The sequence below is a fragment of the Ptychodera flava genome (genome assembly GCF_041260155.1).
Source record: "Ptychodera flava strain L36383 chromosome 3 unlocalized genomic scaffold, AS_Pfla_20210202 Scaffold_25__1_contigs__length_14229661_pilon, whole genome shotgun sequence".
Classification (NCBI taxonomy): domain Eukaryota; kingdom Metazoa; phylum Hemichordata; class Enteropneusta; family Ptychoderidae; genus Ptychodera; species Ptychodera flava.
In genome coordinates this window covers 10,249,712-10,305,429 of record NW_027248279.1, presented here as the reverse complement: position 1 = coordinate 10,305,429, position 55,718 = coordinate 10,249,712, and the positions used below count along the sequence as shown (strand labels likewise).

Genomic DNA, 55,718 nt, shown 5'->3' with positions numbered 1-55,718 from the left:
ATCAAAAACTTTATCGTCAAACAATATTCATAGAGAGAGCATAGCTTCGTTTCCGGAAACATAATAACCTTTGGTATGTTATATTAATTTGCCAATTTCACGGCATGACATTTTCTTATTCTTTCCTGCAACATTTGCTTTTAAAAATCCCAGAATAATTGTTTAAACTCTTCTTAGCATGTCTGGAATAAACTATTCAGGTTGAAATTATCCATTTTAACTAACACGTGTAAAATGTTGCAATTTTCTTCCAAAAATTCACACTCAAAGTAAAATATTTCGACGTTACATTCAGCCAACCGTGGTGCTTGATTATTCTTATATGGTCTTCGATTGTAGTGATAACATTCATGTTCAAAATCCAGTTGGACAACTACTGTTCCAAGCATGCACCCACACTGTGCTCCTAGCTTGAGTTGCGACCCTGATCAACTTTTGTTGAGCTGACTTTTCATACTTTCTGAAACTAAGAGTCGTTCAAATCATCATCTTCTTAGGTTATTTTGGCCATTTTGTTCCATACTGAAATCATTTACCTGTATGTCATTGTAGCTTTTGTTACAAACTTTCAGAATTCCGCTATGCTGTAACGCCTGATATCATACTAAATTATACCTTCATAATCGTCATCACAGATTATACATGTTGATAGCTCCAAGAAAGCCAGCATTAAAACTATAACGCAAAACGTTTCATAATAATGAAATTTTAAAAATGACCGAAATAACGTAAAAAGATTAAGATTATTGTGTTTTGGCCGTCTCCTGATTTACTAACGACTCAGAATTAATGAAATAAAAGTGAGTAAAAACATCAAACGCGTGCAGTATTTTAAAGTTGATGCATCGCCTGGCGTTGAAGACTGATCGCCAGGCTTGTTGGTTGGCTCGGCTGCTGCTGTTGCATCTTGGGAGGTGACGCTGACAGTGAGTTTTGTTGTACCGCTTGATTCAGTTCGATCTGCGCCCTCAGCGTATCTGGCTGTGCACGTGTACTCCCCGGCGTCTTCGGCCACCACGTCGCTTATCTTAAGTGAAGCCTCATTGATGATCGAGAATCTTTGAAGATCAAAACAGTGATAATAGTATTAAACGATGTCAATTTCCTCATTCAGCCTGTCGTGTTATAGTCTTTGCATATTGTTCATCATCGGAAACACAACAAACATTTTCAAGTTTAAAGACGTCGACAAACAAAGCAGCACCTTTTTCATTAGTGAATGCAGGAAGAAAACGTCCAATATTTCAAAATATAGAACGTGTATATTTATTGGTTGAGAATGAATTTAACAACAATGCTTTCAACTTTTCGGTGAGTGGCTGTATGAACACCCATAAATTTAGTTTATCGTCGCTTGATTTTGAACCATGATTGCAATGCTTTTATTGGCTAATCCGCTACTAAAATCGTGGAAAGCAAGAACTTGATTGGTTCGCCAATTTACAGAGCAAACGACGTCTAATAACTCTATTAGGACACCGAGGTTGTAAATATAATCTTGACACCATCTGTGATATTGTGACTTTGACCTACCTCTGGTCATTGACCTGAACCAGACCAGTCTTGAATCTGGATGCCAACAATACAGCGCCACCGTCTGACTTTTTCCGCCACTCAACCACTTCACTGGTCACATCATCCGGGACATTGGTGTAGGAGCAGTAGAGAACAACGCTTGCGTCACCGACCTTAGCGCTCTGCTGAGGGTTGACACTGACGTTGAGTGACGTCACAAGACAAACCGCTGAAATACGTAATAGTGTGATTTGAATGTTGATAAAACAAGCAATCAAACTTGTATGTATGTATGTATGTATGTATGTATGTATGTATGTATGTATGTATGTATGTATGTATGTATGTATGTATGTATGTTTGTATGTATGTATGTATGTATGTATGTATGTATGTGTGTGTGTGTGTGTGTATGTATGTATGTATGTATGTATGTATGTATGTATATGTATGTATGTAACACATGTATGTAACACTATTGGAAATAATGTGGGATAATTGGATACTGAAGTTATGTTGGTTTAATCTTCAAATGTAGATGCTCGTCTGCTTCCTTTTTTCGTAATACACTTGTTTTATGCGTAATTTGTAATATTGCAACTTTCAGCTATAGAGCACCTAACACTGTTGAGAAATTTTAACAATGATCCAATTCTTCCAAATTAGTTCCAATCGTGCTGTATGTATGTATGTATGTATGTATGTATGTATGTATGTATGTATGTATGTATGTATGTATGTATGTATGTATCTCTCTCTCTCTCTCTCTCTCTCTCTCTCATATGAATGACGTTTTGACCGTGTAGCCACGAGTCCAAAACGAAGGCGACTTGTCAGTCATTTTCAGTTGTCGGTCGAGTGAGCGAGAAACACGGCGTTCACATTCGTGTATGGAGCAAATGCCAGACGACCTCTCGGTCTACACGTCCCTTCCGCGAAATTATACACTATTTCAAAGATAGCATAGGCCTAGAAATTTTCCTCAGACAAAGATACACTATTTTTGAGAACAAAAATAGACTTTTATGAAGCTAAACGACGCGAACACTGTAACCTCGCGCTCGACCCCGGTTGCCTTGCCAATGCGTACGGAACCCACGGTATTGCAACCAGCTTCGAGTTCGTTGTTTTTGCAAATTTTTCACGGAATTCCTTGGGAATATATAAGCGATACATTCTTGCGTTCTCATGGTTCGGATTATTAATGTCGTAGTCTATGAAAATATTGATTTCATTACACGATTTTTGGAGGCCTGGACACAGCACTTGACCCCATTTATTACATTGGAAACTCTGTCTACCGCATGAATTGAAAACTACTCCTTTGTGTCAAAACCTCAGGCGGCAGGGGTCATTATGTTGACGACAAAACTAAAACACAAAGATTCAAAATTTGCTAAGTGGGTGTATTTTGCCAGAGTCTGATGATGATGACTGGTTTTTACGAAATGTTCACGTTAGACACAGATACGGACCGCCATAATGTTTGTTTACATTGGCAAGCACATCGAAGATCGACACAACAGACAGTCTGACGCACCACAACTGATGACAGAGAGACTAGTTGTCGTGACGTAGAACGACCAGAGTATAAATTCCGGTATTTTTTGTTGAGATACGACAAAGCTTGACTTGTGCATGTCAATTCTTACTCGGCATTAAAAACCAAAAACAATAAAACAAAAACAATAGCTACAAATACGGCGGTTAGCCAAGTAGGATGACCGACTGAACTTTGTTGTTTACTATTTCGTTACTTGAATCAGGTCAACGACCTATGAACATTATCCTGATTGTTTCAATAACACAGAGGCAGCGAATGGGGTCATTGGGTACGGTCATCAGTCAGGTGCCGCCATCTGGTAAATTTCATCAATTTCGCAAAATCACCACAAAACATGTTTTGAAGGCTGATATACCAATTTAACTTATTGTTGACCTTGTCCTAAAATTTGGAGGGGAAAGTAGAGCTGTTCGTAACCGCTCTCCCACTGGCATACATGGAAAATATGCCCTCCCACTGAATTTTTATGCCCACCGCCCTCAGTATCTATGGTCTGCCCGCTCCCCACTCCTCACAACAATTCAAGCTCCCCACTGCCCTCTCCCCACTACTGAAATTCCTGTTGCCCACTAGGCAACCAAGATCAACACAAAACCATGCGAGTAGCTAACAGTATACCTTGGAACATTGCTCCTCTCTAAGTTAGGCTCGCAATCTCCCCTCAAGTTCTATCAACCACGGTTTTCCCCTCCCTCTACGTATTTTCCGGTACCCACTGAAAAAATGAAATTTATTCCCCGCTCACAGTAAATATCGAGTTTTCCTCCCCGCCCGCTGATTACTTTTGAATCCCACCCGCTGAAAAACTGCGCACGAACACCTTTTTGCACGAACAGCTTCGTTAGCGGCACCTGATCAGTACAATGCAATGCGACCCATGTCAATAACTTGGAAGATGAAACTGCGTTTAGTTTTATCGACTCATATTACTCTAGATCACTTGCATAGATACTTGGCTCGATACTTGCATAGATCACTTGCATAGATACTTGCATAGATACTTGCCTAGATATATTTTAATATGATGATTAAATGAAGAAGCACTGGGGAAGAAGGGACCCTTGTCTTTGAACTTAACTTCGGAATCAAAAACATTGCAACTGCTCTGATATGAACGACTTACAGATCTACTCTATGCATGATACGCCTTACATTTACATCCGTGAAAGACAAGATAACAATATGATGATGTCTGACACCACCTGACGTCACCAATACGGAATCTCAACGCTATAAAACCTTAAAAAAATTCAAATCACACAATATATTATGATTGTAAAAGTCTGCTATACCGTATCAGATTACAACAATGGCGCATACATTCAACTGCACAGACACGATTATAAATTTCGTTGTTTTGTTTAAAGTACACGGAGTGTGTTATGTTATATTCTATCCTACCATGGACACGTCAAGCTGTACGGATCAAGATTAGGAATGATTCATAAACTGAAGAAAGCAATGATACACATCTTGGTGGATCCAACGATGTGAAGGTGTGGCCGTTTCCAAAAAAAATCAACATTCTATCATGATGAGTCTCTGTTGGCAGATCCAAGTATCTGTCTTGACAGTATTGTAGGCCCCTAACAAAGTTTTGAAAATGGGTGGCGGCATTTTCATCAACAGAAATTCATATAAGATGCTCCACTCACCAACTAAAACCAAGAACAATCGCAGCATCTTGGAGGTCGTTGAAGTCGAAACACGTCTTCGGTCGGAGACACTGTGTTATGCTCTGTGTAATGCTCCAAGCATTTCTGCTATTTGAGGTCATAGCGTCGCCTTGTGGTAAACGATTGTTTACACATTCAGCGGGAGGCATCCATTTGATATACGTGGCCTATTTCGATCGCTTGCATTGCGGACATTAGATATAACCCCTCTGATTTTATGATTCGCATGATGAAATGTTGTTACTTTCTGTCCAACCAGTATTTTCTATGTTTTATGACGTATTCGTCAAATATTAAGGCTATCCTATAATATTATTACATATTACACACGATTACCTGTCATCTAAAAGCAATGTTTTTGCTGAGAATATATAGTCAGCATATTATCTTCGTCAACACACAACAAAGACTTGGCCGAAACTTTTGATGACACAGTAATCACCGCCATCCCCCACAAATTAAGTACCTATCTTCTTCTTCCACTTTCTAAAAAACAGTAAAATTTATTATAAGCCCAGCAACTCACGAACGCAACGCATAATGTACACAGTATTTCTAAAAATGAATTCTTGACTGCCCCTGAAGAGAAATGTTGACCTGTCAACAGTATTATTGAAAATCGGACATATACTGTCTTTACAACTAATTGATTGTACATCATCCATTCTTTGATGAGACCTTCAAACTATGTTTCAGAAAAAGAACAAAACACGTTATTAGGTTACAGATAGGTCACGTAATCAAGTGATATTTAAGTCGCTTCAGTGAAAGATTTTGAAACGCTTTCACTATTTTCATTTACCCTTGCACTCTGAAGGAACATGTGTGTTATTTCCATTTTGAACCAAATAATTTATGCATTGTATGTTACTAAATCTTCGTAGATAATTTTTTAAACATGGATGATATAGCGCTATGATGAATAAAACATAATCAAATTTAAAGAAACAAAACTTTGATTAGTCTCCTTTGATATGATCTGATTCGACCCTCCATCAAAGAGCGGAGTGGACTACATTTCGAAAGTTTTACTATACAAAATATTTACTTCGTTCTTCGTTCAAATGCCATTAAAAATTCAAATTCCGACTTTGAGTATGTGCCTCGAAAATAAAAGACTTCAACTGGGGATCAACATTTCCTCAAGGAATATTTTAAGATTCTCTTTCAAAATGAAGGACAAACATTGAGGGGTCACCGTGCAAATTTTTGTACTCGAGAAACAAATTCACAAAAAAACTAAGACAGAAAAAACTTTCTTACACCAAGAGCTTTAACATGAACTTCCACAAGTGGTAGATCAGAAAAGAATTGTAAAAGTTTGAGAGTCTGAATATCTGTCCCCGAGGCACATTCTGCAGTAACTGTATATCACTAGGTATTATTTCATTCTGTATTGCCTCACAGCCTTCATCGCGTTTTGCATGCCATGTTATACTTGTATTTGCGACGCTATCGTTCAACACAGCTACTCAAAGGGGATGAGTGATCTGCGAAAAAAACTTCAGTGAAGATATTATGAAATTCAGACTTCAAACAAAGTGGAGAGCATAGGTTGCGTGGATTACTGAGAACGCCAAGGAGTTGCTATGAAAATATTTTACATTCAAATGTTCGTTTATGTTAATGTTGTTTATGCCTACGAAAGTAAACACTTATGCTCTTGATCAAATGAATTAATTTTCAGTCACTTGTCTAAAAATTCAGAATAAAATCAGGGGCATCCAAACAACTTGAAAGCAGAGAAACAAATCGCCCATGTGTTTCCTATATTTCAATTTCAAAACCGCTACCAAGAAAATACCTTTTCGATTTAAAAAAAAACCACTTTAAAAATAGTACTTATTAAGCTTCAAATTAAGCCCATACAATTGGTCAATCAGAAAAAATTGTAAAATATTCGAAAGTTTGAAAATCTGTCCCCGCATTCTACATCACTCCTCGATGTCTTTAGAGCGATCTGTAATGTTAGTGTCTTTGCTAGAGAAAGCAAATCTGTCGTATGGATATCACGGCTCTGAGGACACGTTATTTGACCCAATGCACTGTGGTAGGTCGTTTTATGTAACTTCAGACAGCGGCTATCCATAAATATTGTAATGTCGGCGTCAAGTGTCTGATTTGTCAAACTGTATTCAAATAATCAAGGACGATGTTTGCAATTAAACTGAACATCAATCTTCTCTCAAGGGGCTGCCCGCGACTGTCTCAAAGGGCTGTCTGTGATTGGCTCAAAGGACTGTCTGTGATTGGCTCAAAGGCCAGCTCAAGTCTTTATGCTGAATGGACTGACCATTCTCTGAACCAGTCCAAAATATATATGTGGTTATTCTAAGACCATAATACGTTATATTCTATATCATTGACTCATTGCAGGTGAAGTCTGAGTTTCTGTCTGGCAACATGATACGAGAACGAATTGACAAACTGTAGCTGCAAGACATATTGATATGTTGTTGTAGAATACGACACGCGCACAGATAATCGACTCTAAAATTTTAGGCCAGGGAAAATAATTCAATTGTTCCTTGACATCGCCGCTTCTACTTTATCCAATTTGCATTTTTTAATTGCGCCAAATATATCATTCCGCTTTGCAATTATTTTCATGTTTTTAGCGTGAATAATTTTAATGTTTTTTTGTTTTCTTCCTCAGCATGTGGAAATGCTAAATTTTTATTTTGTCACCACTTTCTGTGAATACCTCTATGGACATCTTGTCAAATCTCGATTCCGAGGCATAATTCGTGGCAGATTTTACCAGTACGTTAACAATATAAAAACGATAAAAACAAATCGCTCGCCACCTTCGCAGCTTTACCAAAAAAATCCGAAGAACAATAACTTTTTTCTCTGACCTTATAATACCTTCTTGTATCGGCTCATTTTGAGGGAGTTTAAAAACAATTTGTAAGTTCTTGTATTTTTTTGAAAATGGAAAGTGTGATTTTCACAATACAGTCAACGCGCGGCTGACGGCCATTTTATATTAAAATAATTGTAAACTGTAAATTGCTACTGAAATTTGCATGGTGTAAGTTTTTTTCATCACTGATTTTTAAATGAGAATGAACAAAAATATGAGGGAAAGTTTGAGTCTTTATCGTTCAAATCGCATACTACCTTAAGCTTCGTGGTGACACTGAGCTGAAAACAAAAGGGCGGGAAAAAACGCAGGTATAATGCCATGTTATGATCGACTTTAACCTTTGTATTTCTAATTTTATAAGCCTGTTTATTCAATTCTGTGGTCTTAGCTGGTATATACATGTCATGGTAGATTGGTAGATTGGTTTCGTCTCGTAAATTTTTGCAGGTAGACATATCATGTAAGTTGTTTGATCACGAAATGTCCGCTATATGACGGACGCCATGTCATCCAAGCTCGTATTAGTCTTAAAAACAAACACATCTATGTCTATCTGTAACTCAAAGACGTCATGTGAAGTGAATAGTACTATCCAGGGCTATCGTCTGATCATTTACCATATAAAATCTATCGATAAAGGGAAACATAGAACAAACAAATAAACATACAATATATTCGAATATTTCTGAACTTACCATACATGACATGAAATAAACTAAGCAAATAAACGAAAGGATGATGTAAATAAATTTTACTAAATGATGCAAATATTGCAAAAATACTATCGGTCAAAATATGGATTAAAATAACAAAACAACATTCCTTTATACTGTTTTTTATCACTCTAATATGCTCTTACGTGTACCTAAAATATATGTCCCTTTTAAAAGCGAAGTACATCCACGTTGAATTGATAAACCATCGAACAATCATTGTCCATATTTTTGCCTTGGCGAAACAGTCAATACAACATAAATGACTTGAATAAAAGTTTAGAAATATCTAACTTTCTAGATTATTTTTAATGTCAGAAACTTTATAGTCCTTATTTCTAAGACTAAACAGTGGTGTATAAAATTGGTAACGATCTCCGTTTCGTTTCAGGATGTGAAAATTGTCGTAAATAACATCTGTCATCTGTTGGGGAAATTAGACAAGGTCCAATTTCAATTTCAGAATTACAAACGACCATGCAAACAGCTCCATAGGTCCTGACTTCCTCACCTTCTGATGGCTCACATCCGAAAATATTTTTGTAAATAATGTTTGACATGAAACGATCAATTTAGTGAACTTGACTCAAGGTGAAAGCAAAACTTTATACATTATTACAAAGTGGTAGGAGCTTGAATGTTTTCTCTGAAAGCTTGAAATAAATCGTTTTTACAACCGTGATAATATTTAAAGTATCTATTCTTAACGATTAAATCAGAGTCGTAAATACATGTCTACACACTAGGGATTGCAATATAGAAAGACTTTAAACTGTAACTGTTGAAAACGACAGCAAATAAAATACATTGCTATGCCTTGGATATGATAATTTATCAATGACTTATCTCTAGTCTGTCTTTAAATGAATTATTACTCTTCAAACCTTTCAGAGACTATTATTCTAGTTAAAAACAAAGGGAAATCTTCTCCAAAGACAAAAGAGTATTTACCATTTCCCTAGAATTATTCTGAATGTGGCACTGACAGCATGAAATAAACCGTAACTGTTTACGCTCGAATCGCCTCTGTGAGTTGAGTGCAGCTTACAAACTGTTTACCGTTACTGCAGTGAAAAGATTACTGAAGATAAATGACATACTATTTCTAGAAACCTAGTTTACACTGTTGAATTTTTGACGAAAACAAATATCATGATAAAAATGAGTATTTCCAGTAAGGCGATGGTTGCTGTTATCAAGATCCTGGAAGGAGACATTTTACGCCTCGTTAAGAGTCTTGTCTTTGTCGTTGTCATGGTAATCGACATACCCTGTAAGATGTCAAAGCATTGGTAAATTTTCTAGATAAAAAAGATTCGTATGAAAGCATTGCTTATTTTTCTATAAATGACTCGTAAAAATTCGATGTTTTCCCATGATTCTTTGCGACAACTAATGGTGCCACAATGTACGCATGACATTTTACGCTACTTTGCATCAGTTTTGTCACTAAAAATAGGATACTGATCATTGACTGTAGCAGATAACATTGCTTTTATATGAAGTGAAGTATTTCCCCCTAAAATAGAAAAGCTAAAAATATCTCAACTAGCCCTGTCATTTTGTGTATATATCTAGTTTATACAATGTAACTTGAAGGAAAACAAACACATTTACATCAAAATAGAAGAAGCAATTTTAACTCCTTAGCGTATATACAAGGTAACGTGACATTATTGACACTGTAACAACTACAGAATCGAATCAAACCCATTGTAGATTGTTATACGCTGGAACCATGGATATCTTGAGGGCGCTGATGGACTTTAAAGTGGCTGGAATTTATCGAGAAACTTAAAAGTGTAGATATGAAAAAGTTGTATTCAGCGTTTTCATGCTCTTTCTGTTACGGAATTTCAGTTTCCATAAGTCATTGCAATCTACAAAGTGATATCACATAACTTGTAGAAAATGCAGCTTGATACGTCAGGCATTTATCATGCTGTAAGAGGCAGGTCATCACTATGACAACAAGAAAGCTGACACCAGTAAATGAATCAGGATGATAGCCAGGGATGGCAGCATGAAAGCACTTTTGTTGTCTTCGACATCGGTCGATCCTGTGGGATCCTCATCCGGGTCAAGAACTCGTAAACTGATTGTAGCGTTCGCGCTGGTTTTCCTGGTCAACGGTTGTTGTTATGACAACCATACATCTGTAGATGCCCGCATCTTCTTTGGTAATTTGACGTATAGTTAGGGACTGATCGGTACCATCAGGATTTATAAAGAATCTGAAAAGAGAGACAGGTGAACTTAGTGTCGTGGCTTAGGAAAGTATTAGCCGAGTCAGTATATCAACATGTATGTACAGATTGCAACCTCACTCCGTGTATGCTGCTCTTCCATCGGTGGTGGCGCTCCGAGACAAGTTAGACCTCTGTCAAATGACTCATCATGGTATTTGAATATTGTCGGTATAAGTTCATTACTATGAGGTCATAGGTCATATCAGGTCAGGTTAGTTTAATGATATGTAATTAAGGTGTTTTTTTCTTTGCCACCTCTGATCAGTCCTAATGTTACTTCACTTTCATTAGGCCAGACACGAGTCGAAAATGATAACTTTTGTCTGAGACATTTGTGACTGAGAGTCGCCCTCACAATATTATGAGTAACGGTTAGGAAATAAGATCAACAATCATTTGCCAAAATACCTAGCTACTGAAACATCCCTTTGAAAATTTACTAGTATTTAGTCGTGAACGTGGACAAAACATTTTTGTGTGTTAGATTGTTGTTCTTCTCCGTCTTATTTTAGGGAAACATGCATGGATTCTTCCAAACACGACAGATTGCTGGGCTTAATAGTTGTTGGAAATTTAAGCTTTTGATAGAGTCTGAGTATATTCTACGCGTTCACGTTAACGTAAATCTTGTAACCCCCGTTGTAACCAAACCTGTCTAATATCATTGACATTACGGGGAGGGTGATCCTTGTGTTTATGACTAGGAATTACACGAATAACTTACTTTTGTGGATCCCTAGAGAATTTACTAATTCCAATGCCAGTTCCACCTTTACAAAGATTTTGCCATCCATAATCCTGAGACGAATCAGCTTTGTCCCAGTCAACGGCTACAGTGCTGATAGCTTCGCTTGGTGGCCCCTCCCTGTAATCACAGTAGAGCATCTTGTCACTGCCCGTATAGGCTGTGTCTTCACTTTTCGCCACGATTCCGAGTCCGTCTGCGACATTGAAGCCTACAGATAGATAGAGAATCAAAATGCTAGCTGTGCAAGTCAAAGTTATGATTTTCCAGGGTGCATGCATCGACGAGAGAGGGCGTTGTTCAATGTCTCGAAGAGTCGAATGAGCTCAAATTGGGGCGGAGAATTGAAAGGTGATTAGAATAGAGAAGTTGGTAGACGGACAAACAGACATACAAAATACTGACTGGTTGAATGACAGAGAAAAGAAGAGAAGAAAGAATGATCGGGCCTGGATGTATAGGCCATCGGATATTCAAACGATGAATGCAAGCTCTGCACCGTGCACTGCAGGTACAGATATATGTATACTGTACTGTGCTTACTGCAGTTTGGAATCTGTTCTTGGGTGTTGGAAGGGCAACCAGCCGGAGACTTTAGATGAAGATTGTAAAAGTCAGACAAAAGAACACAGAATAAAAAACAAGGAGATGGAACCTTCGGAGCTAGAGGGAAAACACTGTTGAATTCGCGGTTATCAAAATCAACGTACACAGATGACTGCAGGCACTGTAAGGTGATGAACTGACCTTCGGTCGGTTTTTGCAATTCTTCAATATATGACGTCACACAATAAGGTATTTCATGTATTGTCAAAAATCGATCACGAGACATAACTACCAAGGGCAAAGTTGAAAGCTATAATCTGTTGCCAAGGGCATCATAACAAAGTCATGTCCGTTATTGACGTCATGAAAAGAAGAAGGTAGAACAGACTTGTCATAATCAACTACCTACATGCTCTCATGGAGTACAAAAACTGTGGCTAACGCAAAGGACAGGTTCTTTGTCCATAGCCAATCCATTCAGGGTTTAGCATTATCGTGCTAGAAGCGTTGGGTGAAAGATTACTGTAAGACCACGGCAAACATTTTTTACTTTTTTCCCAAGGTATGTAGGCGTAGTGCCCTACCGATCATATCTTTTTCGATATACTTCTGAGTTTCTTGGCTGAATCGACAGTTCGGGTTAGCAAAAATTCTTTAAATCATTCAAACACGCCTGTATTCTCGAATATCTTCAACGACGGCTGGTTTCAAGGGTAAATAGAGTCTTAATCATTTCCAGCAGAATTTCCCCGTTATTCAGGAGACATAAGTGATTTGGTCTGTTCAATAAATCTGCGTCATTTAGTCAGGGAGCATGGAAATCTCAACGCGGCCCATTATTTTGCATTTGTTACGTCATACAGCATGAATTTCTATGTTTCATATTAACGCTGGAATAGGACTTAACTCCTGCTTTGTATCAGTATTTGTTCAAAAACTTTTCAGAAGGGAACTTGTCGAAGAATTGTAATTTTAACAAAAAGTATGCCTTACATTCATCAAAATAAAGCATTTTATAGCAACCAAAAGATTGATATAATTTTCACATATTTTATCAAGAAATTAAGTTTATTAATATACATGATACTCCTGTAGTGTTAATTTTACGAGGTATATATTTTGAGTGGGTTAGTATCTCTATAAGATTAGTTTGCTTAAAGAAAGACAGACGTCAGGAGACTGTTACATTGTCTCTGTTATTATTGGATTGTTAGAGAGAAATGCATTGTCCATGAAGTGTTCAATTGTTACTCCCACTCACTAGTCGATGAAATTCGCTCACCAGCTAAAAATGTAAAGTGACCCCTCGGTTTGTCCTCTTCCGGGAAGTTTAAAAATCTTTCGTATCAGAGTGATTCTGCAACTTACTGAGTTGTAATGTGAACAGTTGAGATTCCAAGATTTTTTTGTTTTAAAAGTCGACACAAGGACCAGCGAAAAAAAGTGGTATGGCGAATGATCCACTTTCTATTTCACAACTGTGTGACGTCACATTTACGACCTTTGAACCGTGCAGCATTCTATACATATTTTGTTGACAGTCATCAAGGTGTGCCATAAAGCGCGCTGAGGGCGTTAAAGTCAACGTTGCATGAGATTCTTGTTTGCCTGCTCCGTGAAAGCAAAACAAATGGATTTATTCAGAAGCCCTCACCGTGTGACTCATGAAAATGCCTTTCTTTTGAACACGACATGAGGTCAAGCTGAGGTCATCGGCTGAGACAGATGCACTGTCTAGAATTCAGTGGTGTTTCTAACCAAGATAAGAATTCATTGGTGTTTCTAACCAAGATACGCTAGGACAAATCTGGATGATTACTGTAACATTTTTGTTTTTAACGTCTTCCATTGTCAACAAGTGACAGTTCCAAAAAGTTGTTAGTAAACAATCTCAGACATGAAACAATGTTAGTTGCTTTCTTCATTCAAATAATTATACGTATAGATTTGACAAAGTCTGGCTAGGCCTGCAATAGCCTGCACTTGGTTTCTTTATTATCGTCAGTGTTATGTGAAATGGCAGCAGGTAGGAAGAGGCCAAAACTGACAATAAGCCTCTACAATTATGTCATCTCATTAGGAATGGTTGAATCACAACTATTCCGTTGTATGCTGGTATCAGAGATGAATGCTAAGTGTGTCGGTGTTTACTTTCCACAAATTTGTTCTGACCGAGATACGCTATTTAGATAAACACAGATGATTACGGACATTTCTGCATTACGAACGCATTTTTGTTTCTAATATCTAACATTCTCATCAAGTGAAAGTTTCAAAAGTTTGTTAGCAAACAATTTCAGACACAACACAATAATGCCAGTTGCTTTCTTCAATCAAAATGCATAAAGACTTGACGAATTCTAGCTAGACCTTCAGTTTTTTAGTACAGTCTTGGCAAAAGTATTCTGTGAAATCGCTGCAGGCAAAGGCCAAACCTCAAAAAACAAACACGTTTTATGTCATCACATTAGAAATAGTTGAGTTGACTCAACAACTATGAAAGACGTTGTGGTTCTAACTTTCTAACTAGATTAATTCAAATCACAACTATTCTGTTGTATTTTGGTATCAGACATGAATACTAATCTAATGACTGTGTACCTGTATTTAGTTTCCACAGACGTGAACTGAATGTTTGCGTACATCATAGACCCTCGATATGTTTCTATCGAGGGTCTATGCTTACATACAGATAGTTTGAACTTTTTGGTGTTTTTTTCCTTTATTAATTTTGTCTTTTAATTTACATGAGCTTTTTTAACGCCACTTTCAGCACCAGCAGACAATTACGCTAGAAGACAACTTTGCGTCAAATGTTATTGCCCTTGTGTCGTCACAAATATTTAACCCTTGACCGCAGTTGATGCAGAAAACTACTGTAAATCTCATGTATTGATTTGTTTTTGCAAATTCAAAGGTAGTCTTTTAAAAAATTCTTTAGAGGAGTTCATTGACGTTCGTGCATTTATTTTCTCTCGAATCAGAAATAAAATTACGTACGAGCAAGAATATACGTTGCTATTATCTCTCTAAATTTCATTCAGATAATTCTGTCAAGTGTTGCTAGGGGTTACGATTTCTGTCTGCAATCGATAATTGCTATACCTTCATTGCCACACATAGACTGAAATAGAAAGTTGATTATATATTGTACGAAAATTAGCTTGAAAAAGTAATTGGGAAAACCTACTTTTCAGCCGTCACATTACAATATTCTCAAAATAATAATACATCTTTTGGTCGATAGCATAAAATATTTTAGTTAATTTTTGATATACATGAATGATACTTTTGTATGTGACGATTAAATCTGAGGGCACAAGATGTGAATGTACCAGAAGTGAAGGCATTGGATTGTCATGTTGCAAAATCGTCGCGTAGGTGCTGAAAGTGGCGCTTTGTCCAGGATGTACAAAGAAACAAACCTCTAGAATGAAATTACAAACTTTAGATCCCATTAAAAACCTCGTATTAGTTTCCATGGCAACATAGTAGAGCAATGTAATGAGTTTATATGATTAAAGATTCCTTTTAATGGATAGGCAGATGAATTTGCCATTTCTGCTCGTTTTAAGTTAATTTTAGCATTGTGACACTGGGCACATAGTTGAGGCCGATTAATACGCATACACTGGTGTTATGTGTTGGTTTTCACGCCCAGGTAAAAAATTCCTGATCATACTACCATTATCCCTATGGCACAGAACTGACAAGATGGTAACGACTGTGTACTTTGTTCGCATCAATGCAGTAAAATTCAACTCAGTGTTCTCATTTAGTTGTTTTACTCAGCAAACACCAAACACAGATGGCGGTGCTGTTCGGCAATTCTCAACAGAAAATATAGGGCTGAATATCAAAAGTGTTTCTAAAATGCCATCTGTATTATCCAGGTCATGTGTGCGAACTGTTGTCGGACCCAGCATTAATATCCAATACACCCATCATTTATTTAACGCTCCAATCGTACACGTATTTACAGACAGTACAGGGTGCGGTGAATATTATTTTTATTCGACGTGGGATCACGTGATTTTGAACATCAGCCGGTATTATTGGAGACAAGGGCGGCTACTATTCAGTATTATGAACACTTAATTAAAATATTTCACGCTGTCAATGTCAAAAACACTAATTACGTTTGCATTTCAAAGCGAATTTAATCACCTTGGCAACAGGGGATTACAGCAATATCATATTTTCCGAATTACCAGCATTATGCAAATTGGTCGCACTAGCTTTTAAATTTTTAACACATCACATAGATTTGATATCCATTTATAACTATGGTAACACGACTAGTGATATTGAGCTTCTGAAAAGTGCCCGATATTTGATACTAAAATAGTGGTGAGATGGTATTGCAAGTGGCAAATTAAAGCGCAACAGGTGTCACGGTGTTATAGTTTTGAATACATAGACTCTCAGAATTCATTGCATCATGGTATGTAACAATTGATTATGAATGCATATCTATAAAGTATTAATATTTTGAATTGTAAACAAGGTCAAGTGTGAAAAGGGAAATGCTGGCCTGTGCTAAGCTATTGAAAAAATATTTTTGGTGCAAAGAAAAAGTTTTCAAGGGAAAGTAATGGTGTAGACCCGAGAACTGATACAAAACTAATCCTGACAACATCAGATGTAGCAAACAGGTTAACAGATAGTCCCATATGTTATTTGACAGACTGGTATGTATGCCTGTATCACTGTGACCTGACAGACTGGTATGTATGCCTGTATCACTGTGACCTGACAATGTGCAACAAAAGGAATTGGCATAACATATAGTGGGTTTATAAAACGTAAAGATAAAACATGTTGTAAGAAAAAGATAAAGGGACCCAGGATCTGTTAAGAAAACCAGTCACATTTTACACGATCCCTGTACATCATGTGTCCACCAAGGTCACATGACCGATTGATAATGCGCAGACATGTTATGCCATACAATGAGCAAACGGCGACAAAACGATCACTTTGAACACAGTCCCTCCACGGACTGAGCTGTGAAATTACAACGAAAGTAATACTATTTGGTGGGTAAAATACATTGATAGGGAGCATACAATACAAATGTAATGTCGCTCTCATGATAAACGCATGTACATTCACATCTTTGTGATCGGTAAAATGTTAATGAAAGGGTCATCCTATACAGCCTGAAGGCAAGGTAAGGTAAATTGACCTTTCTGTGTGTTCTTAATCTCATACGTCCGGAAGTCAATGGAAGCCGTTATGAATAAAACAATGTTTTAATATATGAAAAGAATCCTCTCAACTTTTGAAAAGCCATTTGACCGACGTACACAAACTTTCACTTCCGAGCAGCCATGTTTACCAGAGATAAAAGTGTATGCTCTGTTACAGCAATTTAGTATAAACGGCAAATGGTGTCACCCGTTCACTCATTTCAATGCCCTCCCAGACGATGAATACACTCAATGGCTGAGGACAATGAATAGACGCTGACCTTCGTTGGTTGAAGCCATTCAACTCGTAAGCCACCAAGAACAATGGCATAACATTACCATTACAAATACATGTGAGAGACCCGCATGACGAAAAGTGTAAATTGCCCAAACAAGCTACTCAAGCTACTCAATATCAAAAACTGTTTTTTTTTTCAATAATGTCGAGATCTCATTCTCCCGAACCTAGTTTTTCTTTTCAGTACGAATACTGTTGTCGTCTTCTTTTCATAATACACAACATGAATGTTCCATACAGAATCTATCACAGTGTAATGTTCAATTCAACGACACGACAGTCACCTACCTTGGAGCACCAGTACGAGTCCATGGACCACGAATAGGTGAAATCCCTCGTTCATTGTTCTGCTTAGAATTTAAAAATAGATAGTTTTTTTCAAAAATATAAATTACAAACAAATTATTCTCCTCTCGTGGCTAAGTCAAAGATGTCAGCATGAGAACGTCTCCCTGTTGAACTTAAAAACAGCTGTGGATCTTTCAGACGCTGAAAGTAGTGACTCTAGTATCAGTCATGCAATATACGAAAAGTCTACATGGAACCAAAGACTGCTCCTGTACTTTGATGAACGCACAGTGCGATCACTGTATTCCTGACCCCAATGACCGGAGATATCCCATGGTGCCTTGCGCTTTTAATCGCTCATTATAAACAAACCTCGCCCATATCCATTCTCATGCGAACCAAAATCGCCCACTAATATCACATAAATTAACGGTGTCCATCACCATTTTTTGTATTAAATGACAAAAGTGACAAAGGTGCGCCGTAGAGCTATGTGTGACCCATGCCGACAATTTATATCACGGGATCCACGTAGCGCCGGCTCCGTTCGGCCGCTTCGATCACGCGAATGCACTAAATCCTGCACAGACGCTTTGCGCGGTATTATTTCTGGCACATTCCAGTCTGATGACGTAGAGGGCCAGCTTGTCGTTAATATTTGAGGCAGCTTGTCGCTATACCCGTTACCTTTACAAACCCGCTGATGATGTAAACGTGGAAATATGTGAGAACCGTGGCAGGTCACACAGGTGGTGTTAAGGTATCTTAAAGTTGTGGGCGACATGTTGAAAGTGAAATGTCATTGTTCCGAAACAATTCCTCCACACGGTTTTTACTTACGACTGAGAGAGTTGTCCTGGGAGGAATTTCGACGTAAACTGTCCGTAACAATCAATACTTGTACCTTAAAATAGCAACAGGACACACATATTTGTTCAGCGACACGGAAAGCTGGCATCCATGCACTTTGCCAGTGTTGTTTATGTCAAAGGACCGAGCGAAATGTTTCCGACCATGATTTGCTGCTCAGGAGGGTATGTAAATGGATTGCATACGACGGTATTGCAACTCTTAAAACTCCCACATACTGCAAGATTTGCGCCCTAGCCTTGGCGTTTTCGATGTTGAAATGTAGGACGGTATTCGTAAGAGAAAAGATTGTCATTATTTTACAATGACAATTAATTGGAAGTGGTGAGCGGTGAAAATAAGAAATGTTTATATTCTGACTTCATTTGCGATACATCACTTTCTGAGATGTCTCGTCTTTTAATTTGAGCATTGCAAATCAGTTATAAAACGTTTCTTCAAAGTTTCTCTCAAATAAAGTGAGGCACAATTCAATTACTTACCCATTACTGAACATATTACATTCGCACATATGCTTCAACATTTAAAAAAGGAAACAGTCGAATCAGTAATTTTTTTCGCTGGTGATTTTCAAGCCATAGCTTTTGTCTTGAAAAGTAATGAATACTTGTTAAGTTTCGAGAAAAAGACTATATTACATTAGTTTCTTGGACTTTTAAATCGAAGCAAATGATGGAAGCTGACGCCATACCAATGGTCAGTGAATAACATTTTAAAATAAAATTACTAAACTCATATATCGTCTTGATTTCTTTACATTGTGAATTTATAACAAATAATTTTTATAATAACTGTCATTTGTGCAGCAAGGTTGTTTTTAAGATATCATGAATTTGAAACCTATTTTATTCATGTTTGATATCATTTGATGGCACTAAAAATATTGGTTAGGTCGGTTTTAGAATAGAATATCTGGGTCTGATCGTGTGAAAAAGCTACGAGATTGGAGATATTAATACATGTTTAATTTCACTGAAGATTTTTTCTAAGATGTAAAGGAATGTTAAACAGAATACTTTCCTACCTTTTTGTTTAAACGTCTTTTATTGAGCCTAACTCGTAATTCTACCCAATCAAATTTTACAAACCAGACCCCCACCCGGGAATTATTGAGACACATGTGTTAGCTCACATTTTTGCAACCTGAAGTTGAAAGGCTTTCACAGAAACTTGGCGCATAACACTTTGAAAAATTATATGACCATGACAATTTAATTCAAATTCACTTTTGCTATTACTGCATGTTGCATACATATTATCTAACATTTTGTTTTATATGTACAATTAGAGGTAAAGATTTGTTAATTCATTTTTTCATTGCCGTACAGTAGACATTTTGATTGCAGGATAAAAACTTGTCGAATAAAATTTCACTTTTCTTTTCAATACCCTAGCAATTAACTGTGGATAATAACTCATTTGTGAGCGACATGACATCGAAAGATGTACCCCATAAAATATGTTTGCAAGTGTACATGATTTGTGTAAACAACGCTTTGTCATTATCAGACTCAATTCTCATCTGTTGTTGAGTAAAAAGTTACAGAAATCCATATCAGATTATTTTCTTCCTTTTTGGATACAAACGTTGTCGAAGCAGATAACAGAGGTAATTGTATTGAACAGAGTTATAATCCATAGTTAATTGATGTGATGTTGAATATAAAAGTGAAGGTTTATTTGACAAGTTTTTATTTTGCGATCAAAATGTTTACTGTATGGCAATGAAAAAATCTTCACTTTAATTGTACAGCGTAGGAAACAAATGCCAGGGGAAGGGACGGCAGGGTTTGTGAAAAGCATGGGATTAGTCTACAACTTTTTGGAAAAACAAAGTGTATTGAGGTTAAGTATGGGTTATACTAGTATATGCCATGTCATCATGAAACGAGGCAGGGCACTTACCCCTTCACCTCCTAAGTCAAACCATTAAACATAGCGAGTGATATAAATAACGACAAATAATGCAACGACACACAATTTTATTTGGGAAGTCCAATTGTATTTTCCATTTCAGTGTAATTACAATGTCATCATTTAATCATGTTCGTCATATCAGCAATCTACAACCTCGATAATGCTGAATTGTTTTAACTGCTTTAATTAATGGCGGTGAAGACTTGATGCTGTGTTCTTTTCAGTTGATTTGTACTTCTTTTGATGAACTCCATGTAACTTCGGATTTTTAGGGGATGTCGGCTGGGTATTGTCATGCGCCCTCAGCGTTCAATTACATCGATTGTCGGAAAAGTTCGCTTTCTTTCTGGCAATTGCCTTCCTACTGCACATCGATTTATCAACTGGGGGCGCACTATCTGTGAGAGGTAAGAGCTATAAGTTCCACAACATAACAAGATTAACAGGAAACCAATCTACTTACTGGTTTGTTCTATAAATTAGGTGTAATTTAAATAATATTAGATAATGTTGACTATGGAATTTTCTCAAAAAGGGCAGGTCATTTATGAGTTTGATCTCAAAGCAAGTTGGCCATCATGATAAAACATTCTAAGGAAAACACTTTGCGAACACCGTCTAAATACTCAGTGTCTACAAAAACTAATGCGAAAACAAGGGATTGAAAACTGCCCCTAAACTACTAGGCTTCGGAAAGTAATTGAAAATTTGAAAGCGGTAGGATTCAGAATATCGGTGTGGTTACATCCAGGGACGTAAATGCATTAACCAGTGATATTACTGAATATTACACCATGCAGCAGATAAACATCTACTTGTTGTCTGACGTTATTTATTCCCGACTGTCAGACTGATATCTAAAGTACTATGACCTTACAGGCTTTCCGCGACTTGATTTGAAAGTTCACACACCAGTCACTACGGAGACGAATGGTATCTCCTCATAAGATTGTCACTGTATTTAGTATCAAGGAGGGGCGTTGTCCTTTGTGAGGGACGTTTATTTAGTACAAACTACTAAATGTGCAGTTAGTGTAAGCTTAAAAAAACGAAAGTGCAGACTTTCTCATACAAATATCACAAGAATCAGACAGCAAAATGGAAGGCGTTGTTCATGGGGAAACGTTGATTTTGTTGCCAGCGAGTTCAAACTGTGCATGAAATGCAAACATTGACCCCTTAGTACTTGTTTAAGACATGAACAATTCAATTTACGAATTGTTTGATGCGACCATCGCTTCTGTAGAAATCGTGTAAAATAAAATTATGATGCTGGAAATATACCACACCACTGTTATGTTAAGGGACAATGTCATGGATTTCTACGTATCTGAATTAATCAAAATTAATCGCATCTATATGTGTAAGATTTTAAATGTTCCTAGCAGAATTTGTTCAAATAAGTTTTCGTTCTTTTTAGCAATGAGTATGAAAGATACAATTGACACCTGTCAATGATTGTGGAGCTCCTAGGATGATTTAGCATCTGCAAATATCAAGATGACGATAGCATATTACGGGAATTTTCAACAAAAATACACTCATTTTGAGAAATATTGGGACAAGGGGGAACCCTAAAAATCCCCTTATTCATGAAATCAAAGAGAGGCAGAGGTAAAATGACAATCTATAGAATTACAACCGTGTCCATGGTGTGTAGTTATGATGAATTTTCCCAACATTCACAATCAGAGTAGTCTATTATTGCTGTTTTGTCCAGCTTACCTCCATATCAGCAACATTAAGATAACTTTTTAAAAACAATGAGTTATTGATGACGTCATTAGTGTAAATAATGTAAGCATGTGAATTTAAACTAACGTTAACCATGAGGGGGAGGGGCAAGAAAGACGTACTGACTTATTATGTACAATATTCCTAGTTGCTTGCAACCAGATGCCCTTTCAATGTGGTAATCTGGATGAGGTTTGAAAAACGCAGTTTAGCAAATCAAGTTAAAGTAAATTATTTTCACTCTCTGTCCTGATTTTGCTCGGGACGCGGGTTCAAAGCTGCAAACGTTGACAGTCGCAATTGTTCCAACAAACATCTTTATCTGGGGCCTTCTAAATACAACGCTTGGTAAATGGTAAGGTCGTGACATTTATGTTTGAATGCGCTAGGCGTCAGATTTACACTGATAACTTCTAATGTCGGCGTGGGTTCACAACGCAAAAGTTCATCCATATCAAACAGAAGAGAGAAAATATAAGTCACAAAAACTGTCGTAGGTCAAACGAGTGAATATGTGAATATGTAGTTATAATGAATTCTCCAAATATTCACACAGGTGTAATCTATTAATGCTGTTTTGTCTATATCAGCAACAGTGAGATAACTTTTTCAAACAATGAGTTTTTGATGACGTCGTTATTGAAATAATTTTCGATTGAGAGTATAATTTGCTGTGGATCTCATTATGTTACTTTTTAAAGAGGAAATCATATTTTGATAATCATTAATGACTCCTCCCTCCACTATTTTTGAAAACACAAAGCGTAAACATCTATTTACTCTGAAAGTGTCAACATCGAGCCTTGACATTAATGAACTTTTACGTCAACGATCGATTGTAGACCAAACGGCCAACGAGCGATAGAACTCTTGATGATGTGTTGTGTTAATTTGATGTGCTATTCTTAATTTGCGTTGTATTCGTTCGCATTTTCCCTAAAAGCCTGATGGGCGAAAATTCAGTCACGGTCGTCAAATTTTGCCAGCTGCCGGCTCAAACTGAAAACACTGATAAAGTGTCACAAGATTTACTTGTTTATGTTTGGCAAGCTCTACAGCGCTTCTGGTTGCGTAGGGGTTTAGATTGAGGGGGAGGGGCAAGAAAGACGTTTTGACTTTCATGTACAACTTTTCTAGTTGCTTAAAATGAGATCCCCTTTGATAATCGGGACGAGGTTCAAAAATGCAGTTTGGCAAATCAAGTTAAAGTAAATTATTTTCACTCTCTGTTCGGATTTTGCTCTGGACGCGTATTCAAAATTGCAAACGTTGAGAGTCGCAATTGTACCAACAAACATCTTTATCTGGGGCCTTCTATATACAACGCTTGGTAAGGTCTTGATATTGATGTTTGAATGCGCTCAGCGTCAGATCTACATTGATAATTTGTAATGTCTGCGTGGGTTGACAATGCGAAAGTTCATCCATATCGAACAGAAAAGGTCAAATGTAGGTCACAAAAAGTGTCGTAGGTGCAATAAGTGACCTTTTTCCAGGCTTGTCAGAAGGCGACGCCAGTCTAGGGTCCTGACATTTGACTATGATGTATGAATGAGCCGAATGAGCAATAAATTAAATTTAGGCCAAAAAATTGAAGGCATCGCTTGTTGCAAAGGGGGCGTCCTTTGGGGCGTTACCAGATAGCGATGGATGAAATTGGTACAAGATTTAAAACGAAAGTGCATCCTAAATTAGCTTTAATTGAAATTAAGAAGAAATGTCACTTCTGAGAAACTTGTCATCAGTCACATATATATCATTTATTTATTTATTTATTTATTTATTTATTCATTTATTCATCCATTTATTTATCTATCTATCTGTTATTTATTTATTTATTTATTTATTTAGACGGATGGGCATAAGGTCCGTCTACAGGAACTTTTAAATATCGGTAAAAATGAAATAAGTAAAAACAGAGAAGTGTAAACTGAAAAACGGCAACCAGAATGACGATTGAATACAAAAATCTCATAAGATTTAAGATAAGGAAAAGTTCAAATCAAAGACGCCGACAGAAAATGTTTTAAGACGCGTGACAGTAGGTATTAAGAATGAGAAAGAGGCAGACAGACAGATAGACAGCTATAAAGATAGTGGCAGAGAGAGACAGAGGAAGATGAAACACAGAGGAAATTATAGGGCAAGGGAAGGTCGTGACATTTTGTAAACTAATGTGCTTATTTTCAGCAAGTATTGACAGTACATTAACATTGGTGTTGTACTCTCTACGTAGCTTCAAAATGTACAGCTTAACCGTTGCAATCTAAGCAGGGCGAACTGCGGTCATAGTAATTGTCGTAGTTACATTATCATACAGCTCTTACCATAGGGTCTTATGGTGGTGCCTGGGGAGGTCGTGACATTTGAATCTACTTACTGTAAGTCGCTGATGATCTGCACGTCTGAGCAAAGATGTAAAGTCCACCCGTTGCAATGAGAGGGGGTCAAATTTAGTTCATTATATAAGGGGCGTCAGTAGTTGCAAAAAGAGACGTGAATTTATGGGGCGTCTCTAGATAACGCTAGATAAGGTAGACAGACTTGCAAAACGAAAGTACAGACATTTGTTGTAGTGAAAATGTTTTGTTAATAGTCAAAGCAGGACTGAAATTGACCAAAAGTACAATGTTTTCTACCTGTCGGCCATCTACGGTGTTTGACGTTTACGAAACAACGTTCGCGAAAACGTTTTCTTTTTAACGTTAAAGACGACTCCACACATTCATAAAATGTTTTAGACACTGAAGTAAAATATCCACAAAAGCAACAACAACTTCATTTTTGTCTATTGATTTAGTCATTTTCAGGTAGACCGAGTAAGCAGTAAGATGACTAAAATTAATTGATACACTATCGGTTCTGACATTCAAACAGGTACTGTCGTTCCTGTAGTTTTACGTCTAAATACTCCTCTGATTTGAAACACTCTTCAGATGCCATTCAAGACAACATTTATTGGCTATTTTTCACAAAGAAAATTAAGAAAACAAACACAATGTTTACACTTTTGCAAATAAAATTATTATTTTTCTAAAACAAACTAAATTAAAACTGACCTTATGTCGATACACTTGTATTTTTGTCTGTGGTTGTGTTTCCCTGGCTGGCTGATAGGTTTTTCAAAAAATTAAGGACGGCAAATAAAGATTTTTTTCTTTGTGTGACCTTATCCGTGTCAGCTTATATAATTATGCTTTTCAGTATATGCAAATATGTATCATTAACGATCATCCATAATGACAAATTAGACCATATTTTTCATTTGTACATCTTTCACCACTGACTGCTACATAGTGATCTTCCCAAACTTAAATAATTTTGAGTTAGAGGTCCAGAGAGGCTTTCTGGGACTACAGAGAAGCCTATGGTATTGGACAGGGTGAATCCATTCGACAGAGATCTAACTAGTTATAAATGAAATTCAAATTAGTCAGATTGCGACCCAAATAATATAACTTTATTGATTTCAAAACTTGGCGATAAAAACAATGGAGTTGATACAAGAAAGACTAGGAACATGCTGATGTCAAGGGTTATCAGTAGTGCAACATGGGTAATCGAAAAATAATTCACGAAGCAGTGATATGAATGTATTTTTGAAAGAATTCGTTCCGATGACAATGAATAATAACCAAATATGATGACAGTCAAACGATCTGAAGTACCTATGTACTTGGAATTGATAAGAATTTCAATTTGTCTGGAAATACTCGAGTATGAAAAGATGTAAGCGAGAATAGTTGAATATACCGAGTCCTAATTGACTTTAAAACTAAACTAAATGCAGAGAACTTTGCTAAAGTATAAAACACGCAAATTACTGGATACACGCTGCATATGTTTGACGTTGTCCAATGCCCTCTCCTGTTCACGGGTTTGGCAAAATTGTACCGCTGTACTGGAAATCACCGACGTAGTCACCAACCTGTGGATCAAAATTGCCACCCCAGCACACCACCAACACATAGATCTGCTGCCATTCTGCGTGAGTAGCAGTTAATTCAATGGTGTTGGAAGGCAACTGGTTGCCGTTAAACTTGACCACGTTTGGTCCGTCGACTTCACAAGGCAGGTCGGTGCAGATGTATTGCGTATACGAACTGATAACGTCGACGCTGAATAGAGTACTCTCAATCGTGTAACGTTGTGTGGTTTTCTCATTGGGACAGAATGACACATTCAGCAAAAGTTCATCTAGGTAGGCGAGGCGTTCTGTGGTCATTAGCCTGACAATTTCCTGTAGATAGTAATCACCTGAGCGATGAACTGGAAATTTCACCGATCGTTTTCGCTGCAATGTTTTACTTGGTCGATCCCAGGTTGTCTTCTAAAACAGGGAGATGCAAACGACAAAAAATGAAACAAAAAGAGATAAAAACTGAATCGAGAAAAACATTTATCATATATCATTTTTTCTGTTTAGACCTGCAAGAATTCTTGCAGCGTTGCTTGGAAAAGTCAATCGAAGATCCGGGATCAAAATGTGAAGCCAAAGGCCGAACGTCGATAGTAGTGTACTGTGCAACCTTTACACAGCGTCCAAGGCTCGGCCGTCCGCCTCACATTTCTACCCCCGGACCTTCGATTGACTATCCAAACAATGCTGCAATCATGCCTATGTAGACCAGCCCATTCATCAGCTACATTCGACAGCCAACTTCATTCTTTGACTTGAAAATACATTCGACAGTGATTAGATAAAAGTCAACGGTTTTATGAGACCTTTACTTTAAAAGCGAGTGAATACCATTACAATTTCTCAAAAAGGACGATATCTATATAAAGGGTGACTGCAGGCTACGAAAACACTTAGATTTACAGAAAAATTCCTCTTACCGATTTTTGTGGCATGAATTGGACGTCAATCGTAAAACTGACAGCTTCAACCTCTCCCGCTGTTGTCATGACGTACAGATCAGATTTAGAAGACCATTTGTCAATAACACAGTAAGGTAAAACGGACTGCCCTGCAGGGTGGTTTGTGCAGAGTGCCTCAGATTCATTCTGAGAGAGAGAGAGAGAGAGAGAGAGAGAGAGAGAGAGAGAGAGAGAGAGAGAGAGAGAGAGAGAGAGAGAGAGAGAGCGGAAATGACGTATATGTACCTTTAATTGGACGCTATCGTAGTAGCTCTAGAGTGTCCTGTCTGGAGAAATATTTTCACAGTATCTATGATAAAGTATGTCTCCAGACATTGATGTGACGAAGAGTGGGTTAGCTTAAGTAGGTGCTTTTCTATGTGAAATTGAACACAACATCGTCTAAATGTCTGAGATGTGCGAGTTATGACAAATTAAAATTTACCTTTGAATGATCGTCCACAACATAGAAATATACCACCCCGGCTGGAGGGAACCATCTTGGATTGTTGTTCAATAGAACGGTAACATTGACGTTGTCTCCTTGGTAACCATTACATGTAGCAGCAATGTAAACCCCAGTCTCTACTTGACTAGCTGTCTGTACTTCTGTTGTGATGTAACGTGTTCCCACCAGAACGTCTTTAGCAGACACTATGGCGACGGAACCTGGGGATGGAACATTCGTATAGAAGATGCAGATGTGTTATCATACATTTTTAAACACGAGAGAGAGAGAGAGAGAGAGAGAGAGAGAGAGAGAGAGAGAGAGAGAGAGAGAGAGAGAGAGAGAGAGAGACATACACAGAGACAGAGACAGAGACAGAGAGTGTAGTTTAGATAATGTTAATGGCAGCAGTTGCAATGGCAAAGGTTGAATATTGGTGTTCGCAAATAACGATGTCAGCAACGATAAGGGAGGGACGCTGTCCTCATTCAGTCCAATAGTTACCTTCGAAAACGAAAGTTTCAAAACCGTGCTTTGCTTAGAATTTACATCTATCCCAGTCAATACTGCGACACCGGATCAAATAAAGTCTACGATCGCATGTGTGCATGTACAGTTTTTCGTGCTGTATTTATAGCTATTGCCGACAGTTGAACATAAAAATTAGCAATGGGTGTTATATTGATACTGCCCGACCTCCGATGATTATCAGGACATCTGCGACAACAATTATCATTGAATGTGAGTTTCAAAATAAAAAAATTTTATTATACAGCAGAACATCATGATAGCTTTGCAGCAACGGCTAGCGTGAGTTCCAAAGTTGATAAAATTGTTCAAGATGATTTGAATGATAAACTGTAGTTTGAAAAGGATTGTGGAAACGGAACTCGATGAAATTAAACAATACCAAATACAACAGACAGGAGTAGAACAAATAGCACAAAACTTTAAGGAGACAAAAGTATCCCTTTATAGGAAAGAAAATGGAAAAGCACTTCAAGTAAGTTGTAGGAAGAGAGGTCGGTTTTGATCTTACCTAGTAGACATAAAGCAGTGAGTGCTGTTAGGCTTCGGTGTGGACGATCCATGTTCAGAAACTCTACTATGTGACACATCTGTAGTGGAGACCAACAAATCTAATAACATGTGCATACGTTGAACAAGCTTTTTATACATAAGTCACGTGATCAAACAGGAAATAAATCACCATTTTTACCTCGCGTGCGCATGCGCGCAGCGAGGTTATGTCGCAGCGATGTCTGTCTGTGTGTCTGTCTGTCTGTTGGTCCATTTTCTCAAAAACGGCTGAACGTATTTCAGTCAAATTTGGTAGACATCTTCAGAATTCAAATGGCTAGAACTGAAAAGGTTTTGGTGGGCGTGGCTTGGATATTAATGAAGTTATGAAAGTTTTAATTTTTCTGTTACGCCGCGTATGACAAGTGAAAACAATCGACTGTTTGAGGGCGCTGTGAAATGTGCTTGTCCAGGTTGGCTACAGCTGGATAGCTCTGGTTTCAACCACGGTCCTCCGTGTTTCAACCTCGTATTGAACATTAAAAATATGATATTTTATTACTCATTCAACTCACTATTCAAGATAAAATATCGTTTAGCAAATTAGCTTCATCCTTGGTAATTGATTGTTTCCCTCGCTGCTCGATCGCCAGAAATGAGTACATACGTTCTTAGCCCTGCGTACGATGCTGTGTGTTCCGCTACAGCTATTAATAGCCCCGCTCACCACAGCCCTGCAAAGACCCGTACGTAGAGTTGGTGACTTCAAATCCATTTTTGGACTTGACGTAAAAAGCCAAATTACTGCCGAAATTCAGCGTTCTTGGGCCCAAGTCGTATCCCTGCCTACCGCAGCTACTCGATCGCTTCCAAAAATGCCAGTCTTTTATTCTTTTTTCGTAAATAACCGTCGATGTCGGCAACTCTCTCGCTAGCCCTGCGTACGTACGCAGTGTACGCTGTGCATTCCCTGTGTGCGTTCCTAACACACAGCGTACACTGCGTACGTAATACGTTCTCTACCTAGCCTCATGGCATGGAAGTGCTGATGAATAATAACTTTGGGTCAAAGGTATTGAAGTGTCCAATCAGGTTCGTGCACAGAGTCCAAGGCCATGACCTACTTCATGTACTGCTGCACTGTTTTGATTTTGCTTCGCCAAGAAACGTATTCGTCATTGTCCATAGAAGTATGTTTGCTCTCCTTTGAGGTTGTTTGTGAAACAAATTCCGGGATAGGCCTTGGAATGCATACGATCGGCATCGCGGCAGTGCATGTAGCTAGCCGTACGAGTATGGCGAGAGTGTCCGGCTTTGGCTACGCCGCCTCCCACCTCCGGTAGGCGGCGTAGCCCCCGGCGTAGCCAAAGCCGGACACTGTTGCCATACTCGTAGGGCTATGCATGTAGCGTACCATGCTTGTGTAACTGCCGAGCTCAACGTGCATTCACGGTTGATACTCGTGTACAATCATGATGTGTTCAATTCTGATGAAGATTCATAAGTCTTAGTTTTGCAGTCTTTTTCCGTACGATAATCCTGACAATACGTGTTACTGTTAGACGAGGTGGCCATTTTATGATAAGTTTCAATACTGCACAGCTACATAGCGTCACTATCGTGTGATCGAGGTACAGCGTTGTTGAACGGGATACAGAAACTCTGCAGAGGGAGAAACGATCGTTGACATGAACAGTCAATGTACTTCAGCACGTAGTCCGCAGATAGCGGATCGACGGCTTGTACCACACTGTCCACAGGACAGCACGTGGTAGAGGCCGTGTGCACAACCTGTACGCAGAGCTTCGAATACACTAGACAGAGTTCGTGTTTCCGTAAATTAGGCATTGAACTTGACAATATAGGCAATAACCAGAATCATCGACCATCGCCTGACAAGTGCACCATAGTCAGCTGTACATGAGTTGCGTGGCGTGGTGAGCAGGTTCCCATGGGTATTTATTTTTTGAAACGCGTACTTCAAAGGTCACGAACTCATTTTGCTGCTACACGGCGCGGCACAGATGATTGTATCGTTTTTGGGCGCATTGAGATACTGTGAAGTAGGTCAACTCGTTCTACATGGCAATTATATGTGAAATATGCAGAATTTATACGCAAACGCGACCTCTGCCAGTAAATTTAGATAGATTGGATTAATTTCGGGAATAAAAACAATGTAATGTCATAAAAGCCAATACCCCAAGAAGTACTTTACAAAATGTGCACGCGAGGCAATTCAGTTCATATCTGGTCTTAAGAAGCTGTCCATCAACTGGCATTTTCTTTCTGCGAGATGACCCTGTTTAGTGGCAATTTGCTTTAAAGCCCCAATAGCTGCTAATTTTATGCATTATTTTATGATTTTATATTCAAACCAGAATTGGTTAGTTTAAATATACTTGCTGAAGGACGTGTATTGAAGTATCACTGCTCGCTGATTTGGACCATGCCTACACGTTTTAACAGGTTTAATAATAAATGGGTGCCGCACCCATAAAATGGCGCCCCCACAGGAAAATACAAAAAACAGTATTTTCCTGCTCATATACATCGCGATCATAACAGAAACAAGTATGATGCCATTTACTTGAATGCATCACACGGTTGCTAACATTTTGTTGTTGTAATCTTTATTTTCTCTGTCATATGACAAGTTTTTGAAAATGGCGGGAAATCTAAAATGACGTTCAAACCTTTGCATTTACATGCCACTCATGACACTCATGGCAGCGTTATACACTTTTTCAGTCTCTAATGGGTCTTATTCAAAGAAACCTCTTGGAAAACTAAGGATATTTTGAGATCGGTTTATTAAACATTTGCAGCTATTGGGGCTTATGAGTCAATATTGATTTGATGACGCAGAGCTAATCTCCCTGGGTTACAAAAAGGAGATTATTTATTTCTGTTTTTTAAACTCGTCGTCTACCAACATTTATGAGGAATCCAATGTACCAGTAGTACTTAAAGAATGCCTGATAGATTTCAATTAAAACACGTATTGAATTCAAACACAGACACAGACAAACACATGCACACTTTATTCATTTACACACTCACTCACAAACGATGCAAAGCCCTAACGAATATGGGGGTTTTAACAACTTCTTTCATGGTTCAAAACCGTCAAGTATTTCCTGATAAATACTAGAAAAAGTGTAGCAAGGCAACATAAGTTAAAGCCCTATTAGGCCAATTGGCATCTTTTTTGCAGTCTGTTTACCAAAGAATACCCCTCAATGTTCACAGAGGTTCTTTGAATTCTCGATATTAAGCCATACTTTCTTTGCAAATATCATTATTTCAATCCTGGGTAATGGTTTTTGTCAAGTAAATTCATGCGCTTAGTACACGCATATATGTGACTGCCATATTTGTGATGCAAATACAAATTAATATAGATTTTAAAAGCAAATATGTTACGAACGTACGCTCTATGGTCACATTGAGGAAATCACTTTAACATTTAATTTACATTTATTTACATTTGATGTTTAACTGCCTTATTTGAATAAAATCATTATGCAAAATACACAGCTTATGGGACATTAACTGTTGAAACTTGAACAGGTCTGGTATCTTTGATATGCTTATGTTTACCATAAGCAAGCTTTGGCTATGAAACACGTCAATGGGTACTATGTGCAATGTAAAATGTCATAGAAACGCACAATAATGATGTTTGATAATATTTTGTTCTGATTGGCATATATTATATTCACTCACTCATACTAGCTCTTTTTCCCCATTCCAAACTGTTTAAACAAAAGCGATTAAATTGAAATGGCATTAGCAAGCCCAGAGAAAGTACCACAGAGGGCGCTGAAAGAAGATTTTGGAAACTGATCCGACAAGAACGCCATGAGGACACACTCTATAACCACTATTTCAGTGTTAGGGCGCTACAGTTGGTTGTGATAAGAAAGGTCGATTGGCAAACTAACTCCTAAAAGTTTACCAATGTGTCTATTTCATTACAAGCAGATTTTGATATGCCGTCATTTCCACCTGTGTTGCTCTTGGCTGTTCTTATGAGCTAGTTGATAGTTTGCCTTGTGACAGAAACAGGATGACAACGTCATCAAGTGAGCATTGGTTTCCCTAATATTTGGGAAATGGCTTAAGTTATTCAAACCTTACACAATGTCTAGCATATGAAATACACTTAATTAACACGATTGGAACTAATTTGGGATAATTGGATGGTGAAGTAGTGTCGATTTCATCGACAAATGTAATGTCATCTGCTTTTCCTTTTATATTACACACTTCTTTTTATGGGTATTGCGATATTGCAACATTCAGCTATATGGCATAAAACGCTTTTGAAGAAATGCAAAATCTGAAAATCCAATGATCCCAAATTAATTCCAATCGTGTTTTATGAAAAGTACATGTGACAGTCATTCCATTTGGAAGAATGCATAATGGATAAATCTAGCAACACACGAATTATGAGATAAGAGTTGAATAAAGAGTGTAAAATTCTATCTGAATACATCCGTGTTGCAATGTTCTTTCAAGATCCATGTTTGAACAATGACTTGAAATTGAATGTAATTCACAAAAACTAGCATACCATACAAAATAATTACAATATCTGCATATGATGTAAACCTATATAAATACATATATCATTACTGCAATGATATGTAAATCTAAACATAGAAGTTATGGGATAATATTTGAATGTCACGTCGATATTAATTTAAAATAACATGATAAAGAATGTAAAATCCCATCTGTACACATTGTCTGTGTAATCTTCTGTCAATGTTTATAGGTTTAGACCATGACATGAAATTTAGTGTATGTCAGAAAAACTAGCATCTAATGATAACTCGGATCCACTATTAATTTTAAAAAATCCGAAATTTACAGCTGTCACTGCAGACTTCTCTATTCAAAATTTGCACTTTATCAAGGAATTACACTCAAACCACACCATCCACACAATATACTTAGTACGTTCATTGGGAAGTCAGTATATTTGTCACTAATACGTTGTTTGCTATCTCGCAATGTGCTCACCCACTCTTTTGATGTATTGTATTTTAGAACAATGCAAAACATATACGCAAATACCAGACACCTATGTTCTACCCTTTCCTTTTTGGTGCGTTTTTGGAAATATCTATTAACAGAATATAATGTAACAAAAGCGAATCAAAACTGCAAACTTTACACAGATATCTATGACAGAGACAAAGCTATTATGTATGTGCATGATTTTCTTGAAGTATGAAACATTAGAAAAGTCAGTTACATTGTCAGAATAAAAGTAAAAGACAAAACTGAAATTCAGTACAGTTACATAAGTATTTATCACAAAGGAATATGACAAGGTGAAATATCTACAATACCAAACTCAGTGTACAGGCCATATGACTTCATTTCTCATCATATCATGTATATTGCCAGAGATTTTATGGTCTGTTTTGGGAATGTAACATTGATTGATTTTTTCTATACACACTGAAAGAACTCTTTTCGCTCAGACCATGTATTTGTTGTATGGATGCATATAAGATCTGATGACACTAGTTACGACAAAACATCAAAATACACAATATGGAAATATGATGCGATCATTCACACGCAAGCAAAAAGAAAAGAAGACAGGCAACATTCTCACAATAAAACAAAGGTAACAAAAACACACTATAAAAAGGATAACTAACTGAGTGTTGCATATGTAACAATTATCAAATTAACGGGGAAGACACAAGAATTACTCTTGCCCGAAGCCGAGAATTTAGTTTAAATGACAGTTATGAGAGAGTCTGAAATAATCTTTTGACTTTTATGTACAACTTTGCTAGTTGCTTACAATCAGACCCCTTTGATACTTGAGAATCGGGACGAGGTTCAAAATGCAGTTTGGCAAATAAAATTAAAGTACATTTTTAGACTTTCTGTACGGATTTGCTTTGAACGCGGGCTCAAAATTGCACAATTTACCAGTTGCCATTGCGCCAACACACATCTTTATCTTGGACCTAAATACCACGCTTGGTAAGGTCGTGACATTACATGTTTAAATGCGTCTGATCTACAGTGATAACTTGCAATGTCTGCGTAGGTTCACAATGCAAAAGTTAATCCATACTGATCCATATCAAATAGAAGAGGTCAAATGTAGGTCCCAAAAACTGTCGCAGGTACAATAAGTGACCTTTTTCCAGGCGTGTCAGAAGGCGACGCTAGATAAGGTCTTGATGTATGAATGAACTATGTACTATGATGTATGAATGAACTGACAATTATGTCAGATCGTACGTTGACACGGGCACTAAACGGTTGAATTTTGTCCGCAGCAATTGAAGGCATCGGTTGTTGCAAAGGAGGCGTACTTTGAGGGGCGTTACGAGATAGCGATGGATGAAATTGGTACAAGCTTTAAAACGAAAGTGCATCCCGCTACATCAGCTTTAATTGAAATTTAGAACAAATGTCACTTCTGAGAAGCTTATAATCAGTCACATATATTTTATTTATTTATTTATTTATTTATTTATTTATTTATTTATTTATTTATTTATTTATTTATTTATTTATTTATTTATTTATTGATTGATTGATTGATTGATTGATTGATTGATTGATTGATGATGATTGATTGATTGATTGATTGATTGATTATTTATTGTTGTTATTCATTTATTTATTTAGACGGATGGGCATAAGGCCCGTCTACAGGAACTTTTAAACATCGGTAAAAATAGAATGAAATAATGTAATATAGTAAAGGACAGCAAAGAGAATGACGATTGAAGACAAAAAGCTTGTAAGATTTAAGATTAGGAAAAGACCAAAACAAAGAAGCCAACAGAAAATGTTTTAAGACGCGTGAGAGTAGGAATTGAGAGAGAGAGAGAGACAGAGACAGAAAGACAGACAGAGAGAGAGAGAGAGAGAGAGAGAGAGAGAGAGACAGAGAGAGACAGAGAGAGACAGACAGACAGACAGACAGACAGACAGATAGACAGGAGCAGACAGAGGCAGACAGAAGAAGGTGAAACAAAGAGGAAATAATAGGGCAAGGGAAGGTCGTGATATTTTGTAAACTAATGTGCTTATTTTCAGCAAGTGTTGACATTACATTAACATTGATTGGTGTTGTAATATTTACGTAACTTCAAAATGTCCAGTTTAACCGTTGCAATCGAAGCAGACCAAATTACGGCCATAGTAATTGTCGTAGTTGCATTACCAGACAGCCCTTACCGTAGGGTCTTATGGTGGTGCCTGGGAAGGTCGTGACATTTGAATCTACTTTCTATCAGGCGCTGATAATCTGCACGTCTGAGCAAAGATGTAAAGTCCACCCGTTGCAATGAAAGGGGGCAAATTTAGTTCATTATATGAGAGGCGTCAGTAGTTGTAAAAGGAGACGTGAATTTTGAGGGGCGTCTCTAAATAACACTAGATAAAGTAGACAAACTGCAAAACGAAAGTACAGACCTTTTTGCAGTGAAAACGCTTTGTGAATAGTCGTATTCAGAGAAAAGTATGACTGAAATTGACCAAAAGTACAATGTTTTCTACATTTCTACATGTTTTTGACGTTCACGAAACAAAGGTTCGCGAAAATGTCTTCTTTTAAACTTTAAAGACGACTCCAAATAATCGTAAAATATTTCAGACACTAAACTACACTTCCCACAAAAGCGACCACCACAATTCATCTGTCTATTGATTTAGTCGACGTCATTGTTAGACCGCCGGAGTAAGCAGTAAGGTGACTAAAATGAATTGAAATACTATCGGTTCTGACATTCAAACTTGTGTTGTCGTTCCTGTAGTTTTACGTCTACATACTCCTCTGATTTGAAACATTCTCCAGATGCCATTCATGACAAAATTTGTTGGTTGTTTTTTTTCAGAGAGGAAATCGTTGACGACATTGACCAGATAGGACAAGATTTAGAGCAAGGGACAATTCTGTATGATCAGATCTAGGCGATTTTGAGACGAATTTGAGACACTGACCAAGCTTTGAGAGTGAATCTTTTTCAAAGTAAAATTGTTTTGACTATTCAGCTTTTGAAAATCTCGATGTATTTTCAGTTAGGCGCATTCAATAAAGTTATTTGTTTGCCGTTAGCGTGCTGATAGGTTTTCGGAGAAAATTAACAGAACAAACACAATGTTAACACTTTTGCAAATAAAAATATTATTTTTCTAAAAGAAAGCAAATTAAAACAGAGCTTTTGTCAATACATTTGTGTTTTTGTCTGTGTCCCCCCCCCCCCTCGGCTGGCAAGTAGCTTTTTCGAAAATCCAAGGACGGCAAACACTGTAAGATATTTCTTCGTGTGGCCTTATCTTTGTCAGCTTATATAATTATGCTTTTCAGTATGTGCAAAATATGTTTCATTAAGGATCATCAATAATGCAAAATTTGACCATATTTTTCACTTTGACATGAGCTGTTTTATTTTATACATCTTCGATGTACACAGGTACACAAACCGTATTGAGAAAAGTCTCGACTCAACTAGAGAGAGTCTTTTAAAAACTCTTTCACTCTTGACTGCCACATTGTGATCTTCCCAAACTTTGAATAATTTTGAGTTACAGGTCCAGAGAGGCTTTCAGGGACTACAGAAAGCCTATATTTGACAATGAGAATCCATTCGACAGAGATCTAACTATTTGTAAATGAACATCAAATTGGTCAGATTGCAATCCAATATAGTATAACTTTATTGATCTCAAAAACTTGGCGATAAAAACAATAGTGTTGATACAAATAAGATAAGCAACATGTTGAATGATACTAGTGTGAAACATTTATAGTTAATAGAAAAATAACTCGCGGAGCATTAATATGAATGTTTCTTTTCAGAGAATTTTTCCTACCCTCGTATGTTCTCAATAACAATGAATAATAACCAAATGTGATGACAGTCAAATGACCTGAAGTAACGATGTAATTGGAATTGATAAGAATTTCAATTTAGCTTGAAATACTCGTGTAAGCTAGAATAGTTGAATATGTCTAGTCCTAGTTAACTATAGAACTATCTATACTAAAGGTATAGAGAAATTTACTACAGCATGAAACACGCAAATCGCTGGATACACACATTGCATATGTTTGACGTTGTCCAATGCCCTCTCCTGTTCACGGGTTTGGCAAAATTGTACCACTGTACTGGAAATCACCAACGTAGTCATCAACCTGTGGATCAAAATTTCCACCCCAGCACACCACCAACATATAGATCTGCTGCCACTCTGCGTGAGTAGCAGTTAATTCAATGGTGTTGGAAGGCAACTGGTTGCCGTTAAACTTGACCACGTTTGGTCCGTCGACTTCACAAGGCAGGTTGGTGCAGATGTATTGCGTATACGAACTAATGACGTCGACGCTGAATACAGTATTGACAATAGTGTAACGTTGTGTGGTTTTCTCATTGGGACAGAATGACACATTCAGCAAAAGTTCATCCAGGTAGGCGAGGCGTTCTGTGGTTATTAGCCTGACAATTTCCTGTAGATAGTAATCTCCTGAACGATGAACTGGAAATTTCACTGATCGATTTCGCTGCAATTTTTTACTCGGTCGATCCCAGGTCTTCTTCTAAACAGGGAGACGCAAACGACAAAAATCGAAGCAAAAAGAGAGAACATCTGAACAGAGAAAGGCATTTATCATGTTTCATTTTTCTGTTTAGACCAGCACAAATGCTTGGACCGTTGCTTGGATAGTCGATCGAAGACCAGGGATCGAAGTGTGAGGCCGAAGATCTAGTAGTGTCAATAGTAGTAGTAGTGTCAATACTACCTTTACACTACGTCTGAGGTCCGCCTCAGATTTCGACCCCCGGGCCTTCCGTTGACTATCTAAGCAACGCTGCAAGCACCTGTTTAGGCCAGTAAAACCATCAGCTACATTCAATAGTCAACATATCGCTCAAAAACTTCTTTCCTTGACTTGAAAATACATTCGATAAAAGTAGAAGGGTTGTATGAGACCTTTACCTTGAAAGCGAATAAATACCGTTATAATTTCACAAAAAGTAAGGTATCTATATAAAGGCAGACTGCATGTTACTAAAACACTAAAATTTATAGAAAATGTCGTCTTACCGATTTTTGTGGCATGAATTGGACGTCAATCGTAAAACTGACAGCTTCAACCTCTCCCGCTGTTGTCATGACGTACAGATCAGATTTAGAGGACCATTTGTCAATAACACAGTAAGGTAAAATGGACTGCCCTGCAGGGTAGTTTGTGCACAGTGCCTCAGATTCATTCTGAGAGAGAGAGAGAGAGAGAGAGAGAGAGAGAGAGAGAGAGAGAGAGAGAGAGAGAGAACAAGGACAGATAACGGAATTATAAATATTTTTCTACTTGTTCTGTGCTTAAAAAGGTTCAGCTATGCAGAGCAAATTAGCGCCCACGGTTTTCCCAAAGCAGAAAGTAATGTTCGCAATAGTGCAGTACTTGAACAACGCGCTTTTTCACCCGTTCTTACCTGTCTCTGACCAGAAACAATGGCTTGTATCCATGATACTGTAAACACAATGGTCAGCGTGAAGACAATCTTCCATTTTCTTTCACTGGACTTATCAACCCATACAATATTCTCACAGAAATAATTTGGAAACTATCGATGCACCTTTCACCGGACTCATTATTGTACAGTAAGTCATCTTTATGCCATTTTAACAATATTTGATCCGATTTTTGGTCGCACTGTCTCATTATCCCTCATTACAATATTATCAGGGAAAGACTTTGGAAACTTTGATTTTCCAGAAGCTGCCAAATTGTGATCATGCTTATTAGCCAAATTATTTTTTCAGATTTGGACTTTATACCAACACTTTCAACAGATGCCGTCAAGATTTTGGCAAAAGCCTTCAGTTTTAAAAATCGTCCGGTTCATCCTACTTACAGACACACGAATACACACACACACTCATTTACACACTCACAAATGATACAAAATTTAATTTCTTATAAATGTAGGGGCTTCAAATAACTCGCTACATGGTTCAAAACCAGGAAGTGTTTCCTGATAAACACTAGTCCCGGTGTGGCAGAAATGCCACATACTTTATAGACCTATTAGATGAATCATGTTGTATTTGGTGTACCATTTGAAAGAATACCCCACGATATCCAGGGAAGTGTTTCGAATTCCCGATATCAAGCCATAATATTTTTGAAAATGTCACTACAATCCTTAATGATTGATTTGTCAAGTAAATTCAGGCGCTTAATACACGCATGTATACGGCAGCCATATTTGAGTTCCAGTTTGAAAATAATGTACATTTTAAAATCTTAGCTGTGCATTCACCACAAAAATAATGTTTGACAAAAACTCTATGCTCACATTGTGGAAATCTCGTTCGCATGTTACATTTCGGGCTTAACTATTAAAACTTGTACGCACTGCAATGCCGTTTAGCAAAATTTTGTTATATTGGCATCAACCACACTGCAGTTGTCACGCCAGTATTGTAGCCTAACCTGATATCAAATAGTTCGAACAATAGCTATTACATTCAAATGGATTATTAAGCGCCTAGAAAGCACCACAGAGGGCGCTCACAGAAGATTTGGGAAATTGGTCAAACAATAACGACATGAGAACACATTACACTCTGTTAACATAATGTTTCAGTGTGAGGGCGCAACAATTGGTTATGATTAAAATTATTAGCAAACAAAGTTGTGAAAGTTTATCCTTGTGTCAGTTTGATCACAAGCAGATGTTTAGATGTCAACATTTCCATCTCTGTTTGCTGTTATCATGGGCTGATAGTTTGCCCTGTGACAGAAACAGAATAACACGTCATCAAACCTTGAAATGAACCATCTCTTCATCTGCTTTTAATCAAATTGTCTTTGTGTCTGTGTGTGTGGGGGTGGGGTGGTGAGGGAATGGGTAAGCTATTCTTTTTCTGTTTCTCCAACAAAACAAAGCAACACTCCACACTTGATTAATATCTCCAAACTTTTACAATCTCACTCATTAACTGATATCAGTAAGAAATACTGTGTAAAAAATCACAACAAGTTTCTGTTATTCGTAATAACATCATTTATTCTCTTCTTGTAATTGAAGTCCATTAAATCTTACAAAAATCAAAAGACTGAGGGTAACCTACCTGACAAATGCAATTAACAGATATTACTTATGATTTTACAATTTCTAAATCTCTGACCATAGAAAGCAATCTTGTGCAATATTGGTTTCGTTAATATTTCCAAAATAGCTGAAGTTATTCAAACCTTACTATTACAAATCTTGCGTATGATATAAACTTGCAAAAATACACGTGAAAATAATGCCATTGAAAAGAATGCATAGTGGATATATCTAACAATACACGAATTATGAGATAATAGTTGAATATCGTGTTGATATAAATTTACAATAACATACAAAGAGTGTAAAATTCTATCTGAACTATATCAGTGTTGCAATGTTTTTTCAAGCGTCATGTTTGGATTATGACATGAAAATTATGTAGTCACAACAACTATGATACCATACATAATCGATTTCAATATCTGCATATGACGTAAACTTACAGTTGAATGTCTTGTTGATATTAATTTAAAATAACCTGATAAAGAATGTAAAATCCTACCTGTACAACATTGTCTGTGTAATCGTCTGTGAAGTTTCATATGTTTACACAATGATATGAAAATTAGTGTATGTCACAAAAAACAAGCATCTAATAATAACATTACATTGGAGAGTTTTTCTTGGATAACTTGGATCCACTTTTGATTAAAATAATGTCAGAAACTGCAGCAGACTTCCTTTCAAACTTTACACTTTATCAAGGAATTACACTCAAACCACACCATTCACATAATAAACTGAGTACGATCAGTGGGAGTCCATATATTTGTCACTAATATTTTGACTGCTATCTCGCAATGTGTTCATCCACTCCTTTGCTATATCATATTTTAGAACAATGCACAAACAGCATAAATACCGACACAAGAGACATACATATTTCCCTCTTTGGTGCGTTTTAGAAATATCACTTAACAACAAATAATTTAACAAAAGTGAAAATTGCTTAATTGCCAGGTGTACAGATATATCTATGACATGGCCAAATCTACTCCTGTAAGTACAAAACATTAGAAAAGTCAATTACATTGTCAGAATACAGAAAAAATAAAAGACAAAATTGAAATTCAGAACTGGTGTATAACTATCTACCAGAAAAGAGCATAACAAGGTGAAATATCTACTGTACCAAACTGTAAATTTGCAAAGTTTATAGAGATGACAGAGACAAATCCACTGTGTATGGATATGATTTTCCTTAAAGTATGAAACATTAGAAAAGAGAGTTACATTGTCTGAATACAAAAATGTAAAAGACAAAACTGAAATTCAGTACTGGTACATAAATATCACCAGGTGAAATATCTACAATACCAAACTGCGAAAGTCAGTGCACAGGACTCATAGCTTTATTTCTCATCATACCATGAATTGTCGGAGAGTTTATCGTCTGCTGTAGGAATGTACCAGCAATTAACATTTCCTATAAATGCTCAAAGAACTACTTTCCCTTTAACTATGCATTTGTTGTATGAATGCATATAAAGGTCTGATGACACCAGTCGCAATAAAACATCTCAAAATACACAGTGTGGAAATATAATATAATCATTAACATTCAAGCACAAAGGTTTCTAAGATGCCACACTCTCACAATGTAACAGAATGGTGACAATAAACACAGTGTATACAAGAAGATAAAAAAGCCAAGTATTGCATTTTAACAATTATAAAATGAGGGCAAAGACGATGTGTATACTAAACATGTTTTTCCTTAAATTTTCCTATAGTCTTTGACATAAGGAAACATATAATGTGATATTCAAGTAATACAAAATTGTAATAATTATTCAAATCTATGGTAACCGTTGATATTCATCTCTTGAAGTAACTGTCTCTTTGTGTCACACTATTGAATGCACTATAACTTGTAAGCTGCATGTGTTGTCGAGTGAGGGGGCTGTTACTCGAAATCTGCTAAACTGACACTACTGTATTACAGTAAGGCTACACTGTCAAGCTTACAATGAATCACTGTAACTCTATACCATACTGAGTCCGAGTTCCTGTCCTGGCACAGACTACTTTAAATTAATGTGCAAAAGGTTAATTAAACCTTTTGTCTGTTCCATTAATGTGTTTGCACCAGAGTCACTTAGGACATTGTGACTAATATCAAGATATGCAAGTTGGTACATCCCCTTCAACATTCTACCTAAACATTCAGCACTATGGTCACCTATTTTGTTATGACTCAGATCAAGATGTCTTATATTATGCATTAATTTGATCTCTTTACTCAAACTCTTAGCACCTCGGTCACTTATGTCATTATGACTGAGATCAATATGTCTCAGATCAAACATTGATTGCATTTCTTTACTCAAACCTTCCACCCCAAGGTCACTGATATCATTGTGACTGAGATCAAGATATTCTATTTTATTTATATTTCTATCTCTTCCATGAAAAAATGACAAGAAAGGAGCAGTATGTATGTCTCCTGCATGACACATTTCATTGATTCCCTTAGCCAAACACACTACACCATGGTTACCTATCTTGTTATGACTGAGATCAAGATGTCTCAGATCAAACATTGATTTCATTTCTTTACTCAAACCTTCCACTCCAAGGTCACTGATATCATTGTGACTGAGATCAAGATATTTTATTTTGCTTAATGTTCTATCAATTTTTTCCAAAGGATCAAGATCCTGGCCTATCACACCACTAATTCCCTTACCCAAAAACTCTGCACCATTATCACCTATCTTGTTGTGACTTAGATTAAAATGTGCTAAATCATGCATTTTACTCATACCTTGACTAAATCTCTCTGCACCAAGGTCACTTATGCAGTTATGACTGAGATCTAAATACATCAACTTGTCCATCTTTCCCATTCCTCTTCCCAGATATTCTACACCAGTGTCACCAATCTTGTTAAAACTGAGATCAATCAGTGTTACATTGTACAGCCTATCCATTCCTTGACTCAATCTCTGTACACCAATGTCACTGATGTCATTATCACTGAGAATAAGATGTGTTAGTTTGTTTGCACTTCCTATTCTACTTCCTAACCTCTCTGCACCAGAGTCACCAATCTTACAATGACTGAGATTAAGATGTACTAGATTATCCATCACCTCTAACACTTCACTCCAATTCTCAGCTCCATAGACAGTTACTTCATTGTGACTGAGATCAATATGTACAGACTCATTCATTGCTCCAATTTTACTCAAACTCTTAATACCATGGTCACCTATCCTGTTATGACTAAGATCAAGATGTCTTATCTTGTCCATCTTATCCATCCTTTGGCTCAAACTCTCTGCACCATTGTCACCAAAGTAATTATGGCTAAGATCAAAATGTGTCAGTGAGTTCATGCTTACCAAGTGTCTACTCAAATACTCAATGCCAGGGTCACCTATCTTGTTGTGACTGAGATCAAGATGTCTCATATCACACATTGATTCCATCCATTCACTTAGACCTTTTGCACCATGGTCACTTATGTCATTATAACTGAGATTGAGATAGTCTATACTTGTATCCCTTCCATGAAACCTTGCTGTGAAAGGAACGATATGCATGGGTCTTGCATGATACATTTCACTGATTCCCTTAGCCAAACACACTGCACCATGGTCACCTATCCTGTTATGACTGAGATCAATATGTCTCAGATCAAACATTGATTTCATTTCTTTACTCAAACCTTCCACTCCAAGGTCACTGATATCATTGTGACTGAGATCAAGATATTCTATTTTGCTTAATATTCTATCCCTTCTATGGGAAACTGACATCAAAGGATCAGAATCCTGGCCTATCACACCACTCATTCCCTTACCCAAACACTCTGCACCATGATCACCGATCTTGTTGAAACTAAGATTAAAGTGTCTTATATGATGCATTTTACCTATACCTTGATTAAATCTGTCCAAACCAAGGTCACTTATGCAGTTATGACTGAGATCTAAATACATCAACTTGTCCATCTTTCCCATTCCTCTTCCCAGATATTCTGCACCAGTGTCACCAATCTTGTTAAAACTGAGATCAATCAGTGTTACATTGTACAGCCTATCCATTCCTTGACTCAATCTCTGTACACCAATGTCACTGATGTCATTATCACTGAGAATAAGATGTGTTAGTTTGTTTGCACTTCCTATTCTACTTCCTAACATCTCTGCACCAGAGTCACCTATCTTACAATGACTGAGATTAAGATGTACTAGATCATCCATCACCTCTAACACTTCACTCCAATTCTCAGCTCCATAGACAGTTACTTCATTATGACTGAGATTAATGTTCATTGACTTATTCTTTGCTCCAATTCTACTCAAACTGTTGAAACCATGGTTACCTATCCTGTTATGACTAAGATCAATATTTTTCATTTTTTCCATCTTATCCAACCTTTGGCTCAAACTCTCTGCACCATGGTTACCAATGTAATTATGGCTAAGATCAAAATGTGTCAGTGAGTACATCCATACCATGCTTCTACTTAAACACACTGCACCAGGGTCACCTATCATGTTGTGACTTAGGTCCAGATGTTTTATTGTTTTCATCTTATCCAACCCTTGACTTAAACTCTGTGCTCCATGGTCACCAATGTGATTATGACTGAGATCAAAATGTGTCAGTGAGTACATGATCTTCTCCATGTGTCTACTCAAATACTCAACTCCAGGGTCACCTATCTTGTTATGGCTGAGATCAAGAGTCTTACATTAACCATTAATTCTATACTTTCACTCAAACTCTTGGCACCTCGGTCACTTATGTCATTAAAACTGAGATCAAGATATTCTATTTTGTTCATACTTCTTTTTCTTCCATGGAAACTCGACATGAAAGAATAGGTGTGAATGACTTTTCCAGCTCTTGGACGACATATTTCATGGATTCTCTTAGCCAAACACACTACACCATGGTCACCTATCCTGTTATGACTGAGATCAATATGTCTCAGATCAAACATTGATTTCATTTCTTTACTCAAACCTTCCACTCCAAGGTCACTGATATCATTGTGACTGAGATCAACATATTCTATTTTGCTTAATATTCTATCCCTTCTATAGGAAACTGACATCAAAGGATCAGAATCCTGGCCTATCACACCACTCATTCCCTTGCCCAAACATACTGCACCATGATCACCGATCTTGTTGAAACTAAAATTAAGGTGTGTTAAATGGCGCATTTTACTCATACTTTGACTAAAACTGTCTACACCAAGGTCACTTATACAGTTATGACTGAGATCAAAATACATTAACTTGTCCATCTTTCCCATTCCTCTCCCAAGATATTCTGCACCAGTGTCACCAATCTTGTTAAAACTGAGATCAATCAGTGTTACATTATACAGCCTATCCATTCCTTGACTCAGTCTCTGTACACCAATGTCACTGATGTCATTATCACTGAGAATGAGATGTGTTAGTTTGTTTGCACTTCCTATTCTACTTCCTAACCTCTCTACACCAGAGTCACCTATCTTACAATGACTGAGATTAAGATGTACTAGATTATCCATCACCTCTAACACTTCACTCCAATTCTCAGCTCCATAGACAGTTACTTCATTGTGACTGAGATTAATGTGCATTGACTCATTCATTGCTCCAATTCTACTCAAACTCTTAATACCATGGTCACCTATCCTGTTGTTACTGAGGTCAAGATGTGTTATTTTTATCATCTTATCCATACCTTGACTCAAACTCTCTGCTCCATGGTCACCAATGTAATTATGACTCAGATCAAAATGTGTCAGTGAGTCTAACCTTACCACGCTTCTACTCAAACACTCAGCACCAGGGTCACCTATCTTGTTATGACTGAGATCAAGATATTCTATTTTGTTTATATTTCTATCCCTTTCATGAAAACTTGACAAGAAAGGATCACTATCCATGTCTCCTGCATGATACATTTCACTGATTCCCTCGGCCAAACACACTACACCATGGTCACCTATCCTGTTATGACTGAGATCAATATGTCTCAGATCAAACATTGATTTCATTTCTTTACTCAAACCTTCCACTCCAAGGTCACTGATATCATTGTGACTGAGATCAACATATTCTATTTTGCTTAATATTCTATCCCTTTCATGGAATCCTGGCTTGAAAGGATAAGAATCCTGGCCTATCAAACCGCTCATTCCCTTACCCAAACATACTGCACCATGATCACAGATTTTGTTGAAACCAAGATTAATATGTGTTATTTGATGCATTTTACCTATACCTTGACTAAATCTGTCCACACCATGGTCACTTATACAGTTATTACTGAGATCAAAAGACATCAACTTGTCCATCTTTCCCATTGCTCTTCCCAGATATTCTGCACCAGTGTCACCAATCTTGTTAAAACTGAGATCAACCAGGGTTACATTGTACAGCCTATCCATTCCTTGACTCAGTCTCTGTACACCAATGTCACTGATGTCATTATCACTGAGAATAAGATGTGTTAGTTTGTTTGCACTTCCTATTCTACTTCCTAACCTCTCTGCACCAGAGTCACCTATCTTACAATGACTGAGATTAAGATATACTATATCATCCATCTCCTCTAACACTTCACTCCAATTCTCAGCTCCATAGACAGTTACTTCATTGTGACTGAGGTTAATGTTTACTGACTCATTCATTGCTCCAATTCTACTCAAACTCTTGATACCTTGGTCACCTATCCTGTTATGACTTAGATCAAGATGTGTTATGTTTTTCATCTTATCCATACCTTGACTCAAACTCTCTGCTCCACGGTCACCAATGTAATTATGACTGAGATCAAAATGTGTCAGTGAGTCTAACCTTACCATGCTTCCACTCAAACACTCTGCACCAGGGTCACCTATCTTGTTGTGACTGAGATCAAGATGTGTTATTTTTTTCATCTTATCTATCCCTTGACTCAAACTCTCTGCTCCAGGGTCACCAATGTTATTATGACTGAGATCAAAATGAGTTAGTGAGTTCATGCTTACCAAGTGTCTACTCAAATACTCAAAACCATGGTCACCTATCTGTTGTTACTGAGATCAAAATGTGTTAACGCACTCATCTCATTCATCTTTCGACACAAACTCTCTGCACCAGGGTCACCTATCTTGTTGTGACTGAGATCAAGATGTCTCATATCACACATTGATTCCATCATTTCACTTAGACCTTTTGCACCATGGTCGCTTATGTTATTACTACTGAGATTGAGATGTTTTATAAACTTGCTACTCTCTGCCAAACTAACTGCACCATTGTCACCAATGCGATTGTAACTGAGATCAAAATGTCTCAGTTCTTTCATATTCACTAAACACGTATTCAAACACTGTGCACCGTAGTCACCTATTGTGTTATGACTAAGATCAAGATGTCTTAGTTTTAACTTCTTGTCCATGCCTTTAACCAACCTGTCTACACCAACATCATCAATTTTATTATGACTAAGAATCAAACATTTTAGTTCATTCATTTCATTAAACACTTCACAAAAATAACGTGCACCTAATAAGTCAATGTTGTTAAAGCTAAGATCAATACTATTTACCATACACAGATGTTTCATACCTCTTAATAACATTTCCATATCATCATCGCTCACATTCTTTCTGCTCAGGTTGATGTCAGCAATATCAAAGCAGAATTTCAATTGTTGTACAGGAAGCTGATCTGAATCAAGATCTACATCTGTAGAATAAGATTCGAGTTGATCTTTGATGTGAGGTACAATGGCAGATAGACCACTAAGGTTATGTGCTACATTGATAAATGGATTTCTGATGTGATGAGATTGAACTTCTAACAGAACTTTAATTCCATTGATACCAATACCTGTATGACTGAAGTCAGCATACTCAAGGTTTTCAAGTAAACTAAAACTATCACTTATCCCTTCCAGCCCTTCATCTCCAATGTGATTACAACTGAAATCAAAATGTTGAACATGCTGAACATATCAATGTTCTTCATCAACATCTGGAATCTTGTTTTATCAAGCTTGCAAAACTTTATGCACTTAACACTTGTAAAAACAGCCATCTCTTTACAAATATGCTGCATGTTATGTTTTGACCATCTTTCATCCACTGAAATTTCAAGACGAGTAGTCTTTGACACAGTGTCAAACCAGCTTTCAAATCGTTTCAAACTGAGATGCAAATCATCATTTTCCAAATCTGGTAGTGCAGACAATTCTGGTGTTTTATTTTCAATGCAAGACACCAGACTGTACAATGGAGACAAACTGTCACTCACATCAACTTTTGATTGCATATCATATCTATCAATTTCATGAAGCAATGAATGTATGTTAATAGCTCCAAAATCGTTTGACCGTAAATTAATACTTTTGACATTGTGGAAATGATCCAGAATCTTTCCCACTCCTGAAATTTCTGCAATGTTGTTGTTGCTGACATCAATATTTTTAACAGTTTGTGGCAAAGTCATTAATATATCTTTCAGAGAATTTTGCAATTTGTTATAGCTCATATCAATATCTGTAAGTTTTTTACAGTGTTTGAAGGACATATCGCCTACATGTGCGATGTTATTATGACTTAAGTCAAATTTGACTAAGTTTGTGAGATGTTCAAGGCTTCCTGTAAATACTTCTTCAGTAACATTATGATTGCAAATGCTCAAATGTGTAAGTGAGGGTGCAATACTTTTAAGAATGTCATTGAGTATCTGTACATCTAACCTTACTTCCTTGATACTTAAATGTGTAATTTCCTTTAGATGTTTAAGACTAGCTTGCAATAGTTCAGTGCCTTTAAAATCAAGCCCACGTCTTTCCTTACACAATATCAAGTGTTTGGTCTTCAAGAACAGTGACAGATTTTCACAAAAGTTGTAAAAACTATCCTGAGGGACAGTGCTAGTATCAAGCTTGGTAACACATTCTAGAGATCGCTGCAGCTTGTGGAAATCAATAAGAGTTTTAACTTCTGCAGCACAAATGTGTTGCAGGTCAACCTTATCAGAACAAACATAAGCCGCCGACAGCAGGCTAACAAGCCCTTCTCCAACACCATTGCCTTCTACAATCACTGCTACGTCATCTTTTATCGGTAACAAAATAGCACATCCAACATTACCTATGTTATTTCTTTTCAAGTCTAAGCATCGTAGATTTGGTATTGACATCACCACTTTTAAAATCATTTCACAATGTTGAAATGACAATTCATTTTGAGCAAGAGTCAATTTTGCAATACTGAGTTTAGGCTTGACTTTAACAATGCATTGCAGTATGTCACTGCATACCGGACCGATGTTCACAAGATCCAACCTTTCCAACATAGGCATCCATTCAAATGCCTGGGGTAACATTTCTACAAAACACTCGTCAACACTTTCAATTGCATATAAACAATTGACTGTTACCGACAGAATATCAGGGATATAACTGGAGTGAACCACAGGTGAAGCGCCTTCTCCTTTGTCTTGTAAACAATGCAAAATTGGCAGTGCTGTCAATAACCTTGCTAATGAAATAAATTCAAATGGATTTCCAATTTTACAACTTAACTTTGTTATTGCTCTTGGTTCTTGGAGGACTTGCTCAACATATTTCTTAAACAAATCTGCAAGATATACTGCCTGTGTTTTTGAATACAAATCTACTGTCTGAATGATATCAGTATTTTGTATAACTGCAACAAGAGCATGTATACACTGATTTGACAGAGTTTCCCAGCTTGACAAATCTAGTACTCTCTTTCCAAACAATTGTTCTAACTCTGCAATGACAAGATGTGAACAATTTGATTCCATTAAACAATACCCAAGTCTTTCCAAGCATATGTAAATATTGGATTTTTCCGATTCCCTGGAAATGTCTCTCACATATTCTTTTAAAAATATTCCTGATTTGTCTCCGAGTATGCCTGACACATATGGGCAAAAAAATGGCAACTTATTAACAAAAAAATTAAACATTTTCTTTTCCAACAACTGTGGTAAACACTTGCCACCTGATCTGATGTCAGCAGACAAATAACATGCTATGATATATGTGTACACAAACAAATTACAAAAAGTAAAACAATCTTCATATTCATTTACTAAACCGTACAAATAAAACTCAATATCTGAAACATCAGAATCAATCCATGAAGTGTACAGTTTACCAATGTTTTCCTCAGAGATGTTGTCATACAAAATCTTTCCAATTCCTTCAAACCTGCCTTGAAGTGTAGGCCACAACCTGTCTTGGTCAAGGTTGTGTTCTTTACAATAGATTTGTACATGGTACATGATAGCATACTCAGTTGCCTTGGTTACAGAGGATGGTAAAGAATACATATTCTGATACCAGTAAGATACAAAGGTAGGATAGAAAAAATCTTCCTGTCTCAGTGTGTTCAACACTGGATGAAATCTAGATTGTTCTAGTAAATACCTTGCATGGTGGATGTTTGGTACATGGTCCAGAATATATCTTTCCCAGTTATTGTAGACAGGAGATCTCTGGAATGTCTTCATAGATGGAGAAGGAACAGTCATTTCTAGTAAAAAGAGAATTAAAATTAGAACGGAGAAATAAGTCAAACTGATCTTGCTATTATTTTCACAACAAAGAGTTTATATTTATCAGTAACATTTCTCAACATGAATTTGTTGTTACCATGATGATATTGTATATCAAAAAATAACAAGATTTGTAGTTTTAAACTCCTTTCACAGAAACCTTTACATTTACAAATTATAATATTAATTGGAACAGAAATTTAAGATGTATTCCTCATATGTAAGTGTTACATGTGAAATTATAACATTTTACTTACCAGCAAACTCTTGTAGTTGTTCCCTCAAAAAGTGGGTTTCCTATGCATGCATACCTGTTTAATAAAACTGAAATTCTGCATTGCCGCTGTAATTTTTATTGATTTACGGCTGTACATAGAACATCTTCCTTACCTTTCATTATCTGCTTGAGGTCATTAAACTCCATCTCATCTATCTTCAGAACAATCCTGACAGTAAATCCTGCCTCTTCAGCCATGGATTGTATCTCAGGTGATATTAGAATTCCAGTCAGAGTCTCCTCAACTTCACCAGATTTATATCTCTGCCAGAAATACTCCATATCTTCTACTGAAAGATAACTTAGAGGGAACAGTAAAGATCCCTTCACGGGTTTCTCAAGTATAGCCTGAAATTTGTCAAATGCAGCATCAAGAAGTTTAATCTTACTGTCTGCTGGTGCATCACTTGACATGATCAGCTGTGTTTCCATATTGTAATTTTTCTCTGCCATCTCTTAATTTTCTTCCTGTTTTCCAAGTCCATGTCTTTGCTCTCAGGTTTCATCTTTTTTTCCTCAACCTCACAAGTGGCTTCTGCCATGATAGCTATAAAACGGAACATTGGAGATGGTGAAAACATGAAATGTCATTATTTTCTCTGCAAGAAATTTGCATATACTGTAATTTTTAAAACACATGCACAGGAAAAAGGCATGATTTGTTTAACACAATTCAAACACCTCAGCCAAACATTCACTTACAGAAACATTAACACAATTGTATGACAGTAAGGTGAATGTGTCAAAATGAAATGATTTCCATGAACTTACACGACGTCTTTTTCCTCTTCCTGATTTTCAATTTATCCATATTCTTCACTGGTTCTGATGCTGGTTGTTTCTGACTTTTAGCTTTATCGCCAACATATGAGCTGTGATCAGCAGCTGTAGTGTGTGTAGTGTTGTGAGTAGAAGAAAGGCATGTGAAAATGTGAAAAAATTTATACAGACATTTTGGTTCACACTTAAGTATGTTTTAATTGAATCCGTCAAGCCATATTTCTACATTTCTACATTATACCTGAGATATACCCATGTTTTTAAAAAGGCTTAATTTACACTGAAATATCAACAAAAAAAACATAAGCTTATTACGCATTATTCTCTATCATGTTAAAAGACAGTTTGTGTTGGTACCCCTATGCATTTGACCATTTCAAAAAGTTATGAAAGAAACTCCTGATGACAGAATGTTTGAAAATACACAATATTGGACAATCAATACATTTACCGCAACTGAATAAATGTAAGAAGTGATCACAGTTTTGGAAACTCAAAATTTCAAAATTTTTCAGTTTCATGTTCTTTGCAAATTGTTAAACATATGATGATCCATTTTTATCTGTAATTATCAGCAACATCACAAAATTGTTGTTGTAACTGACCATTGTCTTCTTCAAGTGTTGGTGATAGTGGCTGGGTCCCATCTGAAGATATGCCTTCATCTGATTGTGGACTTTGTGGGCCAGGACTTGTAATGCCAATAGGTAATTCTGTGTAGGTTGTGTGAGATACAGTTAGAGAAAGATGTGAAATGAGACACTTACAATAGCCTTTCATATGTGATAATAGTGAGCATATGTCTAGTCATGTACTAGTCCTTTATTACCCCATGGAGTATATCTGGACAGGTACGTTACCATTTCCCTATATGGCAACAGCCTGCAGCAATGGTATACATGGCATAATGTTCCGTGAAAGGCATGGGTAAGAGGAACAAATATAGGCACAAGTCTACAAGTTTTGCATGGCAGTTGTGTTTGGTTATCTGTTTTCCAGGAATGCAAATTGTAATTTATTGTAAAAGCAAAACACATAGCGAAGAGCATAATCATATGGTAATACATGTAAAGTGATTTTGAATTTTCGTGAACATTCGAATGACATGATCAGTAATTATTTATTCTGCATTTGCCTTTTCCTGTACCAGATCCTCTGTGGTGAATGCAAATTCTGGAGGTCTCAGTAGGATTGATACCAATATTAATACTCATTTGTTCACACTAACCTGTGTTCATTTCTGTTTTCAGTGAGAGGGGCTGATTTTCATTTTGAGCTGATAGGGAACAAGATTCACAAGTAGAGTCTCTACTTAATGCTGTACAGAGAGAGAGAGAGAGAGAGAGAGAGAGAGAGTTATTTATAGCAATGGAATAGTGTATAACTAATTTGTGAAACATGCTGAGTTGTTTATGAATATCTCAAATTAATGGGAAGGTCTACATTAAAAATATGAACTATTTTTTTTTGTTTAGATGCCATGTTTAATAATTTGATCTCTTTAACCCTTTTCCTGCCAGACAGTATCACTTTCCCATCAGTCAAGTCAGTAAAAAGCAGTATTGAGCCAAACCGTGATGTACTATTTTCACCCACTTGGCTTGGTCTGTTAAAACATCTTTAGTCCAAAAAAATCAAGTTTACAATATTATGTTTTCAACAGCCTTCAAATGTACAGTATTATGTTAAAATACACCATATGGAATATGTTGTGTTTCATTAATTTTAACCATCTTGACCTGATGGTAAAATATTGACTTTGCAGGAAAAGGGTTAATAATTCAAGAATTTCTGTGCATCTCACCATTAGTCACAGCTGTTGGTGATGTCACAAAATGTGAAAGGAAGTCTTGATGAGTTGTTGAGACTTCACAGTTTTCTTGGTATTGCTTTTTCAATTCCTTTGCTCTTTTGGCAGCAATTTCTGGCCTTGACAGTGCATCTATTACTTTTTTAGACAGGTCATCTTTGGAAGTACTGTCATAGAGTAAACATGATGCAAATAGTGGGCAAAGAACTGTGATTAGATCACCGAAAGAAGATCCCATCGGAGCCAGGACTGGTAAGCCAGCAGCAATAGATTCCAAACCCTGCATTCCATATGACTCATCAGGTGGTATTATACAGAGATAACTTTGAAGTAACTCTGTACAAAACTCATCTTGACAGCCATATGAAGGGTGTATGATTGGTGTGATATGTCGACATCTTGAATATGCATTCAGTTTTGTTCTGATCACTTCACAGTTCAATGGAATACGTGTCCGTACATGCCAACTTGGCAGTTTTTCGTTGTGATTATGAAATGAATTAACCACATCAGCAATGGCAGAGGCCAAAGTTTTGTTGAACTCACAATCAATCTTAGGTCCGACAGTTGATGTCAGTATTTGTTTGTGGGATATTTCGTCTCTCCCGACATCAATGTCAAGGTCAAAGAAGACTTTGTCTGGTCTTGGAAGATACAGTTTATGATCAATGTTATGTCCTCTGTAGCAGTTTGAATATTCATCATATGTCTGTTGTCCAACAGAGAACACCACATCTGCCTCTTGCTGCTTCTTTCAGATGATGGTCAGCAAGAGGTGATTCAATGCCATGATTGATAAGAACAGCCCTGGCAGTTGGGAAGAATCTATCCTTCATGGCGAAGGCAGCAGTACTTGTCAATGGGAAATGTCCAACTATGGTTTTTATATCCTTTAGTTGTGGCACCTGGGTGAAATACATCTCCGGTGATAGCAGCCAGTTGATATCAGCATTCTTAACATCAAAATGTTCAACAGATTTGTGCAGACAAGGAGTAATAAGTTTGACCTTGTTGGGTTCACCCAATTCTTTTTCATCATGCACCCTTAACACCATACAGTGAGTCTCTCTCTCTTCAGCTGTACAGCTGGCAAGTTGACAGTTGAGGGCAGACATCGGGCTACCTACCCTGTCCCATTCTTCAGCTACAAATAAGGCAGCCATATCGAGGACTAATCAGCCTGTAAGAGAAGAGTGTATTTTCAGCTTAACAGTAAAAAAGCTTGTTAATCAAGTGCTACCTTACTTTATAAAATTAAGGGATGTTTCTATAGTTTTTTTGTTAAGGCTGTTACCACTTCACTGTGGTTTTCGCACAATTCTCAATCGTGTTGCTGCATGAGAGAAATGGTATTCATACCAAGGTTCCCATACCATCTATCTTCCAAAAGGTTCCAAGACAAGAAATTGACCTTTTTCAATCTAACAATTCTTTGGTGGTTAATAAGCTCGGAACCCCCGCAAATTATACATTTTCTGAAAGCCTAGATATAGGGAAACATTTTGGTAACAATAGTGTCACTATTATTTACATAACTATCAAGTGAAAGGTAATATGCATAACCTGTCAAAAATCGGTTTTCCCTGTGTTTTGTCTCTATACTTCAAACATCTGACTCAAACTTCCTGGAAGGCAAGCTGTTACAATGCTTTTCCAAAGTATGTCTCAGATTTTTTATATCTTGCTTAGTTGT

The 55,718-nt window shown here is 37.1% G+C and overlaps 7 protein-coding genes across 7 annotated transcripts in view; all 7 read right to left on the bottom strand.

Moving 5' to 3' along the window:
* LOC139125131 (protein sidekick-2-like) overlaps positions 1-4,854 on the bottom strand; it is a 5,096-nt gene extending 242 nt beyond the window's left edge. The window contains exons 1-3 of the mRNA XM_070691237.1: positions 4,735-4,854; positions 1,534-1,744; positions 1-1,058 (exon numbers count right to left, since the gene is read on the bottom strand). The exon at positions 1-1,058 is cut by the window's left edge and continues 242 nt beyond it. Coding sequence (XP_070547338.1) covers positions 773-1,058; positions 1,534-1,744; positions 4,735-4,762 — 525 coding nt within the window. The 5' untranslated portion in view covers positions 4,763-4,854 and the 3' untranslated portion in view covers positions 1-772. The remainder of the gene's footprint in view (positions 1,059-1,533; positions 1,745-4,734) is intronic.
* Positions 4,855-7,963: 3,109 nt separating this feature from the next.
* Positions 7,964-18,527, bottom strand: LOC139125333 (uncharacterized). Its single transcript, XM_070691426.1, has 3 exons — positions 17,656-18,527; positions 11,311-11,542; positions 7,964-10,571 (listed from the first exon to the last, which is right to left on the bottom strand). Exons 1-3 carry the CDS (start codon positions 17,708-17,710, stop codon positions 10,418-10,420), a joined length of 441 nt encoding a protein of 146 aa, XP_070547527.1. The 5' UTR covers positions 17,711-18,527; the 3' UTR covers positions 7,964-10,417.
* Positions 18,528-25,793: 7,266 nt separating this feature from the next.
* Positions 25,794-28,633, bottom strand: LOC139125295 (uncharacterized). Its single transcript, XM_070691395.1, has 4 exons — positions 28,524-28,633; positions 27,482-27,705; positions 27,016-27,183; positions 25,794-26,506 (listed from the first exon to the last, which is right to left on the bottom strand). The coding sequence occupies exons 1-4, from the start codon at positions 28,600-28,602 to the stop codon at positions 26,048-26,050; spliced, it is 930 nt and encodes a 309-aa protein (XP_070547496.1). The 5' UTR covers positions 28,603-28,633; the 3' UTR covers positions 25,794-26,047.
* A 9,004-nt stretch (positions 28,634-37,637) lies between these two features.
* Positions 37,638-45,263, bottom strand: LOC139125414 (protein NLRC5-like). Its single transcript, XM_070691499.1, has 3 exons — positions 43,124-45,263; positions 38,606-38,736; positions 37,638-38,096 (listed from the first exon to the last, which is right to left on the bottom strand). Exons 1-3 carry the CDS (start codon positions 45,261-45,263, stop codon positions 37,638-37,640), a joined length of 2,730 nt encoding a protein of 909 aa, XP_070547600.1.
* Positions 40,549-47,546, bottom strand: LOC139125293 (protein NLRC3-like). Its single transcript, XM_070691393.1, has 3 exons — positions 45,125-47,546; positions 44,006-44,956; positions 40,549-42,805 (listed from the first exon to the last, which is right to left on the bottom strand). Exon 1 carries the CDS (start codon positions 47,516-47,518, stop codon positions 45,296-45,298), a length of 2,223 nt encoding a protein of 740 aa, XP_070547494.1. The 5' UTR covers positions 47,519-47,546; the 3' UTR covers positions 40,549-42,805; positions 44,006-44,956; positions 45,125-45,295.
* A 97-nt stretch (positions 47,547-47,643) lies between these two features.
* Positions 47,644-51,849, bottom strand: LOC139125413 (nucleotide-binding oligomerization domain-containing protein 1-like). Its single transcript, XM_070691498.1, has 3 exons — positions 51,549-51,849; positions 51,031-51,136; positions 47,644-48,547 (listed from the first exon to the last, which is right to left on the bottom strand). The coding sequence occupies exons 1-3, from the start codon at positions 51,847-51,849 to the stop codon at positions 47,644-47,646; spliced, it is 1,311 nt and encodes a 436-aa protein (XP_070547599.1).
* Positions 51,850-51,851: 2 nt separating this feature from the next.
* Positions 51,852-55,201, bottom strand: LOC139125411 (uncharacterized). Its single transcript, XM_070691497.1, has 4 exons — positions 54,020-55,201; positions 52,821-52,928; positions 52,207-52,320; positions 51,852-51,982 (listed from the first exon to the last, which is right to left on the bottom strand). The coding sequence occupies exons 1-4, from the start codon at positions 54,309-54,311 to the stop codon at positions 51,852-51,854; spliced, it is 645 nt and encodes a 214-aa protein (XP_070547598.1). The 5' UTR covers positions 54,312-55,201.
* Positions 55,202-55,718: the final 517 nt, after the last annotated feature.

Excerpts from the sequence above, each read along its gene's own strand:
- LOC139125413 (XM_070691498.1), bottom strand. The coding sequence starts at position 51,849 with ATGTCAAGTGATGCACCAGCAGACAGTAAGATTAAACTTCTTGATGCT. Across the intron at positions 51,137-51,548 it reads CCTCAAGCAGATAATGAAAG|AAATGACTGTTCCTTCTCCA; the intron begins GTAAGGAAGATG and ends TCTTTTTACTAG. Across the intron at positions 48,548-51,030 it reads CCAAACATCCACCATGCAAG|TTGTAATCACATTGGAGATG; the intron begins GTATTTACTAGA and ends TTTTGATTTCAG.
- LOC139125293 (XM_070691393.1), bottom strand. The coding sequence starts at position 47,518 with ATGAAAAAAATAACACATCTTGATCTCAGTCACAACAAGATAGGTGAC.
- LOC139125295 (XM_070691395.1), bottom strand. The coding sequence starts at position 28,602 with ATGTGTCACATAGTAGAGTTTCTGAACATGGATCGTCCACACCGAAGC. Across the intron at positions 27,706-28,523 it reads CACTGCTTTATGTCTACTAG|GTTCCGTCGCCATAGTGTCT; the intron begins GTAAGATCAAAA and ends TTCCATCCCCAG. Across the intron at positions 27,184-27,481 it reads TTGTGGACGATCATTCAAAG|AATGAATCTGAGGCACTCTG; the intron begins GTAAATTTTAAT and ends TCTCTCTCTCAG.
- LOC139125333 (XM_070691426.1), bottom strand. The coding sequence starts at position 17,710 with ATGAACGAGGGATTTCACCTATTCGTGGTCCATGGACTCGTACTGGTG. Across the intron at positions 11,543-17,655 it reads ACTCGTACTGGTGCTCCAAG|GCTTCAATGTCGCAGACGGA; the intron begins GTAGGTGACTGT and ends ATCTATCTGTAG. Across the intron at positions 10,572-11,310 it reads TTCTCTAGGGATCCACAAAA|ATTCTTTATAAATCCTGATG; the intron begins GTAAGTTATTCG and ends CTCTCTTTTCAG.
- LOC139125411 (XM_070691497.1), bottom strand. The coding sequence starts at position 54,311 with ATGCAGGGTTTGGAATCTATTGCTGCTGGCTTACCAGTCCTGGCTCCG. Across the intron at positions 52,321-52,820 it reads AACACTTGAAGAAGACAATG|CTGCTGATCACAGCTCATAT; the intron begins GTCAGTTACAAC and ends CACACACTACAG. Across the intron at positions 51,983-52,206 it reads GAAGAGGAAAAAGACGTCGT|CTATCATGGCAGAAGCCACT; the intron begins GTAAGTTCATGG and ends TCCGTTTTATAG.
- LOC139125414 (XM_070691499.1), bottom strand. The coding sequence starts at position 45,263 with ATGGAGAAGATCATGTACTCACTGACACATTTTGATCTCAGTCATAAT. Across the intron at positions 38,737-43,123 it reads TCTCAGTCATAACAAGATAG|GGCAGTCCATTTTACCTTAC; the intron begins GTAACCATGGTG and ends ACTACCCTGCAG. Across the intron at positions 38,097-38,605 it reads AATTCATGCCACAAAAATCG|AAGAAGACCTGGGATCGACC; the intron begins GTAAGACGACAT and ends CTCCCTGTTTAG.